Here is a 72,089-nt window from a genome sequence, read left to right as displayed (position 1 = left end):
TTTCCTGAAACTCACTTGGTAGTCCAGGCTGGCCTCGAACTCACAGAGATCCGCCTGGCTCTGCCTCCTGAGTGCTGGGATTAAAGGCATGCGCCACCACCACCCGGCCTAACATGAACTTTTTATGTAAGTGTACCAAGCAATGGGTTTCATTATGGGATGTGTGTGTGTGTGTGTGTGTGTGTGTGTGTGTGTGTGTGTGTTTGTACTTTGTTTTTATCCATCCGCCTTCTCTCCCCATCCCTCTCCCCATCCTCCTCCAGTACTAGTCTTTAGGGAGAACACTATAAGGAGTCTCATCCTTTGTAAGCTTGTAACCGGTGGTCCTGTCTGGACCTAGTGTTTCCAGGTTCTTGTTGTCCCAGTCAAAGAGTTAAAATACAGATGCACACAGATTACAATGTGGCAAGGAAACCCCAGTCAGAAGCACAGCAACAGCACAGCTCCAATACTCGGTCAAAGCGCAGAGGTCAACTGAGTAAAAGAACATTCAGGGGCCGGGTCATTGTTTGGGGCTTCGTTTTGTGGGCTCTAGGAGGAGGATGGGCTTGGATATTGGGGGCACTTGGGAGTATTGTTTTCTGTTTGGGCTGACAGGTTTGATTATGTAAGATTTCTTTTTCCTCTGAGTGTTCTTTCCCATAATGCATCCACACCATATCGGACACTCGGCTCCTTTCCCAAAAAGACTGCCTGGAGGTGCCGGATAGACCAAGCTGGACTCAAACTTGGAGTAATTTTCCTGACTGACTCACCAGTGCTGGGATTGCAGGCATGTGCTGCCAAACCTGGGCCTCAAAACACCCATTTTGATTGCTGTCTCTCACCCTTCCAGAGAGCCAGATCATTCCAACTTGTGAAAAGCCAGCAAATCCGACCCGTGAGCCACCCAAGGAACCACTGAGATTTACCAAGAAGTCTATTCTAGAACAGACTTTATCTCAGAATATGATTGTTTACGACATCGGTGTGCACGTGCGTCTGTGTTTTCTTGCCAAAATGTCTATAGGTGACTTCCAGTTATACCCTACTTCTTAAATATTAAGCCAACTTAAGACCCCCCCTTTTTTTATCACCATGCCACAACTCCACAAGACAGTTCAAATAGATATTCCCAAACGCACTCCGTGTCTATATATTCTCCGTCCGTCATCAGATGTTCTGGAGTACTCCAGTGTGGGTGTAGGAGAGAACTACATGTACCCAGTGTTTTTCCAATTCCCCAACACCTGCCCAACACTGATATGAGCATGTTAAATCTCATCCTGAAGCAAGGTTTCACGGTTATATAACAAAAGCCCTTTTTAAAAGAGTTGATAATGGAGACACTAACACCATTTTAATTAGGGTGGCTCAACTAGTCACTGATTATACCTGTGGGAAATAATGGATGCACAACTGTCCCACGGGCTGTAATTATATTGAAGGCTTCTGGTGACTGGTGACATGGCAGATGTGAGAATGAGGCCCTGCTGCTTGGCTCATGATGTCATCTGAATGCTGCATGTATGCATGTATGGCTCTGGGCGCTCCTACTCATCACAGACGATCCAGTTCCTGTTTTCCTATTTACAAAGGGCAGGCAGAGGAAGGGACCAGAGAGGAAACTCCATAAACAAACTGGGGATGAATCTGTTTCCCTCCCACAAGAAGTTATATAAAGTCTTTGCACTGAGCTTTCAAACTTCATCTGATTACCATCTGATAACTTCTAACACAGACTCTAAGGTGAAATCAGATCCTGCCATAAACGGACCTCAGCACTTTCGACTAGCCTACCTTAACTACCCTGCAAGTTCTGAAGCTAATTTAAAAGACCTAGAGTCAGGGCTCAAGGCAGTGCACCAAAGCTGTTTTGTTATTGTTTTCAAGTCTGAAAGATCTGTGCCTGTTCACCTGGTATAGCTTCGACTCTAGCACTCAAAGGAGGCAGCCAGGGCGGGTGAGCTTACAGAGACGTATTTCAACCCAGCCGAACCAACTTAACAATTGTATGTAACGTGCAGAGAAACACTGCACACTTCTGTAAGCACTCACATTGGAGGGAGAGAGAGAGAGAGAGAGAGAGAGAGAGAGAGAGAGCGCTCAATTAAACAACCTAATGATATACTCCAAGAGTTTAGAAAAAACACGAAGAAGCCAAATCCAAATACATGACTGCAAGAAATACAAACAAAAAAAATTATTCTAATCAATAAGTAAACTAATGAACTAAATACAGTTCTCAAAAGAAATAAACCAAGAAGCCAATAAATATTTTTTAAAGTGTCCAATATCCTTAGACATCAGGGAGATGCAAATTAGAATCTCTTTGAGAGTCTATCTTGCCCCCAATCAGAATGGTTAATAACGAGAAAATAAATACTAGTGAGGATATGGAGAAATAAAAACTCTTAGTCCTTGCTGTTGGGAGTGTAAATCAACACAACTACTGTGGTATTCGGTATGGAGGTTCCTCAAACAACTACAAATAGAACTCCCCTATGACCCAGCTCTATTACTCTTGGGAATACACTCAGGGGAGTCTAAGTCTTGCTACAGAAATGCTTGTACATCCGTGTTCATGCCTGCACTAGGTACAATAGCTAAGAGGGAGCCTAGGGCACCAACAGTTGACCAGCTAAAGAAAATGTGGTATAGACTCACAGTGGGATTTTCTTCAGCCAAAAGAAGAAAGAAAAACAAAATCAGGGCATTTGCAAGAAAAACATGGAACTGGAAAATATTTTGTTAAAGAAAGCATGCATGACTTTGAAGAGAAAATACCACATTGTTTTTCTCAAGTGTGGTTCCTAGATTTTGATTTTTATATATGGGGGGCAGGGTGCATGGGCCATGAAACTAGAAAGGAGACCATGAGAGGGGAAAAGAGACCCAGGGGGTGGAAAGAGAGAAACGGAAGGTAATTGAATTCATGTGATATGGAAGCTTAAGGGAGCTACTGGAGAGAAGGGGCCAGTGGGAGGGGGAAGAGGGCAAGAGAGGGAAGCAGGAGGGGACTCTTGGGGGGACCTATGGGGCAGTGGGGGAGTGAAAAGAAGATGAGAGGGGAGGTAGGGGAGGAAGACAAAGTGATGTAGCAGGCTTTCTTGGACCACCAGTGTAGGCGAATTGCTAAATGGTCTTATTAATAAAAAAAACCTGGAGCCAGAAATTGGGGTGAAAACTGAGAGATCAGAGGGATAGAACAAGCCACAGCCAACCTCACCTCACCAACTCCTCAGCCTCCAGAGAGAGCTACTTCCTGTATACTCACACCTATATCCTTTCTGTGCCCTGCCATCTCATTTCCTCTCTCCACCCAGCTACATCACTTCCTGTCTGTCTGTACAGACCTCCAGACCTCTATGGTTAACTAGTGCTGGGAATTAAAGGCGTGTGCCACCATGCCTGGCTCTGTTCCCAGTGTGGCCTTGAACTCAGAGAGATCCAGATGAATCTCTCTGCCTCCCAGATGCTAGGATTAAAGGTGTGTCCTGACTTCTATGTTTAATATAGTGGGTGACTTTTTCCTCTAATCCTCCGAGGATTACATAGTTAAACAAATGCAGCATAAACAAGTACAACACATCTTTACATACTTAAACAATTATTCTGCAACACAAACAAATGCAACACGTCTTTGCATAGTTAAACAAATATTCTATTCCACAACAAAGTAGGTTTGGAAATGCCATAATGAAACACATTTTTTTTATTTAATGTACATTGAGGTTTTGTCTGCATGTATGTCTGTGTGAGAGTGTCAGATCCCCTGGAACTGGAGTTACAGACAGTTGTGAACTGCCATGTGGGTGCTGGGAATTGAACTGGGGTCCTTTGGAAAAGCAGCCAGTGCTTTTAACCACTGAGCCATCTCTCCAGCCCCCAAAACCCATTATCTCATATGATAATTTTGAAAATTAAAAAAAGGAACCTAAAGCATGTAACTTCAGAATTTAAAACCAAGCCATGAAAAATTAAAACCAAGACAGTGTGTGAGAGAAAAAAATAAATTCTTATTAGTATACTGTGGAGGTATTATGTATCTGAGAAAATTATGTATCTGTAAAACAAAAACAAGTCACTGTGAAAAAGTCATCAGAGGATAAGAAATTAAAAATCTAAAATAGTACATTTAAAAAATTTAAACAGGGTTGATAATAAAGGTATAGAAATATCCCAGAACATTATGTTGTTACTGTTTTTAGGACAAACGTACAGGACTAGGGATGCAGCTCAGTGGTAGAGCACTTTGCTTCCCAATTTGTTCAGGACCCTGGGTTGCCTTCTCTGTGTTCTCTCTCTTACACACACACACACACACACACACACACACACACACACCACGCACGTGCGCATGCACACACACACAGAAAATATGAAATAATTTTTAAATCAATATTAATCTCACCTATCTAACACCCCACTAAAAGAAATTCCAGGTGTAGAAAGAAAGGAACATGAAAGAAATGATTAAAGAACAAATTTTAAAGTCAAGATTCAGGAAAATGTGTATGTCTTGGTTAGGGTTACTGTCACTATGATGGAACACCATGACCAAAGCAACTAGGGGAGGAAAGGGTTTGTTTGGCTCACACTTCCACATCACTGTCCATCATCAAAGAAAGTCAGGACAGGAACTCAAACAGGGAAGGATCCTGGAGGCAGGAGCTGATGTAGAGGCAGTGGAGGGGTGCTGCTTACTGATTTGCTCCCTATGGCTTGCTCAGCCTGCTTTCTTATAGAACTCAGGACCGCCAGCCCAGGGATAGTACCACCCACCATGGGCTGAGCCCTCCTACATCAATCACTAAGAAAATGCCTTACAGCCAGATCTGACGAAGGTATCTTCTCAACCGAGGTTCCCTCCTTTCAGATGACTCTAGCTTGTGTCAAGTTGAGAAAAAAGTAGCCAGCATAGTGTACTTCTAATAGATCTTCAAGACCTGTAAGAGTGTTAAGGTTCACGCACAAGACTGTTTGCTCTATGCAACATTTTTGAAACAGCAAAAAATTGGAAACAATGTATTTGTTCATAGGGTTGTTTGTAGATTAAACTACAGAACCTGCATTATGCAGTTGTTTTAAAATACTAATGTGAGCCTGAAGGGATGGCCCAGGTTGAGAGCACTTGCTGCTCTACCAGCAGACCCAAGTTCTGTTCCCAACACCCCTGGCAGGCAGTTCACAACTGCCAGTAACTCCAGTTCCAAATGATCCACCTCAGCCTCCGTGAGCACTTGCACCCATATACACGTACTCACATACAAATACATATGTATGCACTAATTAAAAATAAAACCAATCTTTTTTAAACACACAATAAATAAATAGCAAGGGACTAGAGGCAGAGATCCGGGGTCAAGCCCCCAGTATTGCAGAGTGAAAAATAAAGTGAGAACAGGACCGTGTTTATAGGTGTCTGTGTGTTTACAGATGTGTTGTAGCAGGCCTCGAATGCCACTGAGAAGGTATCAACATGGTGACCTCAGAAGGGAAATGAACGACCTTTAACTTAACAGTAGACATAATGAATGAATGAATGAATGAATGAATGAAAGCAGCTGATTGGTCCTATTCTGTTAATCCACTGTCAACCTACTATAGTTCCCTTTTTTTTTTTTAGAACTTTTTAATTTAATTTTTCATTTATTAGTTTGTGAAGTATGTACACCCATGCCACATGAACATGTAGAGGTCAGAGAACAACTTGTGAGATTGTGTTGTTCTCTCCTTCTACCATGTAGGTCCTGGGAATCGAACTCAGGCCGTCAGGCTTGGCAGCAGGTGCCTTTACCTGCTGAACCATCTCACCTCCACCCCCTCAACAGTCCTCTAGAGAGGTTTATTACTATTCAGCTCTGTCCTCCTTAGCTACAGTATAGTGTAGACTTCTGGCCTTCATGTGCTGATAGAATCCACTTCTCTCTCTTTTCATCCATGTGCCGACAGCCTTGAAGACATTGCTATAATAATAACTGTCACACTATGCTACAGTAGGTTGTTTATCATTTTGCAGGTGCAGTGGTTGAATAAAGGCAGCATTGGACGCTGCCATTGAACAGAATTGACATTCTGTGTCTCTATTCTTTTAACAAGTGACTGTAACTCGCTAAGTTGGACTTTTCTCACCCTCAATGTGAAGACCCTCATGGAAGACTTAGCCAAAGACTTGGTTCTTTTAGAACTGACTGGAGCCTGGTACTCAGCAGGAACGCTGGACATGGAAGCTCTAATGACTATTATTCTGTCCCTGCTGGACAGCAGGTACTTTAGGGCAAGGTACTTAAGGGCTTCCTTGTCTTTGTGTGATCCCCTGTGTCTATTGATGCCCATTTTGGAAACCTGATTGTCACCTGGCAGTGCTCTAGGAAAGCTGTAAGACTGGCATGCAAGCCACAGCATGGGTCAGTGAACGCCACCCCCACCATGACGTCCATGAGTCAGGTGGGAAGCTGTAGGAATGATACCACTCCTGGGGAGAGGCGGTGTTGCAGGATCCTCCCTGTGGGGCATTCTCAGGTTACAGACATCATTGCTGCTTCTTTTCTGCATTCATATGTTAGAACTTAATATGCATTATTCACACTAGCAATGATTCCTTCAGGCGCACTCTGGCCAGAGAGCTTGTGGTGGGGACTTTCCTGGCAAAACTCCTGTGAGATGGTCCCTTTTAGTAGCAGGAGTGGACTTGCATGCCTGCCTGGCCAGTACCATTCTGTGTTCTATCATTGTAGGAATGCACCTGTACACAGCAAGGAGGCTCCATGTCTTCCGTAACTGCTGCAAAAGCTCCTGGGACTGTCACTTGCCTGGCCCAAGTGACAACTCTAAGCACAGGGCGTAGCCCTCCCTGAGTGTTTGGTGGCACCGCTCTGTGGCTGCTCCTAGCCTGCCATCATTTGCCTCTCTCTACCTCCTGATGAGTACCCACTGCAGCACCGAATTGCAAAGTGCGAAAGGACTCATTTCTTTGCTGATGCTCTGCATGAACCTGTCCACAAGCCCCCTGCCCAGCTGTTGCCTGATGTTAAGCAGAGCCATTGCTGTTCTGGAGAGCTGGGGCCTGGATGGACACATCACTCGGAGGCTGATTCAGCAGTTCTGGTGCACTCTGGGAAATTCCTCCTATAGGGCGATCTATTGGGTGCCTCTCCAATTCCGACCTTGAGAAACACGAGTGTGAATGGTCCTCCCTTCTAAGTAGCAACACTTACCAGTGGCTTCTGGAGAGTCACTTTGTCCCTGGTCACCATTCTCAGTCACCTGGTCCTGCAGAGAATATGCCATGGACCACAGCCGTAGACGCACGATAATGGCATTTCATGTTCAGCCATAATGTATACCTGGCACAGTTCTAAGCTCTTACCTCACTTAACCATCACCACAACACCAGGGAAGCAACAAATGACTCACCAAGCCCAGAGTTACAACCAGCCCAGCCTCCTCACCAAGTCCCTACACAGCCTCATGTGGGGACTTTTAGCTAAAACTCTGGAGTCACATTTTTCTGAAGATCTAACTAGTACAAGCTGCTATACAGATCACTGCTACTCTGATCCATCTGGCTTCACCACCAACTCCAGCTCCCCCACCCCGTCTTCTGTTCAGCCAACCCAAGTTCTGAAAACAGTATTGCAGAGCTCAATGTCTTTCTGCCAATCTTCCCAGCCTCCTCCCAGCAGAGGCTCCTCAACCTGCCCATCCACGCCTATCTGGGGTAGATGTCATTAGCTACACTTCTCTCTACTCTGTGCCTTCCTTGGCCCTCGGGCTTCCTGTCTGGCATTCCTAGAACCGTTTCTGGCTCTGTCTCCCTCAGCTGAGCAGTCCCTAAGGTGATCCTGGTTGGTCGTTCTCTTGCATAACCGTCCATTGACTAAACAATGTTGGTCTCAATCACCCCTCTGGCCCTCACCTAATAGAAAAAGGCTTATGCTTTGTCTCTGGTGTCAGGGGAAAGAAGGGGAACATCTTGTAATGGGCCCACTGTCTCAAAAAGCTGCGGGCTCATCCTTTGGATTGTTTGTACCTTCCTGAGAGACCTGTATTCTTTTTCTCCAGCTGAGGGGCCAGAGATGCAGTGGTCTTCCTTAATGTGGAAAAGGTGGAAAAAATTCCCATTCAGACTCAACGTTTTCATCATCCTTAAGGATGTGGGAAACTGCTGCAATCCAACACAAGCTGCAATCAGAGGTTGAGAGTTGAGGGGAGAGAGAGTCTGAGAAGAGCGGGAAGGCACTGGATAAAAACCTGGACTGCAGAATGCCGTCCGCCTTTGTTGCCGGCTACATGACAAAGTGTACAGATCATAAGCAAACAGCACACCACAAGATGAAAGCCCCAAGTGGGAAAGCACCGTTGCTCACGCCAAACACATATTTGCTTTTCTGTTGGCACTGAAGTGCCATTGTTTCTCCAGGAGTTAAGTGTGTCCTGTGGTACAGTGCCATCCAAATCTGTACCCCTGGAAGCAGGAAAAGGGGACAGGTGCCACTTGTCCATTGTGTGGGCATGTTTCTCTAAAATGAAGGGTTGGTTTGTGTGTGTGTGTGGGGGGGGTGTCTGTCCTCTGTAAATGATGCCAAGCTTGGCATCTCAGGTTTGAGGCAATAAAAAGGAAATATCTATATTAAGTGTTCAGCGAAGGAAAGAAGGACAATCACAAAAGAGTCTTAGAGACAGCTCAGAGGTCTTTTAGAGGACCCAGGTTCAAGTCCCAGCGCCCACATTACAGCTCACACCTGTCTGTAATTCTAGTTCCAAGGGATCCAACACTCTTTCCTGGCCTCCATGGGCACAGGCACACATGTGGCACACATACATACATGCAGGCAAAACACTCATACACATCAAGTAAAAATAAATAATTAAAAACAAAAGAAACGCCTATTGTTATTCCAAAATAATGCCCATTTCCTCCTCCCCGGCCTAGAGAACATCTCAGAAGAGGAGGCAGAGAGTTGTAGGAGCTGAAGAATGGGGAGAAATGCTGTGATCTACTCCTCCTGCATATGACAGGGCCATGGTAATCAAGACCACACAGCAGCTGCACCGACCTAAATAAGGTGGAAGGAAGCTGGGTGGGAAGAAGAGGAGGTTAGCAGGAGTAGGGGACAAGAAAGGGTAACCGGGGTGAGTGTGACCATGTATGAAGTCGTCAAAAAGAAAAAGAAAAGAACATGTGCATTTGCTCAGACCCATCCAACTGTCCACTGTTTTTCAAGGCTTTTGGGGTACAAGCTAATCACCTGTGTTTCTTGGAAGCCATAACAAGCATAATTTGAACAACCACTTAATTCCCATGAATGATAAAGCAATTTGTTTTCTTAATTAAATTAGCATCACATGGCCTGAGGTGAAAGGATGAATCTGTGTTGACACCGGAGTTAGTTATAAGTCACTGTTTCTAGAAGGGAGCTCTATGGAGCCTTTTCAGTTAACTCTAGTCCACAGCACTTCCTGTCAGACGTCTCCCTCTGTAGACCCCGTGACCCTATGAACTGTGGAGTCTTCCCACCTGGAAAACCCTGGCTCCCACCCGTGTTTTAATCGCAGTGAGTACGTTAGTTTTCATATGTGCATCTGTGCTGCTCGTTTTGACACGATTCCTAGGTTTAGAATGTTCCCACCTTTGAGTTCTTCTTCCCCGGGGGAAATAAAATCTAATGAATCATTTTCCTCCGCGCCTGTGCAGCTGGAACAGGCATGGGACCTGGTTCTTCCGCTTGGGTGCCTTCCTTCAGGACATAACACCAAACAGAATCCGCACACAAATGGGTAGAGGAAACAAGGAACGTTTTTCAGCCACAGAGAAAAAAGAAATCATGATATTCTCAGGAAAGGGGACAGAATAGGGGAGGGGAGCATTACGTTAAGCAAAATAAGCCACACTCAGGGGACAAGTACCACAGGCTTTCTCTCGCGTACAGAATCTAGACTTAAATTTGTCTGAAAGTAGAAAGGGTGATGAGGGAGGGGAGGAAGAGATCTCAAGGGGGAGGGGAGGAAGGGGAAAAACGAGGGAGCGGAATTAATGTGATGTGAGGTGGAAGAGAAAGCTGTGGAGGAAAGTGGGAGGATGAATGAGTAGGAATGGCACACAGGATTGACAATGCATAACGAAAACTCGGGGTTTTGATTTTTTTTTAAGATACTTCTGGGCTGGAGAGATAGCTTAGTGGTTAAGAGCATGTGTTGTCCTGGCAGAGGACCCAGGTTCAAGTCCCAGCCCACACAGAAGCTTACATCTGTCCACAACTTCAGTTCCAGAAGATTGCCAGACTTGTACATGGTGCACAGACATATTTGAGCCAAACACTTATAGACGATAAATAAATTTAATTTTCAAAGAAGACACTGCCGTTTAGAAATAATTTTTGCAAGGACTTAAGAGACACTGTCTATGGGGACCTCCAGGATTTCATACGTGGCATGGCAGAGGATCCAAGTATCCTTGAGTGCAGACCACAAGATCCCTTTCTGGTTACTGGGTGGGACTCTCCTGGAACAGTCCAGTGGTAAATCTGGACACTGGCCCTAGACTCTAGACTTCAAGCTAGATTCTACAGCCCTGGTGGAGACGCTATGAGCCTCTTGAATATCCTTTGGGATTTTTCTCTCCTCTATCATTAATTCATTCAGTAGTCACTGAGGGAATCATGCTGATGATAATGTTCTGCTATGTCCAAGCACAGTTACTGCTGCTGGTATTGCAAGAACACTGGGTGAAGCTTGAATTCTAGTGAATAAGAGCAGGCAGTAAGCAAATAAATTAACTAAATAAAGGGACAAACAGGACATCAGGTGAGGAGGGGAGAGGAAAAAGTACGAAGGGCAGGTAGCTGAGTCACACGCTCAAGTGGGAAGCGAAGTCTTCTTACAAATGAAAAGACAATGGACACTTGAACACATCCGAGCATGCATGCTTCTGATATGCAGGTGTGGAGGGAGGGTATGCCCACAGCAGGAATAGCAAGGGCAAAGGCCACGAGGTAGGAACATGCCCTAGAAAGGGTTATGGTGTGCTTAGCAGAGTGAGCTCCCTAACGTCATTCCCTAGCCCAACGGGAACTGTCCACGGGAAGACACCCCAACCTCATGCTAAGCACCCACTTGTTCATGTGTGGTCTGCACTGAGGATCTGGGCAAGCCTCCTGGGCTATCAAGCTCAATTTATGCAATATTAGACATCTACAGATAAACCTACCTGTATCTCCAAATACACAGAGGATACAGTTGCTTAGCAACAAAAAAAAAAACAACATACACCTAAAATATAAATCAATAGAGCTTTGATTATGTTCAAACTTCAGAGAGGCTTATTTTGTCATCATTGCCCCTCTTACAAATGTTTGCTTAGAGGCAATCATAAAATGTGGCACTTGGGGAAAAGCATTTCCGTGTGTGTGTGTGTGTGTGTGTGTGTGTGTGTGTGTGTGTGTGTGTGCATGTGTGTGGGGAGAGGGATGTTTTCTTTACATTTAGAGCTCTGAAAGGAGAGATTTATCATGATATAGGATTTTTTTTGTTTTGTTTTGTTTTTTTGTTTTTGAGACAGGGTTTCTCTGTGTAGTTTTGGTGCCTGTCCTGCCTGGAACTCATTCTGTAGCCCAGGCTGGCCTCGAACTCACAGAGATCCATCTGCCTCTGCCTCCCAAGTGCTGAGACTAAAGGCATGCACCACCACTGCCTGGCTATGACATAGAATTTTTAATTCCAAGTCTAACTATGACTTGAAGTAAAAATGAAATTTTGATCAATGTAAGTACATTAAAAGCAGCAATGTCCTATGGCAAAGCACCATGAAGAAAGTTAAAAAGAAAACTGGAAGACTAGAAGAAAATATTTAAAACAGAGAAAAAGATTAATATCCCCATATGCAAAGTCAGTTGGCAAAATTACTGTCACATGAGCACGAAGACCTGAGTTCAATGCCCAGACCTCCGTAAAAAGCCAAGTGTAGCAGCACATACACCTAAAATACAAATCAATAGAGCTTTGATTATGTTCAAACTTCAGAGAGGCTTATTTTGTTGTCATTGCCCCTCTTACAAATGTTTGCTTAGAGGCAATCATAAAATGTGGCACTTGGGGAAAAGCATTTTCTAATACTAACCTCATCTGTTGCTGTTTGGATTCCATTTCGGGCTCTTTCCACATCCTGGTTATAACCCCGGTGCTGCCAAGGTGGGGACCAGCAGATCCCACAGGCTCACTGCTCAGTCTGCCTAGCACAACCAGCGAGTCCAGGCCAGTGAAAAACCCTGGGCAACCAAACAAGGTGGACAGTGCCTGAGGAGGACTATGTGAGGTTGTCCTATGCCCTACACACACATGCATGTGCACATACATGTATCTGCACATGCACATATATGAACAGAGCATGAACACATCCATCCTCATACACACAAAAAAGAACCCTTGAGAACCAAAGGACAGAACAACTATTAGAAAAATGGAGAAAATACACAGGCAATTCATTATAAAAGATACGAAAGTGTCCCACATACATATGAAAAAGGTACAAACGGAATTACATTTAGAAAAATTCAAACAATGCTAGGATGTCAGTTCTCACCAATCAGATTGGGAAAAAAATTAGAAGTGTAACAACTCACCGGGCAGTGGTGGCGCATGCCTTTAATCCCAGCACTCAGGAGGCAGAGGCAGACAGATCTCTGTGAGTTCAAGGCCAGCCTGGTCTACAAAGCGAGAACCAGGACAGGCCTCAGACACAGAGAAACCCTGTCTCGAAACCACCCCCAAAAAAGTGTAACAACTTATGGTGTGGACAAGGCCTTGAGGAGATGTTCATTCTCTTACATCGATGGTGGGAGTGCCCATGGTACAGTGTGTCTGCAGAAAAATCAGGCAATCCTCAGAAACTCAAAAGGACCCATTCATGTCACTTCCAGAAACTCACCATGAAGCCACAGCACCAAAAGCATAGACATATTTTTTTAACGTTTTATTCACTGTGTGTGTCTAGCATTACTGAAAACCATCTCAATGAACATGCACATAAAAGTAGCTAAATAAATGATGGTATATCCATACACTGAATTAAATAGATGGCAGCATATCCATTCCCTGAATTACTTAGCAGCTGTAAGAGCTAAGGACTGTAGTTCTAGAAAATGGTATTTTCTGGGGCTAAATAAGAAAAGGGAATTGCGGGCTGGAGAGATGGCTCAGAGGTTAAGAGCACTGACTGCTCTTTCAGAGGTCCCAAGTTCAACTCCCAATAACCACATGGTGGCTCACAACCATCTGTAATGAGATCTGGTGTCCTCTTCTGGTATGCAGACATACATACAAACAGAACACTGTATACATAATAAATAAATAAATCTTTAAAAAGAAAGAAAGAAAGAAAGAAAGAAAGAAAGAAAGAAAGAAAGAAAGAAAGAAAGAAGAGGGAATTGCAAAAAATAGAGTGTTTTTTATAATATACTAACTTTTGTGTAAGAAATAAGCAGATATGAAAATACATATGCATATGTTAATCTATGGAATCAACAACAACAAACCCAACTGAGAAGCTAAAGAAGCCATCTCCCAAGGATGAGCAGAAAGGGGCATAAGGATTGGGGAGGGGGAAGCAGTAGGAATAAGCTGGGAGCTTTAGTCTTAAAATCATAGCAATGCTACATGTTTTCCAAAAAGTAAATAATACTTAATTAAATATAACCAGGATGTGGAGAGAGCCCGAAATGGAATCCAAACAGCAACAGATGAGATTAGTATTAAAAGTAAATGGTAAAGGTACAGTGTGGGAGATGTGGAGCTAATCCGGTAACTAGGAAACTTCATACTCTCTGAAAGCAGCTAGACAGATAGTAGCCTGCTGTTGGTTGTTTTTACTCTTTACTCTTTGTTCTCTTTGGGGGGGGCACCATTCAGCTCCCAAATAAATACACACATGAAGTCATATTCTTTCTTATAAATGCCCAGCCTTAGCTTGGCTTGTTTCTAGCCAGCTTTTCTTAACTTGAATTATCCTGTCTACCTTTTGCCTTTGGGCTTTTACCTTTCTCTATTTCTGTATATCTTTTCTTTCCTTCTTATTCCATGTCTGGCTGGGTGGCTAGCCCCTTCTTTTCTCGCTCCTTGATTCTCTCTTTCCACATTTCTCCTGTTCATTCTCTCTGTCTGCCAGCCCTGCCTACCCTTTCTCCTGCCTTGTTACTGGCTGATTATCTCTTTATTAGACCAATCAGGTGTTTTAGACAGGCAAAGTAACACAGAGTTAAACAAATGCAACATAAAAGAATGCAACACATCTTTGTACCATTAAACAAATGCTCCACAGCATAAACAAATGTAACAAATCTTCAACTAATATTCCACAACAGTGACCTATTCTAGTAAATCTACTTTTCATAGGAGGATGGGTTGATAACTCTATAACTTTTTAAAATATGCCTGGTAGGGGACCAGGTGTGGTGGCTCACACCTCTAATCCCAACACTCAGGCAGTTGGATCTCTGTGAGTTCAAGGCTAGCCTCGTCTACATTGTGAGCTCCAGGACAGCCAAGGCTACATAGTGAAACATTCACACACGCACACACACACACACACACACACAAACTGTGTTTGTGTGAACAAGTGAATATTTGTAGTGCAGTCTGTCCCAAGGGTGGAGAAAGAAGTTGTAGATAAGCTCTGAAATATCACGTGGATGTGTAGGAAGTGGAAGGAAGCCACAGAGCTCCAGATACATAGGTGTACACGTGAAGAGAATGAACAGAAACGAACAGGTGAAAACGCAGATATGTGTGCTAGCATGCATTTCCTACTTCTGTCCACTAGAAGAGCTATGGAGCGATGATCCTCTTAGAGGCCATTTGTATTTTCAGGGCTCACAGCTTGAGGTCCAATATCACTCTCTAACACATAGAGAATTGTTTGGCTCTAGGGCTGAAGTAGGGAAAATGCAGATTGGGCCAGGAACATAGTATGATGCCAGCAAGGGAAGAAATGCTTTTAAAAAAATAAAAAGAAAGGGAGGGAGGGAAGGAGGAACGGAGGGAGGGAGGGAGGGAGGGAGGGAGGGAAGGAAGGAAGGAAGGAAGGAAGGAAGGAAGGAAGGAAGGAAGGAAGGAGAAACATGGGCAAACATTATGGGAACATAGAATGTAACCTTTAGGATAAACAAAATATCTTTTTTCTTTTTGTGTGGTTTTTCCAGACAGGGTTTCTCTGTGTAGTTTTGGTGCCTGTCCTGGATCTCGCTCTGTACACCAGGCTGGCCTCGAACTCACAGAGATCCGCCTGGCTCTACCTCCCGAGTGCTGGGATTAAAGGCGTGCGCCACCACCGCCCGGCTAAACAAAATATCTTAAGTCCATACTCAGGGATGAACAGAGGAGAGACAACGTCTCCCTAGAAAGAATTCCAATAATGAAGAAATGAAAATTTTCATTTGAGCTCCACTATATTCATTGCTGTTGGCAAGATCAGCAGGTGCTAAAATTAGTGGGTGAAAATATAGTCATCAACCAGATATTCCTGCCAAAAGCATAATCAGGAGCGAATGGAGAGAAAACTTCAGACAAACCCAAACTGACAGACAGTCTACAAAATAATTGACCAGTACTCATCAAAAGTTTCAGGTTCCTGAATCCTGAACCGGAAGCCACACATTTCAGGGGTGCAAAAAAAAAAAAACAAAAAACATGACATCTAAATGTAATGAAGGATGCTGGACTGGATCCTAGAACAGGGAAAGGACAGGGCAGAATGGACTGGGAAAACCAGTATGTCTGAGTGAACAGCATTAGACCAAAGCTGACTGCTGGTTCTGAGCCTCCTGCTGTGGCTATGAGAGTTGTTAACGTTAGCACAGGCTGTCTGAAAGCTCGCTGTTCTGTTTGTCCATCAGACAAAAACGGCTTCAAAATAAAAACACATGAGTTGAAGACTCTGAAGCCATCTGCCCTTGAAGCATCCACTCTTATATAGTTCTCCACAGAGCAAAGGCGTGTCTCCTTATCGGCGCGACCAGAGCAAGCGCCTCTCTCTGGCATTGCTGCTAGTCCCATGTCAGATATTTGCCCCTCAGGATTCAACTTTCAAAAGCAAACATTTATTCCAGCTGGGTGTTGCCCTCTGGACATGAGGTTCCTATGGACCCTGTCACCATGCAGCCTATGCCCACTTCTGGTTAAGAGAATCACAGCTCCCTTTGCCCTTACCCCAGCTTTTCCTGGATCAATCCATACGACCTACACCCACATCTCCCGGAAATCCATAGGTAACTACCCATTGTGACTATTATAAAAGGGATATTGGTGATGCTGAAGCTTACATTAATATCCTTTGTCAAGTGACTTTCATGTCCTGTTTATAAGAGAAATTTGAATCGATAATGTGGCCTACTTATAGCAGTAGCAGGGACAGTGTTTTAGCTGTGAGTACAGCCAGCTCTCTGGGGTTTCTGTGGGAGTGTTCGGGTGCACCTTGTGACAGCTTGGAAATCAACATACATTAAAGGGGAGAAAGTGGACCATGGAGACGGCTCAGTGGGAAATGTGTTCTGTGCAAGTGTGAGGACCTGAGTTCAGTCCCCCAGCACGCATGTAAAAAGCCACGCGTTATGGTTCATGCCTGTAATCCCAGCTCTGGGAGGTGGAGCTCCACGGAGGTTAGGAAAGGTTTACTAGACACACTGTCTAGCCCATCAAATGAGCTCTAGGATCAGGAAGAAACTTTGTCTCAAAAATATAGGGTGGAAAAAAGCCAGGCAGTGGTGGCACACGCCTTTAATCCCAGCACTTGGGAGGCAGAGTCAGGCAGATCTTTGTGAGTTCAAGGCCAGCCTGGTCTACAGAGTGAGATCAAGGAAAGGCACAAAGCTACACGAAGAAACCCTGTCTCGAAAAACCAAATATATATACATATATATATATGTATATATATGTATATATATTTGGTGGAAAGCAGCGGAAGAAGCCATCAATATTGGTATTATGTTTCCAAGCACACACTCACAATACATGTGCCCGCACACGCGCACACATACACACACACACAGGATATAAGATGTCCTCTACCCTCCACATACACATAATGGTGTGATTGTGAGCGTGCACACACATGCATGCATACACATGCACACACACACACACACACACACACACAGGATATAAGCCGTTCTCTACCCTCCACATATACATTATGATATGGCTGTGAGTGCGCGCACACACAGAGGCATGTACTCACACACATGATAGATAGATGATAGATAAGTAGATGGGAAGTTGTGGAAGAAGGCAAGAATGTTCACTCGCTGCCCTTATTCAGTATCTTATTAGAAGTCCTTGATAATGCAGTAAGAAAAGTGGGGAGGAAGCATAAAGATTGGCAAGGAGTTAAAAAAAAATCTGTGCTTTCAGATCGGTCAAATGTCTATGTGAGAAATCTCAGAGAAACACACATACACTCAGTTACACATATACACACATTCACACACTCATACACACACTCAGACCTACACACACACACTCACACACATATACACACTCAGACACATACAATAACACACACACACACACACACACACACACACACCTACACATACACACCAGCTCCTAGAACTAGTAGGCAATTAGAGCAAGATTTCTGTGCACACACTTAGCCCAGCAAAGAGCAGTTGGAACTTAAAATTAACACATTGCCTTTTACATTATCACAAAATAAAATGTTTATGCATAAATGTACCCAATATCTTTAAGATCTATATGCAGAAAGCTACAAAACTCTGATGAAAGAAACCAAGAAATCAATGAGAATGTTTCATGGACATAGGCAAATTCAGCATTCTCAAGGTGTCAGTTTGCCCAACTTCAGCTATAGACTCAATGTAATACCAACTGAAACAGCATGTTATGGGGGCTGGAAAGATGACTCAGTGGTTAAGAGCATGTTCTGCGCAGGCAGAGGTTCCAATTCAGTTCCCAGCACCCACAGAGGGCAGGTCACAACTGCCTGTCACTCCAACTCCAGAAGACCCAAACCCTCTTCTGGACTCCACCAGCACCAACACTCATACCTGCACATACCCACAAACAGAAACATACACATTTACAAATAATTAAAAAGAGGAGGAATTCTAATATATATATATCATCTTGTGCATACTGACAATCTTATTCCAAACTTCATTTGTCAAAGCAAAGAACCCAGAATAGCCAATACGGTTGAAGAAGAAAAACGTCAAGGAACCATCACTACCCAAATTCAAAACTCACTGTAATGGAGCACAATAGAAAACCCAGGAGTAAACCCCAACAGTCAGGACGATCTGAACTTTGGTCAAGAGGCAAAGGCAGCTCCGTGGAACAATCTAACAGCAGCCAAAAAGCTTTCTCCACAAACGGGCCGTGAGATAAGGAGAATGTGCATCTGAGTGTTTTAAAATGTGGACACAGACTTGATACCTTTCAGAAAAATTTAACTAAAAGATGAATCATAGACCCAACTTGAAACATCAAACATAGAAAACAGCATGGGAGAAATTCTAGACGGCGGGGATCTTGACCATCACTGTTTAGATGTAACATCAAAAACACAGTCCATGAAAGTCCATGAAAGAACTGATGTTGGACTTTATTAAATTTAAAAAGCTGTGTTCTATGAATAAAAAAAAAGTACATAAAAAGAAAAGCCACAGACTTGGAGAAAATCTTTCCAAAACATATATCCATTGAAGAGCTGGTACCCAAGACAAAGAAAGCACCCTTAAGAATTTATCCATGGGGCTGGAGAAATGGCTCCATGCTTTAGAGCATTGGCTGCTTTCCCAGAGGACCTGGGTTCGGTTCCCAGCACCCACATGGTAGCTCACAACCATCCATAAATCCAGCCCTAAAGGATCTGATGCTCTATTTTGTCCTCTGCACACACTGTACCCATGTGGTGCACAGATATACATGCAGGCTAAACCCCCGTGCACATAAAATAAGATAAAAAAATTAATGAAAATGAACTTAACCATAAAAAACTCTCAGTTGTTGTAGGAATGCAAAGTGATATAACCACTTTAAACGGCAGTTTGGCCATTTCTTACGGAATTAAATACATTTACTATCTGATCCCTTAATCACACTCCCATGGTACTTATTCACATAAGTTAAAAACTTATGCACAAAAATAAACCTGCACATAAACAAACAAGTGTTTACAACCACTAAAACTAGCAATCAACCAGAATGTCCTCCAACAGGTGAAAAAATAAACTGTGGTGTGTTCATACAATGAAATATTGCTCAGCAATTTTCTGAAAATGGGCTAGCAGGCCATCAAAAGCCACAGAGCAAACTTAATTAAATGCGTTTGTTGACTGACAGGAAACAACCCACAAAAGGTATACACGGCACAGGCGTTCTCAGATGAGCGTACTGTCATCTGGCTCATTTCCTCCAAGTGTTCGGGGACACTGCCAGACTAAATGGCTTCAAGCAACACTTATAGCTTAAAATATGGCTGTTTTATATATTTTCTGGATTTCTAGGTGTTGCTATCATTTTGCTTTGAGTATCTTCAGCCTAGCTTCCCAGCTACCACATGGGGAGCGACTTTGCTACACCAGGTACCCAGAGGCAATAGAACAAGCAATCATGGACCGTAACTTCTGAAATCATGACTCATTAATTTTACACTTATCTTTCTTCTTTATAAGTTGATTTATCTCAGAAATTTGATATAACCATGGGCAGCTTACCAACCCAAATTCTCAAAATTTTAGTAATTTAGAGCATCAAAGGTTTAATTCATGCTCACATGTTCCATGCCACCTCCCCTCTGAGATGAGGTGATTTTTTATTTTTAAGAAACTTATCTAGCAAGTGGCTTTGCTCATGGCATAGATAAAATAACTTGAATTTACACTGCTTTTTTTTTTTTTTTTTTTTTTTTTTTTTTTTTTTTTTGGTATGGGTGACCTGCTCACATACACATCTGTGTAGCATGGGTATGCCTAGTACTGGAGGGAGCCAGAAGAAGGGTTCAGATTTCATGGAATTGGAGTTACAAATGGCTATGTACCACCATGTGGGTGCAAGAAATCAAACTTGGGTCCTCTAGAAGAGCAATAAGTGCTCTTAATCTCTGAGCCATCTCTCCAGCTCCAAGAACTTGCTATTAAACATCTGCTTCGAAGTTGCATGGCATCTCTTCTGCCCTGACTCCATGAAATAAGTCAAATTGCACAGCTCCTCCTGACCTCAGCCAAGTGGAGATATGTGGTCCTCCCAGAAGGGGAAGACTCAAGGCCTACTCAAATCCAACAAGGTGGAGATCTGGAATACATACAACAACAGCGTCTGAAAATGCACAGAAAATAGTCCGACTTATGAACAAAGATGTTTGTCAGGTTTATCTTTATTTGGCTGACTTCAGAAACTACTGCCAGGCATTTTTTTCTCCTTTAAGTTCTAGATCTGTGTAAATGGCACTTGGCTTGAGAAGGTTAAATAATTCATGAGCACAACACTCGCATCTAGGGCAGGCAAGACGGCACTTGCCACCAAACAAGATAACCTGACCTTAATCCCGAGCATCCTTATGGAGAGAACCAATTCTCACAATTGTCCTCTGACCTCCACACACATGCTGTGGTAAGAGTGTGTGTGTGTGTGTGTGTGTGTGTGTGTGTGTGTGTGTGTGTTCACATGCATGCACTGACGTGCTTTAAATAAATACATATAATTATTTAAAACTTTTAAAAATTAAAGCCAGTTTCATTGTTAAAGATATACCCACCAGGGCTGGGTCTACTGCAAACAGATCCCACACCTAAGGCTCAGGAACATTGAGGAGGAGGGGCAGGAAGATCGTAAGAGCCAGAGGACAAGAAGGTCTGCTGTGAGACTGTGTCTCCCAGATATACCAGAAAAACTTCACCTTTTGTCCTGTTTTTTTTTTTTTTCTATTGCTGTGACAAAATACCATAACCAAGGCAACTTACAAAAAAGAAATCATCCGCTGTTCACAGTTCCAAGGGTTTAGAGTTGATACAGTGAAGGCGTGGCAGCAGGGACAGTTGAGAGTTCATATCACTATCCTGTGAGAACAAGGAGGCAGGGAGCAAGAACTGGGAATGTCCTGGGCTTGTGAAACCTCCAAGCCCACCTCCAGTGACACGCCTCCTCCAACAAGGACACACTTCCTCCAACAAGGACACACCTCCTCCAACAAGGACACACCTCCTAATCCTTCCCAAACAGTCCCACCAACTGGGGATCAAGCATTCAAATATGGGAGCCTATGAGAGCCATTCTTATTCAAACCACCTAACAATAGCACTGCCTAAAGAAGACTTGAACAATGACGCCACCAATAGGTGGCAGTGGTGCACGCCTTTAATAACAGAGCCAGGTGGATTTCTGTGATTTCTAGGCCACCCTGGCCTACAGAGCAAGATCCAGAACAGGCACCAAAACTACACAGAGAAACCCTGTCTTGAAAAACAAACAAACAAACAAAAAGTTACAGGCAATAGAGACTGCTGAGAGGAGAATTAGTTTTTTCCAGGGATGAGCTCCCTAATTGGTTATCTAATACCAAGTGGTTAGCCCTGAAATCATACCCATACAAGTAACATAAGGACTAAGCAGGTTGTATTTATATATTTATTATATATATGTATAGATATATGTGTGTGTGTGTGTGTGTGTGTGTGTGATCAATATGTAAAATAAAAAAGAGATCATGAATTTGAGGAGGAGTGGACAGGGACATGGGAGGGGTAGGAGGAAGAAGATAGGAGAAAGGTTAGAGAGAAGAAAGAGAAAGGCTAAATTATTCTTTATAAATTAATATATATCATCAATATATAATTAATAATTATATTTTAATTTAATTTTTTTTTAATTTTTATTTTGCAATACAATTCAGTTCTACATATCAGCCACAGATTCCCTTGTTCTCCCCCCTCCCGCCTAATTTAAAATTTTTGAATGACTCCTTCCCTAGAAAACAAAAAACTTACATCCATAATTTCTCATGTTACTTTTCCCAGAACTTCCCCTAGTCAATGGTCTGCCATAGTTTCCTGTTTCTTTGGAATCTAGTGGTTCATATTCAAATTCTAGCTGTACACAGTTGTACACATAAAAATACACCCACACCTGTGTGTGTATGTGTGTGTGTGTGTGTGTGTGTGTGTGTGTGTGTGTGTGTGTGTGTCAGGCTAGTGAGATGGCTCAGTGGTTAAAGTACTTGCCACACAGACAAGGAAACTGGAGTTCTAATTCCCATCACCCACATCAATGCTAGACGGGTGTGGCAGCCCACCCGCAATTCCGGTTCCTGGAATGCAAGACGGGGTGGGATTCCCTTGTGTAAGTTAACCAGCAGAACTAGCCTTCTGGGTGAATTCTGGGTTTAACAGATAGACCATGCCTCTGTGAATAAAGTGGAAGAGCTATGGAGGAAGAGTCCCTGTATCAGCCTCAAACTGCCACACGAATACATATACAAATGCACCCGCACACACATGTACCCATGCACACGCAAACACACCACACACACACACACACACACACACACACACACACACACACACGAAAAGCATCCTTGTCATCCAGCTTCTGAGATTCATTTCCATAAAGTTTTTCCACATATTCTTATAAATTGCTTAATTTTCCTCTGCATATAATTATGTCTCATAGTGTTTCATTTTTATTAATCTGTACAGTGTAGAGTAGATGTTTGCACAAACTGGAATGATTGTGAGGTTAGTCATATGACCTTCCTGTGGGGTTTCTGTGAAGATCCAACAGCTAGAACGCACATGGATGAGAGCAGTTCCTTATACAGCTCACTGCTAGTGTTTGACTCTCTTGTTATTGTCTGTAATCGTCCAGATTTGCGTTTGTTTGTTTGTTTGTATTTCAAGACAGGGTTTCTCTGTGTAGCCCTGGCTGTCCTGGAACTTGCTCTGTAGACCAGGCTGGCCTCAAAATCAGAGATCCATCTGCCTCTGCCTCCCAAGTGCGGTGATTAAAGGCATGCACCACCCACCACCACCACCTGGCTCAGATCTGTTCATTTTTACACTTCATCTTAGAGCAGAACTTTATACACTCTTCTCTAAGAGTTGGCCGCAGAGGTTGTTATCAACGGTGACTTACTTATCCTGTGGTAATGACCTTGTTCTACATTTGTAAGTTAAGTAAATAGAACCACGGGGCTCTGCTGAAGAGCCACGACCTTACAATAACAAAGCATGTGTATAACGTGGAGTGTCTGTGTAAAAGTTAATAAGAAAATTAACATTTGCTCTTATAATTTCACCGCACAGGATCTATTTTGCTCTTTCCCGATTTTCTGTCTGGAAGAATTTCATTCTTTCAACATCTACTTCCACCAAAAGATAAAATGGATGATGCAAGGAAGCCATAAACTCACTCTTAACTGAGCCACAGGAAGAGAAAAAAAAAATCTGGCCACTGATTCCCCTTTGTTTCCTGTGAGGAAATTGCTTTTAGCTCGTGAACTTTCAAGTTTTGTATTACTTTGTCAAGATTATGTCTTCTATTATATAGGTTACAAAGCTAGAAATGGGGCCATAAAAAGGGAGTCTTAAGGAAGGTGGGAAGTAGAGAGGGTAATGGAATATGAGAAAAAAGAAGCAGGTTTGGGGAAAGCAGACAGAGGCAGGGAAAGGTACGGAGGAGAACAAGGTATCTCAGTCTATGTACAAAGATACCATGATGAAACCCATGACATTGTATGATAATCCAAAACACTGATCTAGAAAAGATAATGCCTTATAGTGATGTTCATAGGAAATTGCCAAACTCATTAAATTAGCATAGCTTATATTTTTAACCCTTTGGTCAATAAAGCTGTCATATATCCCAGGCTAATAGGGATTTGAATAGGGGAAGTCTGTATTAATAAATACGTTTGAAGATGACAACAATGTCATTATGGTGTTTTCACACTTGGTCCCCAGCTGCTGCCATCACTTTATGAGGTCACTGAACTTTGGGTGTGGGGGCCCTAGCTGGTGGAAGGGAACCACTGGGTGAGCCTTGAAGGCTACACCTCCAGGGCCAGGCTCGTGGTCTCTGTGTCTGGGCTTCCCACCGCACACTCTGCAACCATTAGCTCTACTGTGACCCCTACGCCTTCTCCCCCATGGTAAAGTGTGCCCTCTAAAACCGTGAACCAAAACAACCCCTTCCTGCTTTCCTTCAATTCCTTCGCTCGAGTCAGAGTGTTGAGTGAAGTCATAGACAAATGCCCTCAAATTTCCTGCCAGAGCATCAATAACACAGTGATCTGTATAGACTCAAACCATACCGTGTACTTCCAAAATTCTTGTTAGTTCAGTCAATCTGAAATCAGCTATATGTTTATTTTGCCATTTTTGTGTACCTCATTTATTCAGAAAAATATTCACAAGAGCTGGGTAAATAGCTCAGTGTCAGAATGCCTGCCTAGCATGTGTGAAACCCTGAATTCAATACACATATAACACACACACACACACACACACACACACACACACACACACACACATCTTTATAGTAATATAAAAGAAAACTTGACTTTTAACTCTTACCCAAGAGAACCAGATAATGTTAGTAATCAGATAAGCTAAGAAAAAGCTCAGACCTAAACCAGTGAAGTTCTCTGTGTGTCACCACCCTCCTCCTCCCAGCAAGCCTGGAGGGGAGGCCATGTTTGCCCCATCTCGCAGATGTGGAAGCTGATGTCCAGAGTTGTGACTTTCCCAAGGTTAGAGAGCTCATGTTCTTCTACATGGTTGAACACTTAATCTTTTTAAATAGAGCCTTGCTTAGATTTATTTCCATATTTCTGGTTGTAATATACTAATAACTATTCTTTAAATCTACTTGCCCAGCATAGCAATCGGCAAAAATCTCGAGTTCCTTCTGAATGGACTGAAACCACACCTTGAGAACCTGCGGTCAGAGAAGGGACTGAAGAGGGAACCGTTTCTCACGGTTTTCTACGTAACACTGCCCCCTTGTGGACTAAGGGTGAGTTGAGGCACCGTTTCAACTTCTCATGATCAACAAGCAGTGAGAATAACTTCCAGAACGTCTTTCTGTTTGAGCTGGACCTCGTAGAGAAAAGGAAGCTATCTTCATGTTACCTTATAAATTCTAAGTAAAATATTTTTATATAAATCAGCACCTAACGGCAATTCATTCACTCGGCACGTGGTTACCAAGCACAAGAGATGTAGTGTGCAAAAAGTTCATAGAAAGGCGAGTAAAGGCATTCTCCATGTGTGTAGAACATAAGACATTATTCCTGCACGGCCTGAAAAGACGCATTTTTAAAGCTGGCGACTTGAGCTCAATCCAAATTTGTCACTAACTAATCATGTGACTTCGGACATGTCACTTAAATTGTCACCCAGGTGTGTCGTTGTGTGCAGAACTGGACACCAGCATTACCTGCTTCAAGTAGACAGATACCTAGTACTCTGTGAAATATTTAACACTGTGTGTGTGTGTGTGTGTGTGTGTGAGAGAGAGAGAGAGAGAGAGAGAGAGAGAGAGACAGAGACAGAGACAGAGAGAGACAGAGAGAGGGGTTTCGGGGAAACTGATATTTTCTCAGATGAAAGCCCCTTGGGGATGAGGGGCTACCAAGCATGGACTTGGCAGTGGGAGAAAAGACCCGTTCTCCAGGATCTATGTTGATAACGTGCTCTCCTCAAAATGCACCAAAGCTTAGGCAAAACACTGCTAGGTGTATAACTGCTTGCACATATAACAACGTGAAAGCCAGATGTATAATTGCTTGTAGATATAAAACACCTAAAGCCATCAGAATGCCCATCTACAGGGGACCAATGATACTGAGCGTGCTACATCTGTATGGTGATGTAGGAAGCCAGCCTAAGAAAGAATGAAGCAGAGCTACATGCACCAAGATGCATCAGACTCAGTGCAACATAAACAGAAAACTGGAACGCTCAACCGCAAGCTGTGAGCTCTCGTTTGTTCAAAAGCGAGCTAACACATACAACTGTATCCAAAGATGTGCCGACCACTGGGGGGTGGGGTGGGGGGGGTGGGGGGGGATTGGAGAATATTGTACTTATCAGTATCCTGACCCCCTTAGGATGCTAGAACGTCTTCAGGACTGTGGGGCTGGACATTTAAAACCACATTTCCCAGAAAAACTTTTGCAAATAATGCCCTAGATGAAAATCGGGCTCCTAGATGAGATGGATGTGACAGTTAATCACATATGTAGATTGGGAATCACCTGGGGTAGAGAGCTCTGGGCATGTCTCTGTTTAAAGAGGTTTAACTGAGGACAGAAGACCCACCCTGAACGTGGTGGCACCATTCCATGGGCTGGAGTCCAGGATGACATTACGAAAAGGACAGAGAAGTTGAGAAGCAGCGTGCATCTCTCTGATTCCTGACTATGGGCCAATGGGAGCAGCCGCCTCACACCCCTGCCACCATGCCTTCCTTGCCCTGATGGACCGACACCACTGACTAAAATCAACCCTTCCTTAAACTGCCTTTGCGAGGCAATTTGTCATGAGAACACTAATACACTATGCTAACACGTGATCTGGAAGGCAGGGGTGAGGAGAAGCCAGTCCTCAAGTCAGGAGATGGAAACTGAGAGGTAACTAGACCACCCAGGACCTCTTCTCTAGCTTGTAGACGGCGGAAGTCATGGACTTTTGCTTTCTGGGGCTGTGCTCTGGAGCAGTGGCTCCATTCCAACCCTTTGATGTCACAAAGACCTAGTTCCCTATATTAAATCCTTATCTGCATTAGCTTCCTAGCACCCAGATAGATACTTAGGAAACAGGTACTTGCTGTGTTGTGGTTAATATGAACTGTCAGCCTGATTTCACTAAAGGAAACCAGATAGCTGGTAGAACATTACCCTGGGCGTGTCCCCACCGTGTTCTCTGAAGAGATTAGCATTTCAATCCGTTGACCCAGTTAGGAAAACCTGCCCTCAGCAATGTGGGTGTTTCTCGAAGGCCGCATAGGAAAGGCAACTTCCCAGTCTTCTCCCAGACACTAGAATTCCCGGCTCTCCAGCCCCCAGATTTGGAGACATAGGCTGGAATCCCCTCTATCACATACCCTCTTCCAGAGTCAGCCTGGAGTCCACACCCTTTCTGGTTCTCCATGGCGCCAGCAGCAGATCATGATATCTCTGTGCCTTGGCAATCTTATACAATACATGAACCATGGGTTCTGTGTCTCCGAGTAAGCCTAGGACAAGTCTCTACCTGGAACAAAGATTTTTCTTTTCATCATGAGCTTTTCTATGTTATCAGAAAATGTGTGCTATGCATCTTTTTCCCCCCTTTTTAAGATTTACTCATTTATTTTATGTATGAGTGCTCTATCTGCATGTACACCTTTAGGCCAGAAGAGGGCATCAGATCCCACTATAGATGGCTGTGAGCCACCATGTGGGTGCTGGGAATTGAACTCAGGACCTCTGGAAGAGCAGCCAGTGCTCTTAACCACTGAGCCATCCCTCCAGCCCCAAATATATTTTATAAAAGGCAGCTCTGTAGGTACTGATCTAAAGCCAACAGCTGTGTCATTAAATTTCTAAACAATGAAGACTGCATTATATATCGTACTTAGGCATATTGGGAAAAATCCGTATATAGACTCTCTCTATAGATTTAAACATCCCCAGGCACACAGAAATGTGCACATGCAAATACTTATTTGTTTTTGTTTTGTTTTGTTTATTTGTTTGTTTTTTTGAGACAGGGTTTCTCTGTGTAGCTGTGTGCATTTCCTGGATCTCGCTCTGTAGACCAGGCTGGCCTCGAACTCACAGAGATCCGCCTGCCTCTGTCTCCTGAGTGCTGGGACTAAAGGCGTGCGCCACCACCGCCCGGGGAAATACTTATTTGTGAATGTCTCCCGAGAGCCTCCAGATAGCTAGGTGAAGGGATAAGGGACATCACTGGCCACTGTGAACCTTAGAATCTTGTACCCTGTACATGAATTGCCTGTTCAAAATTACCTTGTAAAACAAACAAACAAGAAACCTCTACTAAGTTTGAAAAAGAATAGTTTACTTTAGCCAAGGCACAGACAGGTATCCTGTAGCTGATAAACGGGAGGTGAGATCAGAATTAACATGTGGGCTGTGGCTGAGGCAGTACAAACAAGCGAGAAGAGGGCATGCTGGGATTCTGAAGCTGAAAGGAAACCTGACCAAGCGTCCTACTTCATTCATTTTTTAATTATTCACTTTGAGTTGACTTTAGAAATCACTCATTTTTCAGGGGCTGGAGAGACTGGCTGCTCTTCTGGAGGACCTGGGTTCTAGTCCCAGCATCCCTAGGGCAGGCTTGAAAGCAGCTGTAGCCCCAGTTCCAGGGAAGCCAAAGCCTTCTTCTGGCCTCCTCAGTCACTGCATACACACACTGCACACACAGGCAAAACGACTATACACATAAAGTTTAAAAAATAATAAAAAAAATTTTAAAGATCATTCATTTTCAAAGCCACACAGCTGAGCAATACAATACTTTTCCATTAGCTTTCTTTCTTTCTTTCTTTCTTTCTTTCTTTCTTTCTTTCTTTCTTTCTTTCTTTTTGGTTTTTTTTGAGACAAGGTTTCTCTATGTAGCTTTGGTGCCTTTCCTGAAACTCACTCTGTAGCCCAGGCTAGCCTCAAACTCACAGAAATCCACCTGCCCCTGCCTCCCGAGTGCTGGGATTAAAGGCGTATGCCACCACCTCCCAGCTTAGGTTTACTTTAAATAACACCTCCAGCCAGGTGTGGTGGCACACACCTTTGATCCCAGTACTCAGGAGGCAGAGGCCGGAGGATCTAGCCTGCTCTAGGGACCCCAGGTAAGACACCACCCACCATGCACTAACACTCTTTAAAGCCCTCCCAACAGCCCCCCAACTGCACCCCCTCGCCTGGGCTCCAGATCACGGCCCACAACTCCAATAGAAGACTTCTGCTTTATGGAAGGTCAGGCCAGCACTAGGAACCCTAGAGACCAAGCAGGTACCCAGAAACCCCAGAGGCAACACAGGCACCCAAAATACCAGAGGTCATGCAGGCCATGAAAACCTCAGTGGAGACATCCTACTGGACCTAAAAACTCACTGGTCACCAGAACACCACTACTCAGTCCAGAAGACAAAAAAGGAAACAGAAACCAAGGGGGAAAACATCCAAAAAACATCCATCTATCAAAACTCTGAAGGCAGCACCTAACCCTATAATAATGCCAAACCCTGATGAATAGAACACAGTATAAGAACACAATCAGCAGCAACCAGGAAAAAGTATGACACCACCAGAGCCAAGTTATTGTTTTTAACAAAATCTCAATTGTTCAATTTTACCAATAAAGACTCAGGAGCCAGATGCTGGGGTGAAAACCTGCTAGCTCAGAGAGGCAGAGGAAGCACCCACCTGACCGTCCTCCTCTGCCGACATCCTAGAAGGCCCTCTTTCTCCTCCACTGCCTCCAACTACCCTCCTCACACTGAATGTCCCTCCCTTCTACTTCCTGTGCATCTCTTTATCCGTCCTCCTGACTCCTCTCTCTGTGGTTTTTTTCTTAATCATCCTATGTCCACTTCCTGTCAACTGGTTGCTTGCTCTGCCTCTTGACCTATGGTTGACTTTATTTAATCCGGTTTACAATATTCAAGCAGAAAGCTTTTCGATTAAAGGTGTGTGGCAGGGCTGAGCCACACCACAACTAGTAACAGGTTTTTCCAGGAAATAACACAATTTCGGGGTTCACAGTGTAATCAAATATCCTGCAACAAGCTGTCCAACTACAGCAAACCCTGGCTGTTCCAACATACCTGAAGCACAGGAAAATGACATTAGGCCCTCTGTATAAGTGTGACTTTGGGTAGCTTCGTCTTCTTGTGGGACTCTTAACAATGGGACCAGGACTCCTAACAGTGGGGGCAGGGGCTGTCTCTCACTCTGTTACCTGCTTTTGGGACCCTTTCCTCTGACCAGGATTCCTCATCCAGTCTTAATAGGAGAGGAGGTGCCTAGTCTCAACATCAACTTAATATGCCATAGCTGGCTGGTATCCATGGAAGGCCTGCACTTTTCTAAAGAGAAATGGAGAAGGAATGGATTGGGGGAGGGGGATGTGGGGAGAGGAACTAGGAGGGGAGGAGAGAGGGAAAACTGCAGTTGGGATGTAAAAACAAAACAAACAAACAAACAAACAAATAAAAATTATGTCATGTTGTTTTATGTTCTTTGTATCTGTTTTATTTATATTTATACTTGTCTATGAAGAAAGACAAATGAACAATAAAGGCTATGATTGGCAATAAAAATAAGTTAATTAAGGCTGGAGAGATGGCTCAGAGGTTAAGAGCACTGGCTGTTCTTCCAGAGGTCCTGAGTTCAATTCCCAGAACCCACATGGTAGCTCACAACCACCTATAATAAGATCTGGCTCCCTCTTCTGGCCTGCAGAGATACACACAAACAACACTGTATACATGATAAATAAATAAGTCTTTAAAAATAAATTAATTAACTAAATTAGATCTAAATAAAAACTCTGATGTGTTGGTCATGATGATAACAGTTGCCTAGTTATGAAGGCCGTTCTTACTGAAACCATCAACTCTTCACTTGGGCCCATACAGATGTCATCTTTTGATATCAGAAGGCCAAAATACCACCCTCAAATGTTGTAGAATAATCTTCTTGTGTCACTCTGACTGGTTTAATAAAAAGCTGATCGGTCAATAGCTAGGTAGGATTTGCGGGCAGAGAGGATTCTGGGAGGAAGGTGGAGATGCCAGGAGACACAGAGCAAGCAGGATGGGCAATATAGAGATGAGGTAATAATGCCACAAGGCAGAAAGTAAATTAATAGAAATGGGTTAATTTAAGTTATAAAAGCTAGTCAGAAGCAAGCCTAAGCTAAGGCCGAGCTTTCATAAATAATAGTAAGTTCTGACAGTCCGATGAAGAAGTCCAACTACACTCACGTCACAGTAATGCACCATTTTGTGAACATGCATCTTACTAAAAGACATGAGCCAGGCATGAGCCACATTTAATGCCAACATTCAGGAAGCTGGGGCAAGTGGAACTTTATGAGTTCCAGGGCAGCCTGGTCTAGAGGGCAAGTTCCAGGCCAACTAGTGCTACATAGTAAGACCCTATTAGCCCTCAGCTACTGCTCTAGCCTGCCTGCATGCTGCCATGCCATGATGATAATGGACTAAACCTCTAAAATGATAAGCCCCCAATTAAATGCTTTCTCTTGTTAGAATTGCCTTGGTCATGGTGTCTCTCCACAGCAATAGAACAGTCATTAAGACACCTAATAAAGGAACAAACAAAGTGGTGAGAAAATTTAGGCTGGCTTCAATATAAGAAGCCTCAAGGGAATAGAGGCTTCCTAATGCTCTAATGCCTAATGTAATAACCAATGATGTCACAACCCTAGGACCTCAGGGCATCAGCTTGTTGTAAATAAACAGAATGCTAATGTGGATACATGGGCTACCATGTGGATTAAACAGCTAGACACTTGGAGAAATGTTAGCTCTAAGTATATCTGGCAGGACAGTTCTAGAACAAACTAGAACTTGAATCCATGTAAGGAAGACCTTATCAGTGGAGACAGGTGTCATCCAGTTGGCTCAAGGCCAGAAGAGAATAGAGGGACAGAAAATTGGATCCCCACCTGTCAGCTGAGACACTCTTTTCTTGCCCTTGGATGTCAGAAAGGGACCTTCGGCCTCAGACTGAAAAATCGTTCTGTTGACTTTGAACTTGATTCCAAGTCCTTTCGACTTGGACTGAGCCCCACTACCAAGTGTCCCCATTATCTGGCTTGTTAGACAAGCCTGTGTTAGACTTAGCCCCCATGACTGCATGAGCCAATATCCTTTAAAAAAAAAAAAAAAAAAAAACAACCCAATACCTTTTAATGTTTCCAGCTCAATCTCTCTAGTATGCAAACCGAAATTCTTCAACCGACCTCATTTCCTTAGCCAGGTTTCAGTCTGCCAGCGTCATTTTTGTATGAATCTCACCCTGCTTTCTCTTTCTTAGTTATTCTGATCCACCTGGCAGCCTTCAGTGCCAGGGCCCTAGATGCTCTCTTGCTGTGATAAAACACTGACCAAAACCAATCTGGGGAGGAAAGAGTTTACAGGTACAGCCCCCCACTAAGGGAAACCAGGAGCTGAAGCGGGGACCATGAGGAACGCTGCTTACCGGCTTGCTCGCAGGCTCAAGTTCAGCTACCATTCTTCCATACCCTAGGCTCACCTGCCTGGTAAGGGCACCACCCACGGTGGGCTGGGCCCTCCCACATCAATTAATAATCAAGAAAATGCCCCACAGATATACCCAAGGGCAGCCCAACGGAGACAGCTCAATTGAGGTTCTCTCTTCCTAGGTGTGTCAAGTTAAGAACGAAGCTGATTACCACACCAGTTGGAAACATTTCAGTCTCTCCCACATCATGAATGTTCTCTGCATCACTCAGTATCATGTGACCCACTCTATACTTTACCAGACTTCTCCCCTCAACCACAATGTCAGCTAGAAGAGAATAAGGAGTGCTAATTTGTTCATTTTTATAATCTCTGAATTTCAGTGTCTCAAGGTCAAAAGTCTTCAGTCATTCAGTTTTAAAATCCACTCACACTCATGTAAGTAGGAAAAAATATATTTATTGAGAGTTCCAAAAGAACTTCATAGAGGAGGAAGAAGTCCAGACAAGATAATGCAGAGAGAAAGCCAGCAGGAACTAAGACAGGTTTTCTATCTGGTGAGGCAGGACAGTCATTGGCTTTATTTTCTCTGCATATAAGATGCATTCTGGAAACTGCTTTCTCTGCTGAAGACCCCCAGCATAGCATTCCCAGCCTCCCACATCTCCCTAGAGCAGTGGCTCCCAACCTTCCTAATGCTGCTACCCTTTAATACGGTTCTTCATGTTGTGGTGACTCCAACCATAAAATTATTTTGCTAATCCATAACTGTAATTTTGCTATTGTTCGGAATCGTAATGTAAATATTTTTGGAGACAGAGGTCTGCCAAAGGGTTTGTGACCCGTAGGTTGAGAACCAAATTGTTCTGACCTAGAAGAACAATTTCACTGTAAATTCAGGTTTGTAGACACAGCCTGAGTCGGGTATACCACCCCCGGCCCAGACAACCATGGCCAAAGGAATAGATAACATAGGAATAGAAAACATCATCTGCCAGCAAATGGTTTTCAGTTTCTCAGGGATATTTTGTTCAAAGATAAAACTATTCATGGTCATTTATTAAAGTTATAGATATTCAAACTTTTCTTAAATTTTTAACTTGGAAGTATCCCACCGAGAAAACTACTCCATTTTAATAATCACATTCAAAGGAGTCTTTAATTAATGTTTGGGAGAATTCATTTCAGTTAAATCAGTGGAATTTCTAAGCATCCCATTTGACATCAATTCCTTACGAAATTTAACAGCACAGGCATTTGAGAAATCTCACTCGAAACAAGCAAACCTTCCCGTATGTTTAAGTCTGCGTCAACATAATAAATTAAACATAAATGACTACGTTCTCAGCAACATTTCATTATTTTTCCATCCATGGTAAAAAATATCAAACACTTCCCAGCTAAGAAGCACAAGTCTAAAAATCAATTAGGCATTTGACTCCTAAGGCCAATATTACATATTGAAATATGTCAATTATGTTAAAACACATCACACTGAAAGTAATCAATGAATATTAAAAAAAACACCTGAGTTGGGTGTGGTGGCAAACACCTTTAATCCCAACACTTGAGAGGCAGATGCGTGGATCTCTGTGAGTTTGAGGCCAGCCTGGTCTACATAGTGAGTTCCAGGACAGCCAGGGCTACACAGAGAAACCCTGTCTCCAAACAAACAAACACACACACACTCCTGAACATAACTGCACAGAGGACTGGGAAATGATTCCCAATCCTTTTAAGGTCTGGAATTACTATCAGTTGTCCACAGGAGCTGCAGCACTCTCGAAGCCTGTCAAAGGGAGTGAGCAGTTAGGGCCCCAGCAGGCCAGCCCAGTGCAGGGATGGTAAGGAACTCGAGCAACTTTAATTAATTCAATGTCAAAAGAGACTGATTCGACACTTGGATAGCTGTGATGAGAAGAAGTAGATGAAGAGATGGCCAGGAAATGCTCCAGAGTTGCACAGGGGCCAGCAGCTACAGCTTCGGGGAGAATCCCAACTGCTAGTGCCAACTCTGCATGCTTAGGGGATTTCCTTCACTAGCTGGATTGAAGTCAATCAACCTTCTCGACCTTAAAGCGCAGGCTCTCATTTGTGACTCAGGTTGTGACTACTCAAATCAGCAAACTCCGGGTTTCTCACAAGACACCATACTGCAGAACTGCTTCAGCTCACTAGTGGGAACTATAGCCTATTATAGCTGAGCTTGTGTCCACACAGAACTTTCTAGATGTATCCCCACTTTCTTCTGCTTTAAGGAAATCTAAATTTACAGAACTGACTCATTACAAAATCTTTCCCCGAGGATTCCTTCAGCTCCGGATGCCATCACCAGACACGTTTCTAAGCTAAGCAGGGTAACTGAAGGAAGGCAGGAAAGTAATGGCTGTGGATCAGTATGCTGGTCACAAGCCACTGACGGTCCATCAGGAATTGACACACCTCAGCAAGCCAAGAAGAAGAAAAGAATCTCTTTATAAAAAATATGTTTACAATGAACTTTCAAAAACACATTTTTTTTTCCAAAGCAAACTGCTGCTGTTTGAGGTTTGGACCCACCGAATGAAGAACAGAGAAAAGGAAGTGTAGGTACAGCAAAGAGAATTGTTAATGAGAGCTGCACACAGGAGACAGGCTCTGACCGTACACACAGCTGAGAGGCCACTGCTGTGAGGGAAGGACAACCGCATCCCAGAGCTGAAGCAGGGGAAGGGAGACAGGCAGTGTGCTGAGGAGGGGACCTGCTTCAGTCAGATCTCTCTGGACTCGGTCATGAGCAGAGCCAGGCAAGACTAAAGAAAACACCGCTGGAGAGCACAGTTCGTAGGTAACAAAGACTTATCACACCAGGAGCAGTATCCCGTGATCTGCCACACTTGGAAGACAGTCCCCCAGGCAGCTGGTGAGAAAGTGTGACCCAGGACTTGGAAGATACCAGCAAGAAAAGTTCTCGGGGGCATTGAGTACAGGAAAGAAGTTTTCCTGTTGCTGTTTGTTCTTGGTATTTCCCAGGGTAGAAGTAAAAACCAAAACGAGAACCCAGGTTCTGTCCCCTGGCAGGACTCCACTAGGAACCCTCTCCAGAGGCCACGTGACTGAGGGTTTGGCTCCATTAAAATCAGTATCAACTCATCCAAGGTCGACAGACACTGTGACCAAGACAACTAAGACCTTCCAGTGGAAGAAGCCACTGTACAGATCAAATTAATACATGGAAACCACGTCTTCAAACAGGTGCTCACTTCCCAATTAGAGTTAATTCAGTCTCTTCCATAACACTCCTGTAAATTCTCTTTTTGAATGCCTCGAAAATGCTTTCTTCTCCTCAGTAATTAAGAGTCAAACCATTCCCAGTTAGGAGTCCTTGTCTGTGTCACTGGGCTGACGGGGTGACTCTGTCTTCTTTTCTGGGAGTTTAGCAGGCACATGTTCCGACACACAGGTACTTTCATTCCTTGTCATGGTAGCAAACAGCATGTCCATCATCCCCAAGGTTTCTAGGAGTTCTCTTTGGTAATCAATTTCTTTTTCTACAAGTCCTTGAAGCACTATAAACTTTTTATCAACTATTGGTGACTGGCCAATCACAGGCAGATATATATCTAAAAAGGGAAAGAAAATACATTAACTAGAAACATTTTCTGTAAGTGAAATCACTGCTTAGAAACAGTATGATACTAACTATAAAGACACTGAATACCAATATTTTTAATAATTAATTTGTGATTTACAGGAAACATAACAATCCATCTGATTAAATGCATTTTGCAAAGAAATAATTACACAAAATACAGTGTATGGGGTCTTATTCTCATTTTCATGTTAAAAACTACACGTCTGGGGGCTGGGGAGATGGCTGGGGTTCGAGTGCTTCCTTTACAAGCAGTTAAGACTTGAATTTGATTCCCAGAACCCGTAACAGAGAAAAGAAAAATACACTGGACACCAGGCATACAATTAACTGTAGTTCCAGCCCTGGGGAGGTAGAGACAGGTAGCCCCTGGGGCTTGCTGGCCACCAGCTGAGCTCAACGGTGAACTTCAGGTTCCATGAGAGAACCTGTTTCAGAAAAACAGATGGAGAGTGATGGAGGAAGACCCGGGATGCTGACATGTGGTAAACCTGAAACAAAGTATCAGGTATGGAGGGGCAGGAAGAGATGGAGCACATGAAAAGGCCTGAGGGTGCAACGTAAGTCACAGGCAGGACCAAGTGAAATCCAGAAACACTTGTAAATGAAATAAAGGACCCTAACGTAAGGACTCTGAAGTAGACAGGGTGAATCCTCCTCATTGCGGCTTCCAGCAAGAGAGAAAAAGACCACCTCAGTAGGCTCCAGTCACACGACCGGGCCCTCTACAGAAAGAGCTGCGATTCACACAGCAAACGTGTCTTAGTTTGCTCACGCAAACTGGTCATGCTGGGAACCACCTTATGTTACTAATCTCTTCCAGCCAGGGGCCCAGGAGCCCCTGCATTTTCTTATTTCAAGCCCCACAGGCCTCTCTACTCTACTGGACAAGAGAGCAACCATCACAAACATCCTTATGGACTTGGGAAAGTGATTATGACTTGGATACCACAGCAGAGACACGGGACTAAAGGATGACAGCTAAAAGCACCCTCTCCTTTTCACTGCAGCTAAGGACCACAAGTGGAAGAACGAAGGACCAATCCCATGGGAAGACGAGGGAGGAAGGGGCTGGGACAGCGTCCGGCTTGGCCAGAGCACTCAGGGTCACTTAGTGGTAGTGCAGATGCCCCCAGCACGGTCCATTTGGCCCGACTGCTTTCCAGTCTGAGCCCCAGAAAACCACTCCATGGCGTGTCCCATGCCCACACGGGTACCAGGAGAGTACCTCTGGTGTAAACCCTCCAGCTTGGTGGTCCTCTGGCTCCTGAGAGCAGCCTGAGGGTGGATGCTGCATGGCCCACACTACTGAGGCTGCACACGGACATGCACTGGCCGGAACTCAGCCCAGCGACAGCCACCCTGTCTCCTCGGCAGGAAGAGCCGCCCTGCACCCCACTCCACTGTTCTGTACTAACTACACTTGTCCCACTTTCTTCTCCCTCACTACTGCTGCTCACACTTTCCTCCTATCTGTGACCTCTCTGTCCTTTCACTAACCCTGTTGTTATTTATTATAGCTGTACCTTTAAACTCCTAGCCAACCCTATCCGCCCTCAGGCCTTCCTCTTCCCTTCTAACTGGGGTCCATCAGTTCTCGGGTGGTTTGCTGGATGTAAACATGGGTCTGGCTTTCAACCATGACTGCAGGCTGCTTTCCTTCCTGTGTGCATCAGGCACAGACATCAAGCACAGGTCTCCAAACAGACTCAGCAGAGCTATCCATCCCAAGAGATGAGCAAATCACAAAGGAGAATGGAAGAAAAGAGGAGCGGTATGAGGCCGCCCCAGGGCGCTAACTAACTAACTAACTAACTAACTGACTAACTAACTAACTAACTAACAGCTGGACCCACAGAGACTGACAGAGCTACAATACCTACCAAATAAAGGACCTCAGAGAGGCAACCATAAAACAGATGAAGAAGTAAAAAGTCAGACCAAAGACACCAACAAGGAATTCCTCAGAAGGATTCTAAGGAAAAACCAAATGGAAACCTTGGATATAAAGATCCAGTAAGTCAAAATTGCAGTGGAAAACATCTGGATTAAGTCGAGCAGGAGTGGGCCGAGGAATTATCACATCCACACACACTGTCAATAACCAAAGCAAACACACTCACAGATTCCAAGAGCTCTGGGGCATGACAAAAGAAAATCTAAGAATCTTCGCCGTAGAAGCATACAAAATCCAGACAATAAAACTGGAGCAGAAAACTTCAAAATCCAGGGCAAGATAAAGACATCCAAATACAGGAGGCACTCAAAACCCTAAACACGCATACCCAGTGAAGAGCCTTCCTATGCCGTACCATAGCTAACACGGAACAAAACACCACAAGAGCAGGACCAAGTTCCTCACAGAGCTGAGCTCACTGCTAGAACATCAGACCTTTCCGCAGAGCAGGGAACCATGAAGTGACCTCAAGCCCTGAGAGGAATAACTGCCAAGAGAATCCCATCAATGGAGCCAGCCTTTAGAACTGATGGAGGACGTAGACTAAGGCAAAGCATGACCACTCAAGCAGCAGAGAAGACGACCCTGAAGGAAGCCAACACACGACAAGAAAGTCACAGTAACAGGAGCAGAAAGAAGTGTCCAGAGAAGACAGACGAGCAAAACTGCACCAGGAAAGATCAGACGGTTTCAGTTCAATAAACCAGCAAATCTCTAAGATGAACGGAAGAGGGAGAAAAGAGCAAAGGTCAATTTGGGGAAAACAGGATCTTATCGGAATTAGTATGCAGTCGGAAATTTTCTCAGGTCCCACCGTCCCCACGGTCCTGCAGCCGCTTATAAAATAATCATTCAGAGACTTAATAATTGTATGGCCTATGGCAGGCTTCTTGCTAGCTAGCCCTTATAACTTAACCCGTTTCTATTAACCTGTAAGTTGCCACGTGGTGTGGCATTACTGGTCTGCTGGCATCTTGTGCTCCTTCTGCAGCGGCTGGTGTCTCTTCCGCCTCTGCCTTTCTCTTTCCTGTCTCTCTCCTTGGATTTCCTGCCTGCCTTTAAGCTGCCTTGCCATAGGCCAAAGCAGCTTCTTTATTAGCCAATGGGAACAACATATATACACAGTGTACAAAAAGACATCCCCCAGCATTAGCACACACTTCTCAATTCTAACCCCAAATATAAATTATTTCTCCAATTAAAGCACGCAGGCTTGGCTGTGCATAGTGGCACATGCCTACAATGCCAGCTGTTGGGGACACACCTGCCGCACACACACATTCTTATAAACCATATAAACATAAACAAATACACACACAAACAATAAATTAACTAACTAAAAAAAAAGACCACCATTATAGATGTTTATGGGAAAATTTTTCTTAAGTTGTAATTATCCTAGTCTAATCAATTCAAATCTGCCCCTGTAAAATTTACTACATTTTAATTACACCTGTACCTCTAGGTTTTCTGTTTCGGGTTCTTTAATCTTTTTCAATGCTGAGGCTCAGACTCAGGAGCCCGGGCGTGCTGACAAATGTCCTGCTGCTGAGCTCTCCGGCCCCAACACCTCCACTTTCACAAGCATGCTGGAAGGTTTAAGTTTTACAACTACTCACCAATGACTATTTCAGCAGCATTAATCAAAACAGGAGCAAATCTTGGCTGAGACAGATTCCTACAAAGCAAAACTTCTGTTTAATGAATCTTGCAAGGCCTGTCCCTGGAGCTTGAGCTGGCTTTTGGGAACCTATTCCCCATGCTGAGCTGCCTTGCCCAGCCTTGATGAAGGGGGAGGAGCTTGGTCCTCCTCAACTTGATGTGCCATGCTTTGTTGACGCCCATGGGAGGTCTGACCCTTTCTGAACATAGACTGAGGAGGAGTAGATAGGGGGAGGGGAGGCAAGGGAAGGGGAAGGGGAACAGGAGGAGAGGAAGGAGAGGAAACTATAGTTGGGATGTAAAATAAGTGAAAAAAATTTAATTAATAAGTAAATAAATAAAAAGAAAGAGAGAAAAACATCCCTAAAACAAACATTAATTGTTCCACCAGCTCTCTGTAAAGAGCAAACTAGAAGTAGGTGTCTCCCACTGGGTAGTAACAGAGGACTTAAGCCACAAAACCCAAGTCAAGCATACCTTATCAAAAAGTTCAGAACCCGGGTAATCTCCTTCTCATCCCGACCTGCAAGAGCATTGGCAAGGACTCCTCTCCGATTCAATTCCTTTATGATGGAAACTGTAACCTCGGGTGTCTTTATTACACAGTTAGGCTAGAAAAATGTTCAGAGTCAGTCCAGCCAAAAGACAGACAAGAAGAAAATCACTCCACAGCAATAAACTACCAAGCTTATCTTCACACTCCCAAGTCACGGTAAATCATAAACCCATGGTCAAGATGCTTCCCCCACATGTCCCTTCCCTTTTCTTCTGACAGGGTCTCACTTTATGAGCCTTATCAAGCCTTGAACTTTAATATATCCCAGCTTGACCTCAAATTTGTGATCTGCCTGCCTCAGCCTCCCAAGTGCTAGGATTAGAGGCAGGAGCCATAACACCAGAGACTATTTTTTTTTTTTTGGTTTTTTGAGACAGAGTTTCTCTGTGTAGCCCTGGCTGTCCTGGAACTCACTCTGTAGACCAGGCTGTCCTGGAACTCACAGAGAACCACCTGCCTCTGCCTCCTTAGTGTTGGGATTAAAAGTATGCACCACCACCGCATGGGTAGATTCTTCAAATGTTCCTCACTAGCTCAGCATGGCAGCATACACCTATGATCTCAATCCTGGGAGGAAAACCAAGAGGATCCTGAGGGCTCACTGGCAAGCCAGCCAGCTACCTGGTGAGCTCCAAGTTCAGTAACAGACCCTGTCTTGGATAGACTCTTTATCACCTGACACAAGCCAGGGTCATCTGGGAAAAAGGAATGTCAACTGAAAAATGCCTCCATTACACTGGCCTATGGACAAGTCTATGGGGTATTTTCCTGATGTAGATGCCCAGCTCACTATGGTGGTGCCACCCCTGGCAGGTGGTTCTGGGTTGTACAAGAAAGCAGGCTGAGCAAGCCATGGGGAGCAAGCCAGTAAGCAGTGTTCCTCCATGGCTTCTACCTCAGTTCCTGCCTCCAGGTTTCTGCCTTGAGATCCTGCCCTGACTTCCAGCATCATGCTGGATTATAAACTGTAAGCTGAATGGTCTTTCCACAGCAACAGAAAGCAAACTAAGACAGGTATTACCTCAAGAAGATGGAAAACAATTGAGGCCAACACCCAACGTTGATCTCTGGCCTTCTCACATGCATATACATGCACCCCGCCACACACACCAACAAAATTAAAAAACAGTCAGTGAAAAGAAAATGTTTCTCACTCACCTCAAGCACTCTGTCAAGTGCCTTTGAGATCCGAAAACTTTTCAGGTCCCTGTCATACCATTCTAGATGTTTCTTTACTGGCCTATTGATCATGATATCATCCTGAATGAAAAAGCAAATTTATAGAGGAAGGAAATTAGTATCTATACAGTTCCATTAGAAATCAATGTTTTCCAGTAGAGCTAGCCCTGGAGATATGAGTGAGGGGGAACCAGATGTGAGGGCCCGAGAGCAGAACTTGCTACTAGGGCTCCTTGCTGTAGGCTGCATTGGGTGAGCTAGCCGAGGCAGTGCTGGAGAGCTCACTGGGATCGTGATGATGAGGAAAGCCAGGGAGCTGACCAACACAGCTACCACCCAGGCCCAGAACCAGAGCTGTGAGCTGGTCCACGCCAGCATGCACCCCATCTGTCAACTGTTGGAGCATGTGAAGGGGACGAACCTACAGATCCCAAGCAGCAGGATCCCCACGACACTGAACAACAAAGATATCCAAGAGGAGCCCCAGTGGGAGTCCATTATCAACGGTGTAGCAGAGGCCAGAGGCCTCCGTCAGAACAATGACTCACGGCAATGAACACTTACAAGTGAAGATGAACAGACTAAAGGGTGAACTGTGTGCCTCACCGGGCCACACTACAGCTTCCACCACAGGATTCTTCTTTGTTTTTGTTCTGATTTGTTTCTTTGGTTTGGTTTTTCTTTTAAATTTGGTTTTGTGTTTTGGGGGAAAGGTTGCAAGGGCAGAGGGCAATGTGAGGGGCAGGGAGATGAATGGGATTGAGATGCATGAGGTGAAATTCACAAAGAATCAATAAAAGTAAAAAAAATAGATGTTTTCATAATAAAGTGATACATACATTTTAAAGTCAGGATGCTTTTACACTACATGACAAATAATGTTCATAATCCAAATGTTACACTTTGCCATGTTAATGTGCTCTTATGATTTTTAGCATATATATATATATAATATATATATATATGAAAGTGACTCTATTCTGAGCAAAATTTCTCAAAAAAAAATTGAATAAGGCAGGCTGTATGACTACATATAAAGAGAAATAAAACAAACCAGAGACTAAGATCTAATCATCACACCTCTGATGACCTCCTGGGTCGGTCAGAACTTTACACTCAGTCCTCTCTGACACAGGGTGATATTACAGGCATACATTGTTTAGAGGGAAAAATCAGACAGTGGGCGACAGACACTATTTTGAAGATGGTAAAGCACTATGTTATGTCATGATTCGGGGTATTAAGTAGTCCCTGCTCCCCATTACTCTTCAATAATGTTCTACAGCAATCTGGAACCAACTTTGATGGAGCAAGCACCAAAAAAATGTACATATTGTGCAAATCATTCTTTGCAATAAATTCCAGGAATGGGTAGAATTGACCCTTCTAAGAAATGTCATATTTTAAAAATAATAACAAAAACCATAATCACCCGTTGCTTCATGTAATTTTTTCCTTTAATAAAGGTCCGATATGCAGGCCTCCTCCTCCTCTGGAGAGATTCCTTCTTTGCTTCAGATTTCCGGTGTTTAACGCTCAGTATTCCATTGGTCATTCCTACAACTATCGTCTCATCTTCGTGCTAATGGTAATCAGAAAAGTCCGTCTATTGTTAACCAACATTCTAGTACCTTTAACTCAAAACAGCATTTGCATCATGTCCGATACTTATCCTATTACCCACAGTTCCAGTCAATACACACACTCCTAACAATGATCTATTCAAAATGTTATAGCAAAATCCCTCTTCCTCCAGGGTACCACTATCGGGACAGACCTTCTTATCCTCGTACAGCACTGCGGGGAAGGGCATGTGATGATCTTGCTGATGTTGGCTGACCACGCTAATAAAATGTTAATGGCATCCTGACAAGCTTCAAAATAACTGTCTATGTTCTCTGAGGAGAAAAGGGACTACGCAATAGCATGACTTTCGTCAGCTGGCTCCCCCACAAGAGCTTCTCTTTACTTTTCCTCTCCAGGTTGAGATTTCCACATCACATATTCAGGTATCCTCCAGCCCAAATGTGGCTCCTCATGAAACCTGACAGTGAACATTCCAGAAAGCACAGTGCTCACTCCACTGCTCCTGCCCTCTCTGGCTTTTCTGGAGCCAATCTGCCACTCTTGAGCTTTGTAACACCCTTGGGTTGGGGGAAGGGAGAGTTAACAAGGTCCTAGTCCAGCCTCGGTGTGACCATGACAGCAATCAGTGCCACCAAGTGGGAATTCATGCAGGTATCAGGTAACGTCACATCCTGGCAACTGTCTGGCTTCAAACAGCTAACGTGCCTTAATAAGTCTAAAGATTCCACTTTACTTTCACTTCGTAGGCACAGTGTGTAACAACGTGAGAAGAGCTGGAAGTACGTACAGAAAGCGCCAGACTCAAGATGGAAGCTGCGTAGTCAAAGCTGTGGACCACTTTGTAGGAAGTTGTGCTGTAGACCTTGACTTTCCTGTGAGAAAGAAAGCTCTGTCAAGTCACCTCAGAAATGAGGGAAAAGATCAAGTGTCTGTCTTTAGCAAACTATATGACTGTGAAAATTTACAGTCCAAGCCAGGTGGTGGTGCGCATGCCTTTAATCCCAGCACTTCGGAAGCGAGGCAGGTGGATCTCAGTGAGTTCGAGGATCAACCTCCCAAATGCTGGGATTAAAGGCCTGGGCCACTATTCCCAGCTGAAGTTTTATGTTTTAAAGGATGTAACCTGGAATTACATATATCCTCAGAATAAAACTTTCAAACTACATATGTAGATATAAACATGACTTTAAAAGAAACTACAGGAAAATAGGCCATTTCAAAAATCAGTGTTCAAGTGGGTAACCAATATTGTCCAAGTGTATAAGCTAAAGCAATCGATAAATTATTTCTGGGGAAATATAAGTAGTTATATGTAAATGAAAGGTCAAACTATTTTCAAATCAATAGATTTTTATCCTCTATGAAAACCATTAGAACATTTTATCACAAATACTGCTAAAAATAACTCAGTTTCTCAAGCAGTAAGTGCCAACCAACAACGATGCACAAGAAAGCTGGAATGCTACCTATCCAGTGAGCCGGAGAGTAGCCTCTGTCCAGAGCTGCTCAGACACAAGCACGTCACAGTCTTATGATGATTTTTCAAAGACATGAGCAACTGCCCTCCTTTTAGCATGTCCCAGACTTTAACGTAACGACCTCCTGTGGAAAGAAAGAACAGCTACTTTGATATTCTGCTTACATTCACCGAATGAGGAAGACCTGGAGCACTGCTCCCGGGAGCTAAGTGAAGCTTCTGGAGCCAGAACTCACATGCTGGCCCCTCCCACCACTGAGAGTGCTGGGTGTGAGTCCCTCCCTACTCACGGAACTGTTAATGTGACTAAGTTACTGCTTATTTTAGGTACAGCAAACAAACAGGGGACCGAAAGTCTTTCAAGGATGATAGATTCGCTGAGAGAAATGCTGGGCCTGCAAGAGGGCTCAGTAGGTAAAGGCACTTCCCACCAAGACTGAAGGCCTGAGTTTAATCCCTGGGACCCCCATGGTAGCAGACAGCTGACTTCTGAAAGTTGTCCTTTGAACTCCACTCATGTACACATGTACACACGTAAACACACACACACACACACACACACACACACACACACACACACACACAAAAAAAAAAAAAAAAAAAAAAAAAAAAACCCTTTAAGGAATACTATACTAATGGAAATCAATGATATATGTACTGTTTCCTAAAAATTTTATGAACCCCACCAAAAAAAAATTTACTCTAAGAATCATAAAGGTCTTTAAAAGATAATTTAATTCTATGATTTAAAAAGTGTTTTTTTTTTTAGGACCTGGAGAGATGGCTTAGCAGTTAAGAGCACTTGCTGCTCTTTCAGAGAACCTGGGTTCAGTTCCCAGTACCCACATGGTGGCTCACAACCATCCATAAATCCAGTTCCAGGGAATCTGACACCCTCTTCTGGCCTCTGAGGGCACTGAATGATATGGTACACAGACATACATGCAGGCAGACCACCTATACACAAAATAAGTTGTAAATATTTCCAATAAAATACCAAGTATAGCCAGGCAGTGGTGGCGCACACCTTTAACCCCAGCACTTGTGAGGCAGAGGCAGATGGATCTCTGTTAGTCTGAGGCCAGCTTGGTCTACAAAGCAAATTCCAAGACGGCCAGGGCTACACAGAGAAACCCTGTCTCAAAAAAAAAAAAAAAAAAAAAGGAAAGAGAAGAAAAGAAGAGAAGAGAAAGAAAAGAAAAACAAAACACCAAGTAAAAGTCTAAAAGGAGACACAGCAAAAGGAGTCTGGGGGAGAATGTCGTTCTCATCTACCCTATTTGAGGCACTGGGCCAATGCTCAACTCACACTGTCCACCTTTCCCTTTGAATGTGGCAGCTTATGAGAAGGATCAGTTTTCTATCACTCATCTAATACGGGTTCTCCTTCTCAGGGTGTCGGGACGTTAAGGGACTGCCCAAGTTACACAACTAGCTGGTGGCACAGGAGTGATCAGTGTACAGATTTTCACCTGCCCCACTCAACATGGTTTCATTTCCACTTCTCAAAACAACAAGAAAGAATTATGTCTGACAGTGACACAAATTTTTTTTAAGTCAAACAGGTGCCAGAAAATGTATAAAATAGATTTTAAAAAAGAAGAACTAAAAAGCTATAGAGTACCAGGTAAATACATTCTTCTGATATCAACAGTCTGCCTTTATTGATGAACGAAAAGGTCAAACTACTTCTTCCATTATGAATATAAAAGTTCACTTTAGTAGACACAGCCAAAACCCACTCAACTCCACTTTGATGAATGCATCAAGCTCGGCCTGTTTATTTCTACATCGGTCCTCTCCAGCACATGTGCTGTTTGCTGGAGAGGAACTTGCCAAGAGTCACAGGAAAGGAGACCAGCATGATTCCAGACCTGGAATCAGGGAAGGCTGCCAAAGCTATGCAGATTTCTTAGCTGGACTAACAGAAGGGGTATAGAGTGGGCTTCTGGGGTCAGATGAGACACGTACGTATCTATTAAGTTCTCACATTCGGGGACTTTAGGCCTGCGACTCACCACGTTGCCTTGGACAAACTAGCTGATTCTTTCTTTATCTCCTTACTGTAAAACAGAATGCTAACTGCCTGGGAGGACTGTCCAGCGTTAGAGATGCCACGCAAACAACAGAACAGTGCCAGTGCGGGTCCGACACAGCAAATGACAGCTACTGGCCACCCCACTTACCAACCGAACAAATGCTCAGATATGTAAGTCAGGCGAACACCAACAATCCACAAATGGCAACTCATACAGAAAAATCTAATCTATCTGAGAGCAGAACTAGTGGTGAAAGCTCTTTTGAAAAGCAATACCTGAAGACACCAGGAGACCGCCGGAGGGGAAAAGCAGGACGCTCTCCACAGGCTGCCCGTGCTCGACACAGAGAACGTTTTTATTTGTCCGGGCATCAAACATCTTCACGGTGTGATCATATGACCCTGAAATGTCAACGTTTGTATTATGTGAACTTTGCTCTTTAAAATAATAAAAGTTTGTCTATCCACACACTGAAATTAATAGGACAAAAACATTACATGAGGTTTTTTTTTTAAACCACACACATGATTCATAAAGTCAGTACTTCCAAGCCTTCTGCTGCTACTGTTTCTAAAGCACTCTGTCACCCACACAAACTGAGCTCCACCTACACACTGTGGCTCTGTGACAACCAGGCACCATGAGCCCACTGCAACCTGATCTCTAAGATGCAGTCAAGCAGCTGAAGATATTCCCAAACACATTTAGAAGAAACAAAACCCACTAGCAAGAGAAGAAAAAGAAAACAAAAAAATTGACATTAATCAAAACCACATATACATATATACATACACACAGATATACATATACATATATATGTATATATATATTATGGTGCTGAGAATTGAACCCAGGGTCTCATATATACTAGGTGAATGCTCCACCACTGACCTATACCCTTGACTCTACTAAAGAAAATTTAAACCCCTCCACCCCAAAAGAACGCACAGCAGTAAGTGGAAAGAGATCACCAACCTGTTACAAAGAGATCTGGGTTCAGTTTGCTAGCACAGCCGCACCTTACATAATCAGAATGCTCTTTGAATGTCAGAATTTCTTTGGAGTTTGGAATATCCCATAATTTAACTGTATAATCATCAGCTCCAGAGACCACATGGTATTTGTCAGCTGTAAAATCTACTGTATGAACTGCTCTGAAAGATGAAAAGTCAACAGATTACAAAAAAGGGGAGCTCTACTGTTTGAATCTTCTAACATAAAGTGTTCCTTCCTAGACTTTAAACAAACAAAACAAACCAACAAAAACCCCTCAGGTTCAGGCCAGCAAGATGGCTCCCTGGGTAAAGGCACTGGCTGTCAAGTCTGATGGCCTGAGTTCTCTCCCTGGGGCCACCACAATGAAAGGGGAGAACCAACTTCTGAATGTTGTTCTCTGACCTCCACACCAATGCTATGGCATGTACACACCCAAACACACACAATAAGTAAATAAATACTCAACTCCAGAAAATAGAAAATATTTACAAAAAGCTAAGAGAAGAGGGAAAACTTTAACACGGGTGTTGGTACATAAGTGTAATACTATGGACTGAAGTGTAATACTATGTACCAAAGTGTAATACTATAAACTGAAGTGTAATACTATGTACCAAAGTGTAATACTATGTACTGAAGTATAATACTATGTACCAAAGTGTAATACTATGTACTGAAGTATAATAAAACTATGTACCAAAGTGTAATACTATATACTGAAGTGTAATACTATGTACTGAAGTATAATACTATGTACCAAAGTGTAATACTATGTACTGAAGTATAATAATACTATGTACCAAAGTGTAATACTATGTACTGAAGTGTAATACTATGTACCAAAGTGTAATACTATGTACTGAAGTGTAATATTATGTTACTATTAGGTTGGCAAGAATACTAAGTAACAAAATGCAGTAACTAGTGAAAATTAAGTTCTAAATGTTGCAACAAGGGCAATTTTTAAAGTATTTATATTTATTTACTTATTTCATATGTATGGTGTTTTATCTGCATGCGTGTCTGGTGCCCTCAGATGTCCTGGGACTGGGCTTAGAGACAGTTGTGAGCCACCATATGGGTGCTGGGAATTGAACTTCTGTAAGAGCAACTGTGAACCACTGAGCCATCTCTCCACTTTTTAAAAAATATAATAAAGAGCTCTTTCAAAACACCCGAGAAAGACTTGCCACAGAGTAGAATCCTATTAAAACAGTTTCTGTTTTGAGTGTTTCATTGATGATGGGTACAAACATCCTGACAGCTTGTAATTAAAAAAGAAAAAGAAAAAGAAAAAGAAAGGAACACTTTGGTATTTTAAATCAGTAGCAGATTTCAGCAATGACTTTAGTAATCCTGAAACAAAAGTTAGAAAACCGAATTTATCAAGAGGCAAATACCACAAATCAAAGAAAAGAAAGGCAGCATGACGTCAGTGTGAGCAGATCTGAGACAGCTGTAAGGCTGCCGTTAGAGCAGGGGGTTCATATCTTCAACCGCTCAGATCCCACTGCACCTCCTAGAAAGGAAGACACTTTCTAAAACATCACACACAACTCTAGAGCAGTCACAAGCTCTAGGAACTGGACGGTGGAACTCAGGTTAAGTCCTCTGTCTGAGAACAACAGGAAATAAAGTATATACGGGTGTACACTTCACACAACCAATGTGTTTATCAAAAGCATGAAGGCTGAGCTCTCAAGAGAAAAACAACAAACTAACATAACACACATCAAACTGGCTCTTACTTTGTATGACCTTCAAACTGCCTGAGGGGCGCCCTCCCACTTATATCAAAAAGTTGAACTACACCATCTTCACTGCCAGCGACAAGCAATTGGCCATCCTGTCGAAAAGTAGCACAGTATGCTGTGTCCTTAAAACGGGAAAAGGTTTTTACAGGTTCTTGAGAGTACCGGCCATAAATGTGGATCTGTAAGATAAAAAGCAGTATTTCACTAGAAGGCAGGCCCAAGCTCGGCAGTAAATCCTATCACAAGAACAAAGACGATCACTACTGCACTTACTCTTGAAGAGGCTGTGACTGCGTAGTTATATGGAGGCTGAGGAGAAAAGTCTACTTTGGACACCGCACCAAATTCCTTAATCTGCACAGGAGTCTTCATGAAAAACAAGAGAGTATTGGCAGAGTTAAAAGGGCGAGCCATAGTTAAGCATTATGCTATTTCCTATGGACTGTTTCCTTTTGTCCTTGGTACCAGTTAGTAGGTTGTATTACAGAGAAATACGAGGAAAAGAGAAAGGAAAGGGTGAAGCAGAAACCACTCTGCTGCCCACCCACCAGACTTCCCTTTGACACGCCAGAAAATAAGGACAGCTGGAGAGCCACATCCCACTGTCTCAGAGGCTGACTTTATTCTGATTCCCACCAAGAAAAGGAAGAGCTAAGTCTATATCAATCAACTATGATTCTAAGTTAGTACAAAGATGATCAGACCATGTAAACAGAACTAAATCTTTTCTGTGCCCACTAACCCACTTTAGCAATCTTTGTACATAAGCAATAAATTTACCATCCATTTTTATAAAGATACATCATAATTTACTGAGCCAATCCACGTCTAATGAACATTTTTTTAAGAATTCCAATATTACAGTGGATACATCAATAAACACTTTTACATGTCTTAGTAAACTTTTCAAAGTAGGCCATGTTTCAAGCTATGAGTACAGAGCAACAATGCTTTTATAAAGTTATGACATTTACTGTCAATTGCCTCCTTCAATTTTCTTTTCATTTATGCCAATATAACAGAATAAACAGTATCTAAATTGTTATCTTATTTGGTTTTATGTTGTGCTTTTTTTAGCCTTATTTATTTGTATTTATGTGTATGTGTGTATCTGCTTGTCTAAACGTGCACATGTGAAATGCCTGCTGAGGCCAGAAAAAGATGTTAGATCCCCTGCAAATGGAGTTAAAGGCAACTATAAGCTGCCCAATGTGCTGGGAACTGAACCCAGGTCCTCTGCAAGGGCATCAAGTGCTCTTGATTTCCTGTAGCTGAGACTACCCTCAACCTCCCTGAGTAACTAAGAATGACTCTGAACCTATCCTCTGGCCTTCAGCTCTCAAGTGCTGGGATTACAGGCATGTACCACCGAATAGGTTTGTGCAAGGCTGGAGACTGAACCCAGGGCTTATGCATGCCAGGCAAGCACTCTACCAACTGAGCTACATCCGTTTTTGGCTTGTGAGTGAGGCTCAGTCTCTTTCTATTTTTATTATCCGATTATATTTCATTTTCCACAAACCTCCTAATTCCAAACATTTTCTAGTTTTCTAGGTTCTCAATTAAAAACAAACAAATAAACAAACAAAAAACATTTCAAGCCTTATTAGAAGGTACAGAGAAGCTAATTTCAGAATAAGAAAAAGCAAGTAAGTCTTCCTGCATATAAGATTCAAGTTTTACAGTTTCATTTGCCATTACACACATGTTCTACATTAAGCATCTGCATGGCTAAAATAATTAAGTGGTATGGATTTTTACATGAAGCTCTAAGAAAAAATAGATAACAAAGTATCCACTTGAACTATTAGTTTTAGTTAACAGTTCTGCCAGCATAAGCTGGAGAAACTGACATAAATGGATACAGAAATGTCCAGATTCCCTCCTCCCTCATTTTCTCTCCTTCTTTACCTTATAATTGTTCCAGTACAAAGTGTCTTGGGTGATTTTTTCACCGAGTACAGGATATGTCTGAATTGTTACAGGTTTATAACCAGCCATGATTTCATATGACTGCACTGTTGTCCAGGGGTTAATAATCTGGAACTGATGTCAGAATAACTGCAGTGACTCTGCCTTATGTCTGAAAAAGGAACACATTTTAAAGCACATATTATTTATTAACGTTCACATACAAGTATAATTCTCCTTCTGCATTCTTTCAAAGACTGTGTGGAACTTCATATATTAATGACCAATAAACCATTTCATTAGAACCCATTGTCAGGTGAATGGTACCAGTGATGCTACTCTACATCCATTCTGAAAAGCCTGCAAGATGACATCAGCAATGCCAGAAGAAAAAGCAGTATGACATGTTTTAACTGTTATTTTGATGAAGCAAAGCAAACCAAGATTCTATTCAGTCAAACACGTAGAATGTGCAAGATAGTATTCATCACTTGCAATACAAGGACAATAAACAGATATGACCTATACCTTCAAATACTCGAAATGATTGGGCCTATGAGGAATCTAGACTTAGCTTTCCTCCTCATTCCTAAGACTCAAAAAAGCATAAAAATTTCATCTCTCAAAGATTTCTTTATGTGCGTGCGTGCGTGCGTGCGTGCACGTGTGTGTGTGTGTGTGTGTGTGTGTGTGTGTGTGTGTGTGTGTGTGTGTGAAGCCAGGGAGCCTTTCTCTATGGTGCTGCACCTTATTTCTGAGACAGGATGAGGTCTCTCATTGAACATAAAACTCACCAACTGACAATACTGCCTGGCTAGCGAGCCTGACTAGCAAGTCTGGGGGACCCTCCTGGCTCTGGCTCCCAGCACTGGGATGATAGAAACACTCCAAGCCCTCCTTTTCCCGCGGGTGCTCAGGATTGACCCCACTGCATCCACTAAGACATCTCGCCAGCCCTTAATCTCTCAACTATTTCTAAACCTCAAGTCCACTTAAGCCTAGTTCAATTGCACTAACTTGTGTCTTTTTGACTACTGAAATAAAAGCAACACCATTTGAAAGTCTCCTGGATGCCCACATCCATCTTCCAAATAGTTACCAGTGCACTACAAAACTGAACATCGCCCTGAAAATGAAGCTCTAGCTCCATAGCATGTAAGGGGCTCCCTTTGCTCTGGCCCTTTCAGTGTCACCTCTTACTATTACCAACTGTTTACAGTTCACTAATCTCAGCACATTCATTCATTCTTGCTTCAACATGTGCTCTCCACCAGGAATGCCCTTTCTCTATCGACTAAGGTCACCACAGGAAATCAGACTGTCCTTCAGAAATTCCTCCTGCCTTCTGAGGCTGGGTGCTCTCTCCCATGATCCTATTTGGCTCTATTTCTGTGAGTGCACATAATCACACTGCATTGTAATGACCTCTTTTTTCCAGTTTAATTGAACAATATATTGGAAGCATTTGCTTGGGAAAATGATCAAACAATGGTCTTTTAAAAAGGGGGGGGGGGCATCATGGAAATTCCTATTGGAAAATATACAGTCAAAATCAATAATGGTCTATAATAAGAACAATGCTATACAGTATGTGTTCAAAGATACTTTCTATCAAGGGCCAACCAACAGGCAAAAATAGGGGATATTCTATGGTTAATGGCATAACAAGAAAAATTCACAATTTTTACAGTCGATTTCCCCAATAATCACAGAAACAATCTTTGTTGCTGTTGTTTGTGAAAGAGAGAAGACTTCTTTGAGGTCAAGGCTACTTCACTTAATTCCAACCAAATCACTGTACATACGACAGGATGTTTATCTGTTTAAAAAAAATTCTTAGTTCACTAGATACACAAAAACAAGCACCGGAATAGATCCAAGGAAGAGTACCTTCTAAGTCTATTTTTTAAGAAATAAAAGCATTTGGAGGAAAGAAATGAAAAGTAGCAGTGACTTGCTAGTTTAAAAAAAATGAACAGCATTAGTGGGACGTGTGAAGGAAGACAGTGCAAATAGCGAGATGCTGTGAAAACGAGTGGGAGAAAACGGACTGGACCAAAGTCGGGGCCTAAGAAACTGAGGTTCACTGAACAACAGGTATTATCACTACAATACAATGTGTGATCAAATAAACTCTGTAATCAGAGTACTGAGAACACGAACGAGGAAGATATTTAATGCTACCTGGAAAGGGTATGCCATTTCAGCGGGGTCTATAAAGCATAACATTACATGATGGACATAAAAGGAGTAGGGCATAGCGCCGAGGGAGACGAATACCCGGCCATTCTCAAGTCACTAAGACAGAAGTCTGTCCTTGGCTTTGGAGAAGAGCAGGTTATTCCAGAGACTGACAGCGGTGGCTAGGAGAGCGACGACGGAGGAGCAAAGCCTGGGTCGAAATTAAATCGCAAGGATCCTCGGAGGCAGGTAAGTTCAGTGATCCGGAGCCTTGGGAAGCCCAGCGCAGCATGTCCAGCTTGTCAAGAGATCACAGTGAGGCCCGAGCAGAGCCTGGGCCGCCACCATCGCCTACCTCTGCGGGGGCCCCGAGGGTCCGCCGAGGCACCCCGATCCCCAGGACGACTCCCCAGCCTGGGCCAGCTCCCTACAGCAGATGTCTCTGAAGCACTTGCTCACACTCACGCGGACACGCCAGGAGCCGGAAACGCAAGGGCGCAGGAGCGCGTCGCGGGGAGATGACGTCACGGCGCATGTGCAGAAGCCGTGCGCCGCCCGAGAACTACGAGGAAGGGCCCCGGTAGGTGGAGCAGCCGGGGAGGGGCCGTGGGCTTGTCTCGGGTGACCCGCAACTGAGGTGACCCTTAGTTCTCTGCGAGCGTGGGCTGCGGAGCTCCGGAGAAACGAAGACATTTCTGGAAGTCGTCTCGTCTTCGCTGAACGCTCTGGGCTTGTTCCAGAAGAGGAAAAAAAAAAAAGGAAGTGACGTCTCGGCCCGAAGCAGGCCGGGCTTGAGGACCTCGACCGATCCGCGGCTGGCCCTGGCCCGGCGGAGCCGCCCCCGCGGTCTGGGGTGGGTCGTGCCACCTGCCGGACGGTCCCCGGTCCCGGGATCCGCTCGCCGCTCGAGTGAGTGGAGCCTGCGGCGACAGAGCGGGAAGGCCGGCCGGGACACCTGTCGCTTGTGAGACGTCTTGCAGTTTTGTGTTGTTTTTTTAATAGCACCTTTCTCCTCTCGTAGGACAATTTCAAGAGTCAGGAAGAACGGGGAGCCCCTGCGATTAGCTTCCCCTGGGTGGGTGCCCACTGCCCGCATTTAGACTCTCTAACCTTCCCTGAGCTCTGGCAGGTGAGCCGACCTTTATGTTAACTCTCTCGTCGCTGTCCACTTTCCCCTCTCCTGCACTTGACGTTTTGGCATATCAGCAGTCTTCCCTTCTCCCTAGAGTGGAGTCTAGCTAAGCGTCTCCCCTACATTTGCTGTTCTTTCTTCAAAGAGTGGTAATTCCGTATATCGAAACCTTGACATGTCAAGGAGAAAGGTGCACGTAGGTATAACACAGTGCGCTCTAGACCAGCCGGCTCTACGTAGCGAGCTCGAATACAAAGTGAGACCTTGTCTCAAAAATAAAATTAAAAAAAAAAAGTGGTCTCCATCTGCCAGTTTTTCCCCTTAGTGGGAGCTAGAAAGGAAGCGGTCAAGAGAATAGCAAGCGTTAAAAGAGACACTTGACATCCCCTCAGAGAGCTGGGGGGCGGGGGGGGGGGGTAGCTCTCACCTGGCCCCATGCCTAGACAAAATGGTTTTTCGTGCTGTGTTTTTAAAGACCCAGTCTTTTCTCCACTTCTCGGTCTCTCATTGAGTCACTGAACTAACTTTTGTTCCTGCTGCCTTCTGACAAAATGTAACGACTTCGTTATGCGATACTTTTTCCGGACTGTAGTGTGTCTGCCTCTCTCCCCTGGAAGTTTGGAATTCTGTTGCTGCTTATTTAATGGCCACAGTGTTGGAGTTGATAGAGCAGGGGATTTTCTTTCTTTATTTCTTTATTTCTTTATTTCTTTTTTTTTTTTTTTTTTTTTTTTTTTGAGATAGGGTCTCTCTATTATATAGCTCTGATTGTCCTAGAACTTTCTATGTAGACCAGGCTGGCATCAAACTCACAGAAATCCACCTGTTGCTGACTGAGGTTAAAGGTGTGTGCCACCACACCTGGCTTGTATAATGTTCCTTATATGTATATTTTCAGGACTATTTGGCATTCCATAACCAGTTGGTGTGCTCATCCTGCTCTCTAGTGCTCCACCATGCCCAACAATCTTTTGAAATTATTTTAAAACTCTGAACAGTGGTCATATGGCACCAATTCATTTTTCTCTTAATTCCAAGTGATCATTGCTCACCCAGTACCCTTTCAAAATGTTCAACGTGCAATATGCTGTCACATGACAAAAATTAACTGGATGTTCATTTCTTCCTGTTTCAAGGAACTACATATTTGGGACTATCATATACCCTGAGATACCAATACATAATCTACATATTTTATTTTTTATTACAAATTACATCAAATTGTTTATGCTTACTCCAAGTAAAAGCTGACAAATACACTTTTGATTCTTCAAAAATAAATTTTGTAGATCCAGAGAGATGCCTCAGTGAGTAAAGGCACTTGCTGCCAAGCCTGATGACTGAGTTCAGTCCCTGAGACACATATGATGGAAGGGAGAACCAGCTCCTAAAATTTGTCCTCTGACTTCTACATGCTTGCTGTGGTCCATGTGTTCCCACACACGTGCAAACAAAATAAGTGTAATAACTAATTTTTAAAGTAAACTTTGTGAAGTGCTTTGCTGAATCATGGGTATTACTGAAAACAGTGCTAATCAACTTGGCTACAAATTGGTTATATCTCAGTTCAAACCGAGAGCCACTTACAAGGAACAGCATTTTTTAAAAATGAATCTCAAATACTAGCTTATTGTTTTAACATGAGCCTGATCTTTAAGCAGTAGTCAGATATAGGAAATGTGTTGGAATGTAGTGATGGAGGCGTACTGTATTTCCTTTGTCCTTTGCCAAGATCCTGTAAATTAATGACGAGATCTCTTTTTACAGACGAGACTTTCTCAGGTTCACTCGTACACATCACACACAGTGAATGGCAAAGCTTGAGTTTATAGGCAGATTATCTACCTCTGAATACTGTGTACTTTCTATTATAGAGGTTTAAAAGAGCACTCTTTGGTTGTGTGGTTGAAAGTGATTGCGTGTATACATTTACGTAAGTTAATATGCTACTTCAAATTTTCTAAATTTGTTCTTTCAGATACTTTAATAACCCAATACCAAGAATACACTGGAAAACACCCTTGAAAAATCAAGAGGAAGCCATGAAGAAATGTTTTAATTATTAAAACCATGGCTACGTCGGCAAATCTGGACATTGGGGCCCAGCTGATCGTGGAAGAGTGTCCCAGCAGCTATAGTCTCCCTGGCATGCCAGACATCAAAATCGAGCACCAGCTGGACCCCAATGCAGAAGAAGCGTCAGCTCAGGGTGTTGGCATGGGAATGAAGTTCATATTGCCAAACCGATTTGATATGAACGTATGTTCTCGATTTGTGAAGTCCTTAAATGAAGAGGATAGTAAAAATATTCAAGATCAAGTTAACTCTGACCTGGAGGTGGCGTCTGTCTTATTTAAAGGTTGAAAGTTATGGTACAACTCCCTACATTCACTTTCATTTGTCTGATTTTGTTCTGTTTTTCTCTGTCATGAGATCAGAGTTGAGGAAAAGCTTGAAAGTTATCTTTTAGAAAGATTTTCTAGAATCTCAAAGAAACCAACATTAAATTTCTGTTAATTTTAAAAAATATTTCTTGTCTAAGCCAGTATAGTGATGCATGCCTTTAGTTAGTCTCAGCACTTGAGAGGCAGAGGCAGGTGAATTCAGAGCCAGCCTAGTCTGCATAGTGAGTTCCAGACCATCCAGAGATACATAGTGAGACCCTGTCTTAATAAATAAATAAAATATTTGCCTGGTCTTTATTACAACTTCGCTAATTTGGTTATTCTTAGTTGTATCTGTCTGTCTGTCTATTTATTGGTTTTTTGAGGCAGGGTTTCTCTGTGTATCTCTGGCTGCCCTAGAACTAGCTCTATAAATCATGCGGGCCTGGAACTCACAGAGATCCACCTGCCTCTGCCTCCTGAGTGCTGGGATTAAAGGCATGCGCCACCACTGCCCAGCCTAGTTGTATCTTTTTAAATAATAGAAAAATATTTCTTTTCTTTTACAAAATTATTTTAATATCTCCTGTTTTGTGACTAATTTATATCTACTTTTACTACTTTAATTCAGTGATCTGTCAACATGCTTTAAAGTTACTTTGTAATCTGTTAATATTAAAACTAGTCTCAATAAAATTTTTCAACACTAGTAATTTTCTTTGTAGAACTTACACTGTAGTAGTACAGACTATACAAAATTGGTATCACCTGATAAACACTTTAATTGAAGCTGTTAAACATCATACATTGCTTCATGTGAACATTAACACTTTTTATTTAGAAAGCTTTGTCATTAAAATACTATTTTAATTTGTTTTATTTAGCTGAGTGCAATATCCATACATCTCCTTCTCCTGGAATTCAAGTAAGGCATGTCTACACCCCCTCTACAACAAAACATTTCTCACCCATAAAACAGTCAACTACCCTCACCAACAAGCACAGGGGAAATGAAGTCTCTACCACACCTCTGTTAGCAAATTGTAAGTATGCGCTAAGAATGGACTGAAATATTACTGCTACTGTAATTAGCTAATGCAATTAAAAATTAGGAGTTTGGCTTTGAAATATTAGTTTCACTAAATAAACATTCCAGTTTTGAAAGCTTAAGTGATATATTAATCACTTTAGTAAGTTGAAACTTTTTCATGTGTTTTTATGTTTGACTGTTTCCTATTATACCTCTATGAGGACAAATACAGTTTAAAATATTATTAAAACCGGTATTGTTTTACCATAAAGAAGTGAGTTACTGTGAATTATTTATAAGTTAAGATATCAATGTTTGTGTGTTCTTAGAGTTTCATGTTTAATTTATATATGAACATAATTATTGTAAATATGTATTTACATTATTTCACTGATCAAGAAATACTTTGTACTTAGATACTAAGTAATTTCTACTGAAATGTTTCATTAGTATATAAATATGAAATCATCCTTTAAAAAACTTTGAATGTAAAGTCATTATATAGGATATAAAGTTTCTCTGCCTAAGCTAACAAGTATTCAGTGAAGCGTGAGTATTTGAATGAGAGGAAACCAGCTAACAATTAGATGATAGTAACGGCATTTGACACTGTAGTGGGAACGTGTCTGCATTCCAAAGCCTGGTGAAATCTGAAATCCCTCCGACTTCAGAATTGCGGACTGCAGCACTTAAACCAGGAGACTCTTCTCTAGCATCCCAATCCCACCTGTGGGCCCGTTCTAGCTTACTTAGATGTGTGTGCTTCACAGCTGCTTGTATGGATTAAGACTTCCCAATCATACCTCTGAAGGCGGTATTATTTAAAGGTGCTTCTCAAAGAGATTGTCTTACAATATTCCAACCATAGAACTTCTCTGCTGAAAATAAAGAAAGAAAGAGCTAAAGACTGTCCCCCATGTTATGAATAAAAATGCTTAATCGGCTAGCCAGAGTTAACAGGCTGATTAGCCTCAACACCTCAGAATCAGGAATCACAGAACTCAGGAGAATGAGGGAGGACAATGAGGAGGACAATAATGAGACTGTCTTTAAAATTAAACGTACCCCCTCCCCCAATACACACACACACACACACACACACACACACACACACACACACATGAATCTTGCAAGGCCAGTTTTCAATTTATGAACTCATTTCTAATGTTAAGAAAACCCATCCAACCTCACAAATATGTAGGGGTCTGGAGAGATGGCTCAGCAGTTAAGAGCACTGGCTGCTCTTCCAGAGGTCATGGTTGAATACCCAGCACTTACTCGGCTGTCAACCTGTAGCTCCAAATAGAGGGGCTCCGAGGCCCTCTTTGGCCTATATGGGCACTGCCGGCAAAATACCCAGTTGCATAAATTTAAAAATACGTGTACTTAGAGTTTAAAGGGCTGGGGAGTAGTGGTATATCCCTGTGGTTTCAGCTACTCAGAAGGTTAAGGTGGGAGGATTGCTTGAGCCTACATGCTCAGCATTGGTCTGGGCAACATGGTGAGACCCTCTCTCAGGAAAAACAAGTTAGTTCTTCAGTGGAATCACTAAGAAAACTAAAAGGAATGTGTCTTTTGGGGCCTCCTTCATAAGTTTGGATATGGAAGTAGCATATTAAAAATTAAGTACCTTACTTACTCTTTAGGATAAATTTTGCCCCCAAATAGTAATTTACAGATGTCATATCATATGAGTCAGTTCTCAGAGAACACTACCTGTAATACTGGGGTACTTTGTTAGGTTTAAATGATAAGGTTGGTTTTGTTTTGGAAAAGACACCGGCTTCACCATGGGACAACAGCTGTGTATCCACAAGGTGCACTTGAATAATTTTATCATTATATTGTTTCAGCCTTGTCTGTTCACCAGTTGGCAGCTCAGGGAGAAATGCTCTACCTGGCTACTCGTATTGAACAAGGTAATAGCCTAGTTTTAAGTATTATATTTTAAATATTCATTTGAATTTATTAGATTTGTTACTGTTTTATTTTTGTCTAGGAAACTAAAAAGACAAAAGAAGTCATATAATCTCACCAAACACATAACCCAATGGATAGCAAAAAGAAAAATTTTAAGTAATATAAACTATAAAATTTGAGGCCTTAAGGATAGCTCTGAGATTAAGAGCACTAGTTCTTCTTCCAAAGGACCAAGTTTAGTTCCTAGCAGCCATATGTCAGCTCATGACCATCCGTAACTCTAGGGGATTTGATGGCCTCTTTCTAGCCTCCAAGAGCACCAGGTACATGTGTTGTATGTGTATGTACACACAAGGCACAACACCCATACAAATAAAATCATTTGATTTAAAGTTTTAGCTTCCTTTACTTTTCCCCAAAACAAACATTGTAAGGGTGTTTTTAATTATTTATTTATTTTTATTTCATGTGCATTCATGTTTTGCCTGCATGTATGTCTGAAGTTGTGAGATCCCCTGAAACTGGAGTTACAGGCACTTATATGCTGCCATGTGGGGGTGCTGGGAATTGAACCCGGATCCTCTGGAAGAGCAGCCAGTGCTCTTAGCCACTGAACCATCTCTCTAGCCCCCGCATTGTAAGTTTTTTTGTGTTTTCAGGAAATTTTTCTAGAAAACATTTCCATTTATGGTTATATTTGAGAATATGCATGTGCTTTTGTTAGGTACACAAGCAAGAAAATGTTACATACACTGCAGTGTGTCTTTTCATTTAATATTTTGGAGAGTATTCTAAAGCATATCAAATTTTTTTTTTAATGAGTGTGCATGTTTTGCCTGTATGTGTGTGTGTACCATTTGCATGCCTGGTGCCTGTGAGGTTAAAAGAGGATCCTCAGGAACTGGAGTTAGGATGGTTCAAGCCACCATGTGGATGCTGGGAACCTGGGTCTTCTGCAAGAACAGTGAAGTACTCTTAGCCATGAGCCATTTCTCCAGCCCCAAGATCTTTTTTTTTTTTTTTTTTTTTTTTTGGTTTTTCGAGACAGGGTTTCTCTGTGTAGCTTTGTGCCTTTCCTGGAACTCACTTGGTAGCCCAGGCTGGCCTCGAACTCACAGAGATCCACCTGGCTCTGCCTCCCGAGTGCTGGGATTAAAGGCGTGCACCAACACCGCCCAGCCCAAGATCTTTTTTATTGAGAGAGAGTCTCACTATGTTGCTCAAACTCACAGTCCTGTCTCCTCCTCCTGGGTGCTGGATCACAAACATGCACCTCTACACCCAGCCGTTGTATACTTTGTCACTATAATGCGCATGTCTATGCTGTGATTTCTGTTTGTGCTCCTGACTGTTCATCTGGTGGGTTACAGATGTGTGCTGGCGGTCTCTGCATTCTTTATCTCCACTGAGTACATTTTCATACATAGGTATGCCAGGTCGCAAACAGATGACCTTTGTCGTGGGGAGGGTTGAGTCAGCTCTTCACTGTGCTAGGCCAGTGCTCTACCACAGAGCACTCCTGGGCCTCTGCCTTCTTGTTTGTACATTTTAACCACATTCGTCCTCACGTTAGCGTTAGAGTTGCAGTTTCCCCAAACTGTCATGGGCGCAGCAGTGAGACTTTAATTCTTGGTTTTGTTTCGGTTTTTTGGGGGGGGTTTGTTTGTTGTTGTTGTTTGTTTTGTTTTTTTTGTTTTTTGTTTTTTGAGACAGGGTTTCTCTGTGTAGTTTTTGTGCCTGTCCTGGCTCTCACTGAATCAACCAGGCTGGCCTCGAACTCACAGAGATCTGCCTGCCTCTGCCTCCTGAGTGCTGGGATTAAAGGTGTGCACCACTGCCCAGCGGAAACTTTAATTCTTACTAATCTGTGGGGGGAAGTGGTACCTCACAGTAATTCCATTGCTATGTTTAAGTTATAAGCCCTCTGAGTTTCTTTCTTGTCTGAACTGCCTACAGTATATTTGTGTCATAGGAACTCCAAAGTGAAAGAAACCGACTTCTGTTGTTTCCTGCATTTAGTTTTCCCAGTTTCTCCGTTTTGGGGTGACCTCTTCAGATTTTTAATTGTAAATTTGTGTTCTTTTTGACTTTGAAGTTTTATGTCCTGCTTAGAAAAGATTTCCCCATTTTAGGATTATAAAGAAACCACCCATTCTTATGCTGGAACTTATGTAGTTTTCCTTTTTTATAATCTTTGATGCATATGAAATACTTTTTAGCTTAATAAAGAATACGAAAACTGTTACTTTTTTTTTTAATGGCAATAGTGTTTTGCCTTTATGTGTGTCTGTGTGAGGGTGTCAGATCCCCTGGAACTGAAGTTATAGACCGTTGTGAGCTGCCATGTGGGTGCTGGGAATTGAACCCGAGTCCTCTGAAAGAACAGTCAGTGCTCTTAACTAGTGAGTCATCTCTACAGTCCCATCTATTGCTCTTTTTTTTTTTAATGTAGGTGTCCCATCCTTGTTGATTACAGGGAGCATGATCCAAGAATTGTATTTTCATAAGACTTGGATATATTTCTGTTTATATTTAAATATTGAGGGCTGGAGTGATGGTTCAGAACCTAAGCACTGGTGCTGCTCTTGTAGAGGATCCAAGTTCGAGTTCCAGCATCCACATTAGCTGGCTTGTGCCCACCTGTAACCCCAGGGTATCGGAAGCCCCTGATTTTCGCAAACACTGCACTCACATGCACCCAAACCCCATCCAACACATACATAATTAAAAAATAAAAATAAATTTTTTAAAAAGTAGAAATTTCATGTTCAACCTATGAAATAAGTGTAGGGGGAAAGCTGTGCAGTTTATAACTGTTAGGCTACATTCAGGGACTAAGATGAGGTTCAAGGTAGAATTGTGTGATATGTTTCAGATTATCCAGTCTGCATATTATGCCAACAACTTCAGGAATGAAGGAAAATCACAGGCTGCAAGTTAGCTAGAGTGGAAGGCAGCTTTTGTAAGCTGCTGAAGTTTTTAAGTCTACATTCAAGTATGCTAAGGGCTATTGTGTATCGGTTTGTTGTGATCTTCCCAAGTATGTGTTGAGATAAGCAAGCTATTGATCTGTGTTTAGCAGAAATTAAGTCACTTGCCCAGACCCAAATCACTAGAAAATGAAAGGTCCAAGATTCTACCTTAAGTCTTCTGTCCCTGAGACCAGTTTGCCAACCTTGTACCTAACATGATACTATGTGTGGTAGTTTATACTTTACAGAATGTGTTCCATGAACCCACCCAGCTTTGTGCAGTGAGGCATATTTTAATATGTCCAGACTGAAAACCACATCACATCCAGACTTCAGTAAACAAAAGTCATCTCATTGAACTTCATTGAGTCATAAGTTTTTAGAATACCAGTGCTTTCAAAGTGATATTAATATGTGGTTGTTAAATTAGATCACAAAAAAATGCTTTTCTTTTAAATAGAAAATGTTATCAATCACACGGATGAAGAAGGATTCACTCCCCTGATGTGGGCTGCGGCACACGGGCAAATAGCTGTGGTAGAGTTCCTGCTTCAGAATGTAAGGAAAATGTGTGTGTGTGTGTGTGTGTGTACTTTCTTGAGCTCAGTTAAGTCTTCAGTGCATATTAATATCTGCAGCCAACTAGACATACTTATGGAGGGTACAAAATCAATGACTACCTTTGATGTTCTTGTGGAGCCTGGGTCTAGCTGGGAAAGCAATGGTCATCATACAGGAAACAGGGAGAAGAGCTAGCTGAATGTCCAGCCCCTCTGAGTGGAGCAGGGACACTGGAGGAGTGCTGTCCACAGGTCCTGAGGAGTGCTGTCCACAGGTCCTGGAGAGGAGTGCTGTCCACTGGGCCTTTGCCAGAGTGAAGGAGAATGAGGATTGAGGCAGCTGGAGGGAGGGGGAAGGTAGGCATCCAGGCCGTTTTGGTAACAAACACATCCATCACGTTTCTGTTATTTACTCATTAACCCTAGCACGTGGCCTGACCTCAGTGTTAAACTGTAATCATATTGACAAAGACAAGTGTTCTTGTTTAAGTTCATTGAAAGTCCTCTGTGTTCACTTCCATGACAGGGTGCAGATCCCCAGCTTTTAGGAAAAGGTCGAGAAAGTGCCCTGTCATTGGCCTGTAGTAAAGGCTACACGGATATTGTCAAAATGCTGCTTGACTGTGGAGTTGATGTAAACGAGTATGACTGGGTGAGTCCACAACATTGAATTTAAAACTGCCATAACAGTTGTTAGAGTGCTGGCCAGCGCCATGGGCCCTGTGTTCAATCCCCAGTGCCTTATAAACTGCTTGGTGGTCAGCAATAGCTCCCAGGAGGTCGAGACAGAAGGATCAAGGTTATCTTTGGCCTCATGAATACTTCAAGGCCACAGGGCTACTTGAAACCCTGCCTCAAAAATTAATTAATTAATTAATTAAACACAATTATTGTAATAATTTTTAGGATTTAATTGATTTCAGGGAGATATAAACTTTATTAAGGACTTGAAAGAAAAATGTACTTAAGATGAACAACTTAATGTCATAAATTCAATTATTTGTGACTTAAATATTTTTGCAAAATATTAATATTAATATTATATTTATATTAATATTATTTTTAAAACATGCCCAGTTTCATAGCAGCATTTGATTGACTCTTGCTCAGTGAAAAATGATGATGACCTTTTCCTTCTTCAGAACGGAGGAACACCTTTGCTTTATGCTGTCCATGGGAATCACGTGAAGTGTGTAAAGATGCTGTTAGGTAAGCAGGTGAACATAGTCGTTATTTAGAGGGAGCCCTGTGAGCATTTTAGTTTAAATTTCCCTGTTAAGAGAGCTTATCTATTGTTAGGTTGTATGACTCTTCTGGCATTTGCCCCTGGGTTTTTGTTACCCCAGGGCTGCCCTGAGAGAGGCAGTTCCCTCACACTCCGCCTCTGCACTTGAAGCTTTTGCCCTTCCCACTTGCTCACATCGGAGGTCACCTTTGACTCTACTCTGGTGTTCTCTGGACACAGTGTCTTCATATATAAGTTTTGTCCAACTTTGCTCAGCCTTGGTGTAAGGAGGAGGGGACTGGACCTACCTCAACTGAATCTATCAGGCTGGGCTGACTCCCCAGGGGAGACCTTGCCTTGGAGGAAGTGGGAATGGGGAGCAGATTAGGGGGGAAGGCTTGGGGGTGGGAGGAGGAAGGACAGGGGAATCTGTGGCTGATATGTAAAATTAAATTAATTATAAAATTAAAAAAAAAGTTTTGTCCAGTTGTTTATGAGTTTCAACTGCTCTAGAGACAGTTGGGTATCTTCTCCAGCCCACCAAATGAACTCTGTGTATCCCATGTGATCAGTCTTTGTGTGAGCATGTTCGAAATAGCCTCCAGATTGGCTGACAATCTGTTCAGCCATTTGCATATGAGCCAGGAATAGACAGACATTTGCATTTGCATTTTCTTTATATAGATTTTTCTGTTTTGATACAGAAAATGGAGCCGACCCAACAATTGAAACAGACTCTGGATACAACTCTATGGATTTAGCTGTAGCTTTGGGCTACAGAAGTGGTGAGTGTTTCAGAACTCTCGGGTTTCATTTTAGGAAACCTTCATATATAGCACATGCGGGAGTCCAAACCTTTATTATTGTTTCATTTGTAAAACATTGTGTTATCCTAATGCCAGACATATGCTTTAGTGGAGTGCAAAGTAAATAGATTCCTATAAAGTTAAGAAATGAATTCATTTATTGTACTTTTTCGTAAACTCAAATAGTTTCTGGAGGAAAAGTGGGCAGTATTTGCAAGATTTTCAAACATGGTTTTTTGGTTTTTTTTTTTGGGGGGGGGGTTTTCGAGTCAGGGTTTCTCTGTGTAGGTTTGGAGCCTGTCCTGGATCTCACTGTCCTGGATCTCACTCTGTAGACCAGGCTGGCCTCGAACTCACAGAGATCCTCGTGGCTCTGCCTCCCAAGTGCTGGGATTAAAGGCGTGTGCCACCACCACCCGGCTCAAACATGTTTTCATAAAAAATAATTTATATAACAGTGTTGTACTTTGGGCTCTTCACTTTTTTTTGGTTTTGCTTTGTTTCTGTGCTGTGACCTTGGTGGCCTGTCTTTGCAGTTCAGCAGGTCATTGAGTCCCATCTGCTGAAGCTACTTCAGAACATCAAGGAGTGACGCAGCGCTCAGACAATGCCGTCTGCCCTTCTCTTCTCTCCTCGGTCCTTATAAATGATAGTTTTGTTTACATGTAAATTGTTACCTCGGTTGCAATATTTGCTGGTTTTTAGTGAATTTTAATAATTATTCCTCTGGATAATTCACTGGTTTATAATGAAATTAATCCTGATTTTTTTTAAATAAATGTGTTTTACTATAATATTTAAAGTTATAAATTAATGTTTTATGGCATGGAAACTTTTATGGTACAGGTGGTTATGTGTCTTTGTATCAAGTGCCACAGTTTGACACTTTGAGAAATAAATTCTACCTTGTTTATCTTCATTCCTGTATTAACTCTTTGACTTTGCACAAGGCTCACTGTAAGTCTGGGAGTGGGGGAGGTGGGGGTGGGGGGGGATAATGTTCTTGTTGAATTCAAAAGTCCACAGTGTGATGGTTTACAAAATCATGGTCAAATAAAATACTCTTTCTGTCTGTTTGCATTCTGGCTCTTTGATTTTGTGCTTATCACAGATATCTCCAAAATTTTCAGTTTATCATTTATGTTCTACAAATTTATCAACAAAGATTTATTGCCGGGCAGCGGTGGCGCACGCCTTTAATCCCAGCACTGGGGAGGCAGAGGCAGGCGAATTTCTGTGAGTTCGAGGCCAGCCTGGTCTACAGAGTGAAATCCAGGATAGGCTCCAAAGCTACACTGAGAAACCCTGTCTCGAAAAACAAAACAAAACCAAAACAAAACAAACAAACAAACAAACAAAAAAGATCAGTTCTGAGAACTCCTCCTCAGTCTTGGCGACAAATGTCCTTATTTGCTGAGTCATCTCACTGCCCCTGGGCCTGATGGTTTACATCCATACGGCAATTTAACTGTACAAATGACCCCAACCAGCAGGAACTAGGGTTCCAAACGGCAAGGTATTGTTGATTGGGAAGACCAGGCATGGGAAACAGAGAAGACAGATCAATAAGCCAAAAGCAGTAGCTGGGACCAGGAGGTCTTGCACAAGCTGGTGGCTTGTATGCCAAGCAAACATCATATATACTGTTTTCTGGGGGTGGGGGGCCGGGGTAGCCAAGGTCAGGAGAAAACAAAGTCTGACAGTGTTGGCGAAGAACATGGGATAGATACCTCAGACATAGCTGTCTAAGGACTCATAACCACAGCCCAGGGGAAGAATTGGTTCTCCCGAAACTGCAACCTTGACTCTTGGAGGAGGCACTGTCCCAGCCCTAAACTGTCCTTGCCAAGTCCACTCCTGGACAAGGACACGGAACTAAAGTTCCCTTTGTCTTTTCATCAGGGCCTCTAAGAAAGTCTTTGGTTGTTCTGGCTCCCTACTTACAAGCCTCACTTTTTTTTCCCACAAATCCAGAGCTTTCCATGACCTAAGAAATAAGGTCAAAACAATGAGTTTCTGCTCAGCAGTCTTCAGGGCAAAGTGCAGGGCTTCTGAAGCCTGCATTATTTGTTCCTCTATTCTAGGTTAGGGCCCTAAGCCCAAGAAATTCTTTCCACATTGTACCACCATATCAGTTCATCAGCCTAAATCCCTCTTTTCTTTGAGATCTGCACAATGGGCTAAAAGATCTCTGCCTTCCTTTCTTTTAGTTTTTACATTTATTTATTTGGAAAGATAGGTGCATGTGCTCCTCAGCACATTTAAAGGTCGGAGGACAGTTTACAAGAGTCAGTTCTCTCTTTCGAGCATGTGAGTTCCAGGATTGAACTCAGGTTGCCCGGCTCGACCTGCTATGGAGTGTGAAAGCTGTTCAAGGGATGATGTCTGGGAGCCTATCACTGATATCATCAGTGGTGGGGTCTGGGACACCCTTCTGCAGGCTTTCTATAAGGCTCTACCATTTAGAGGTTCCGGGCCTCGAACAGAACCTTCAGGTGTACTTCCAGTAAAGGCAGAAAAATAGTGAGATGGGACAGGTAAAAGCCTGTGTTGTAGCACTCCGTGGTTATTTTGTAAACAGTCTGCCAGTGCCACCCCTGAGGGTGAGAACGTATTTCAGATGTCAAGGCTGTTAATGAGTCTTGGAGGCCTTTCCACAAAAATGCGAACTATCTGGAATGTTTACCATCACAGCATTTCACTAGTGGGAAGGCTAAGCGTCACTTCTAAGCAGTTATTCCTCCCATTTTCTCTACAAGTCAATCAGAATAATGTTCTTTTAATATCAGAGACATAATCAAGTGCATTAGTAGGTTTTAGAGTTAGGAAATATGTTATACTTCAGTAGGTAAAGATGTTTCTCAGTTACAGAGATGCACCGAGATCCATAGGTTTAAAAAAAAACAACAACCAAGAACTTGCTCTCTCTCCTTATTTATTTGTTTGTTTGTTTATTGTTAGGGACAGTGTAGATGTAACAGTCTTATTAAATAAGAAACACAGAGCCAAATGCAGAGTTAAAAGCCCAAGAGGTCAGAGCAGTAGCTAAGAGCTGAGACTAAAACAGCCTTCTTACCCCTCACTGCTGCTGCCATCCTTCCCCTGAGAAAGAGACCTACTTCCTGTGTATCTGTCTTTTATTGACTTTCTGTTCTGTCTTCTCATTGGTTGTAAACCCAACAACATGACCTCCTTGTCACTGCCTGTCTATACAGACCTCCAGGTCTCTATGGTTGGTATTGAGATTAAAGGCGTGTGTCTCCAAACTGGCTATGTGCTTGAACACACAGACTCTACCTGCCATGTGATCGGATTAAAGGTGTGTGCCACCACTGCCCGGCTTCTGCTATGGCTTGCTATTAGCTCTGACCCCCAGGCAACTTTATTTATTAGCATACAAATAAAATCACATTTCAGCAAAAATAAAATATCACCATAGGACGGAACCCAGGACCTTGCACACGCTATTTGCTTAGCCTTTTGAGCATGATTTTTTTTCAAATTGTTTCCATTTATTTTAAATAAAATTGTATTTCATGTCACAAACACTTGGCCCCAGCCCTGGGTTGCATAAACCAGGCTAATGGTGGAAGAAAGTGAACAGTGTCTTCAGGGAAATGGAATTAGAATCAACGACACAAGAGATGAAGACAATGATGTTTTGACACAGACCACGAAAACCCTTTCCTCTTTTTTTTTTTTTTTTCTCTAGAGCATGGAATTCTTAACTGACTTGAGGCTAACACATAGACAAATAGACCAAACCAGGCAACACGAAACCAAGAGCACTAGCAAGTGGGATTCTCTGTCACCTGCTACTGAGAACAGATCTCTGCTGTACATCCGGCAGGGAGGGATCACCACCAGCCAGACCACCAAGGCTAATCCCCAGGCTGGAGAGAGGGATCAGGGATTAATAGCCCTTGCTCTACACTCAAGAAAATGGGAGTTCACTCTACACTCAAGACAATGGGAGTTCAGAGAGCAGCATCCGTGTAACAAGCCCATAACCCCCGCTACCAAGGGGGCTGAGGCTGGAGGATGGCTGGGGCTTTCTGGCTTCCAGCCTAGCCCAGACAACATGAGCCTAAGGTTCAGGGAGAGACCCTGCTTCAGACAGAAAATGAGAACGCAAACACACAGGCATGGACAATCCTCTCCCATACCACATACATGTGTACATACACTCACACAGATACACACATGCACAAATAAACTAATAATAATAAAAAATATTTTTCAAAAAGCTAATCCCCGGTCACTTAGTCACTAGTAGATAATATTTTCATGAATGTGTGCAAAGTCGAAAGAGAAACAAATACATAAACTCTGAGGATGGTAGAAAGAACTGGAATCAAAAAAGCTAAATTTCTGTTGCCCCATGGGGTATCCTCCAAGGTCAAGGGAGCATGTGCAGGTAAGTAAGTCTAGGTGGCCCTGGCATATTAATACCATCAAATACCAGTAAGTGATCTTTAAACCGTTCCAAGATAATTTTCAAAAGATTATAAGACAAGACACCCTCATACAGCTAAGCCAGTGACAAATGCTTCAATCTTCCCACCAATAAAGGAAGAAGCCAGTAAGAAGCTAAAACTAGCCAGACATGATGGTGCACGCCTTTAATCCCAGCACTCAGGAAGCAGAGACAGGAGATCTCTGTGAGTCTGAGGCCAGCCTGGTCTACAGAGTGAGTTCTTGGACAGCCAGGCAGGGCTACACAGAGAAACCCTGTCTCGAAAAAACAACCAAACAAACAAACAAACAAAAGTTAAAACTGGCTCTGACTCCATGTAAGAAACCAAAGGATTGGGGTGACCTTAAGACAAGATTGCTGGTCGTATGTAAACCTAGCTAACATCCAGTGGGAACCCAAACTGCATCAAATGGTTCATTCCCACACTACAGAAATTGTTTCTTTACAGATAAAAACCTCCAAAATGGGGCAGGAGAGATGGCTTTTTTTTTATTCTCAGCACCCACATACTGGCTTGTAACCATCTCCAACTCCAGTTCCAGGGTATGCAACACCTTCTTCCAGCCTCCGATAGAACCAGCCATGTGTGTGCTACACAGATATACATGCAGGCAAAACACCCACACATGTAAAATTTTTTAAAAATTTAAAGCCTCTGGGCCGGGCAGTGGTGGCACACACCTGTAATCCCAGTACCCAGGAGGCAGAGCCAGGCGGATCTCTGTGAGTTCGAGACCAGCCTGGTCTACAGAGGGAGATCCAGGACAGGCACCAAAACTACATAGAGAAACCCTGTCTCGAAAAACAAAAACAACAAAAGAAAGCAAAAATTTAAAGCTTCTGAAGTAACCTGTCATTTCACTCAGTCTGTGACCTTCACAAATAGTGAGTGTTGAATCAGATTCTGTCTCTCCAGATCATCCTCTGGGGGCCTTTGTCCCATATGACGCTGAAAGAATATGTCACCATGACCTGCAAAGACTTCAGGGAAAGCATGGCTGAGGTTGAGGAAATCACCCTGGTAATTAATCCCCCTTCTTTCAACAGCTGAGGGATAAACGAATACAGGTGTCCCGACGTGTTGGTGACAACGCTTGTCTTACATCACCCCGCTTATGAGATGGGGCAGGGGGTCCAGAGTCCCCTCAGGAAAAGAAGTGGCAAGCTGGAGATCTGCACGACAAAAGGTTAAGGTTTTAATATGCTTGATCTTTATAAACATAAACGCCTGGGCTTTTAAGGAAAATTGTAGTGGATGGTTTTAACGGTGCCGCTGGAGGTTTTTCCAAGTGTGTAACTCTGAAATTGTCTTTGGAATGTCAGTTAGCCTCCTGTACAGATAAGATCATATTGCAATACTTTCTAACACTTTAAATTCTGTTCTTAACGCAGAGTGTTCATATATTCTTGTACCATTGAGAGATGATATATAGATATACAGATAGATGACAGATAGATGATACATACATACATACGTATGTACATAAGATAGATGCTTTGTCAGGTAATATCATTTACTATTTATATATCTAGTTGGGGCAAGGAATCTACTCTTATCCCTTAAAAGATTGTCTGTGTGAAAAATAAAATATTTATAAATCTGATGGTTTGAGAAAATTGCTACACAAACTCTGGCTATTGTAATTCATAAGTATTCTTTTTAATCTTTTTTTTTGTGGCAAGTCTCAAATTACCGGCCTAACAACAGTCTCAGAAGTTTGCCTTCTTACTAATAAAATTCCCAATGGTAGTCATAATTTCTTACATTAAAAAAATAATTTATTTATCTTTATTTTATGTTCTTTGGTGTTTTGCCTGCATGTGTGTCTGTGTGAGGGTGTCAGATCCCCTGAAACTGAAGTTACAGACAGTTGTGAGCTGCCATGTGGGTGCTGGGAATTGAACCTGGGTCCTCTGGAAGAGCAGCCAGTGCTCTTAACCACTGAGCCATCTCTTCAGTCTCAACTTCTTATATTTTTATTGCTGGTAATGTTTATAATGTATGTGCATTTATCTCACAACAGAAAGTAGCAGGAGCCAGGGCCTAGTGTTGCTGGTCTGTAACTTCAGCTCCTTAGAAAGCTAGACTAGGAGAATTAAAGCATAAACCTTCCTGGGCTACAGCATGAATTCCAGACCAGTCGGACAACTTAGTGAGATCCTGTCCCAAAAAGAAGAGAAAAAATAAACAGCTGCATTTATAACTAGGTGGTGGGATGTTTGCCTGGCATGTGAAAGGCCCTAAACTTAATCCTTAGTACTGTAAAAATAATAATATATAATATATTATATTTATATTATATTATTTATATTATATTGTATATATTATTATAATAATAAGAAGAAGAACAATAAAGATATTAAAAAAGGGACTATAACATGAGTGAAAGACTTTTAGGTGTGTATTTAAATAGGAAGAGCAACCACTGAAGA

General features: G+C 42.7%; 2 protein-coding genes across 6 annotated transcripts; one reads left to right on the top strand and one right to left on the bottom strand.

Annotated features, from left to right (window-relative positions):
* Positions 1–33,360: 33,360 nt before the first annotated feature.
* Utp15 (UTP15 small subunit processome component) lies at positions 33,361–53,627 on the bottom strand. Its single transcript, XM_059276531.1, has 13 exons — positions 53,506–53,627; positions 50,970–51,141; positions 49,332–49,424; positions 49,053–49,237; positions 47,284–47,462; positions 46,584–46,709; positions 44,259–44,394; positions 43,580–43,664; positions 42,638–42,787; positions 41,185–41,286; positions 39,948–40,081; positions 39,428–39,486; positions 33,361–35,822 (listed from the first exon to the last, which is right to left on the bottom strand). Exons 2-13 carry the CDS (start codon positions 51,057–51,059, stop codon positions 35,575–35,577), a joined length of 1,587 nt encoding a protein of 528 aa, XP_059132514.1. The 5' UTR covers positions 51,060–51,141; positions 53,506–53,627; the 3' UTR covers positions 33,361–35,574.
* Positions 53,628–53,680: 53 nt separating this feature from the next.
* Ankra2 (ankyrin repeat family A member 2) lies at positions 53,681–66,098 on the top strand. 5 transcript variants are annotated; one of them, XM_059276477.1, is made up of 10 exons: positions 53,681–53,730; positions 54,172–54,279; positions 56,261–56,641; positions 57,551–57,709; positions 59,550–59,615; positions 63,049–63,146; positions 63,675–63,800; positions 64,291–64,357; positions 65,078–65,158; positions 65,716–66,098. In XM_059276477.1, exons 3-10 carry the CDS (start codon positions 56,353–56,355, stop codon positions 65,769–65,771), a joined length of 942 nt encoding a protein of 313 aa, XP_059132460.1. In that variant the 5' UTR covers positions 53,681–53,730; positions 54,172–54,279; positions 56,261–56,352; the 3' UTR covers positions 65,772–66,098. The 5 variants fall into 5 exon arrangements, with proteins under 5 accessions (XP_059132460.1, XP_059132459.1, XP_059132461.1 ...); XM_059276476.1 differs by having other exon boundaries at positions 53,700–54,059; XM_059276478.1 differs by lacking the exon at positions 54,172–54,279 and having other exon boundaries at positions 53,700–54,114.
* The last annotated feature ends 5,991 nt before the right edge of the window (positions 66,099–72,089 follow it).

This window comes from Peromyscus eremicus, chromosome 11, assembly GCF_949786415.1.
Source record: "Peromyscus eremicus chromosome 11, PerEre_H2_v1, whole genome shotgun sequence".
NCBI lineage: Eukaryota > Metazoa > Chordata > Mammalia > Rodentia > Cricetidae > Peromyscus > Peromyscus eremicus.
Note: the sequence above shows the minus strand (reverse complement) of the source record. Positions and strands in the feature narration are given on the sequence as shown.

What these genes read in the sequence shown, in the direction of transcription:
- Ankra2 (XM_059276477.1), top strand. Translation starts at nt 56,353, where the DNA reads ATGGCTACGTCGGCAAATCTGGACATTGGGGCCCAGCTGATCGTGGAA. An exon ending in TAGAGTTCCTGCTTCAGAAT is followed by an intron (nt 63,147 to 63,674) that starts GTAAGGAAAATG and finishes CTTCCATGACAG; the next exon opens with GGTGCAGATCCCCAGCTTTT. An exon ending in ATGTAAACGAGTATGACTGG is followed by an intron (nt 63,801 to 64,290) that starts GTGAGTCCACAA and finishes TTCCTTCTTCAG; the next exon opens with AACGGAGGAACACCTTTGCT.
- Utp15 (XM_059276531.1), bottom strand. Translation starts at nt 51,059, where the DNA reads ATGGCTGGTTATAAACCTGTAACAATTCAGACATATCCTGTACTCGGT. An exon ending in TCTTGAGTCTGGCGCTTTCT is followed by an intron (nt 42,788 to 43,579) that starts GTACGTACTTCC and finishes GATTACCATTAG; the next exon opens with CACGAAGATGAGACGATAGT. An exon ending in TGCTGCTGAAATAGTCATTG is followed by an intron (nt 35,823 to 39,427) that starts GTGAGTAGTTGT and finishes TTCCCTTTTTAG; the next exon opens with ATATATATCTGCCTGTGATT.